The sequence below is a fragment of the Dendrobium catenatum genome, unplaced genomic scaffold (genome assembly GCF_001605985.2).
Source record: "Dendrobium catenatum unplaced genomic scaffold, ASM160598v2 original_scaffold_273153, whole genome shotgun sequence".
NCBI lineage: Eukaryota > Viridiplantae > Streptophyta > Magnoliopsida > Asparagales > Orchidaceae > Dendrobium > Dendrobium catenatum.
The window spans coordinates 244,962-317,050 of record NW_021591549.1 but is presented as its reverse complement, the minus strand read 5'-3'; the positions used below and the strand labels follow the sequence as shown (position 1 = coordinate 317,050).

The 72,089-nt window shown below is 32.7% G+C and overlaps 3 protein-coding genes across 11 annotated transcripts in view; all 3 read right to left on the bottom strand.

The window, feature by feature from the left end:
- The window catches only part of LOC110094827 (protein PTST homolog 3, chloroplastic), a 57,616-nt gene extending 51,022 nt beyond the window's left edge, over nucleotides 1-6,594 (bottom strand). For 5 of the 7 annotated variants that reach the window (XR_003699935.1, XR_003699936.1, XR_003699937.1 and 2 more), the window contains exons 1-4: nucleotides 6,311-6,594; nucleotides 6,077-6,214; nucleotides 1,730-1,875; nucleotides 1,527-1,643 (exon numbers count right to left, since the gene is read on the bottom strand). Coding sequence is in view for 4 of the 7 variants with exons in the window: in XM_020820159.2 (XP_020675818.1) it covers nucleotides 1,527-1,643; nucleotides 1,730-1,875; nucleotides 6,077-6,214; nucleotides 6,311-6,462 (553 nt within the window). In the remaining 3 variants the exon portion in view is untranslated. Of the gene's footprint in view, nucleotides 1-1,526; nucleotides 1,644-1,729; nucleotides 1,876-6,076; nucleotides 6,215-6,310 lie in introns of those variants that run through there. The other 2 variants (XM_028692762.1, XM_020820161.2) reach the window with 2 other exon arrangements.
- A 13,886-nt stretch (nucleotides 6,595-20,480) lies between these two features.
- LOC110094820 (lactoylglutathione lyase) lies at nucleotides 20,481-52,126 on the bottom strand. 3 transcript variants are annotated; one of them, XM_020820149.2, is made up of 9 exons: nucleotides 51,874-52,126; nucleotides 51,601-51,707; nucleotides 50,582-50,643; nucleotides 49,921-49,981; nucleotides 49,762-49,862; nucleotides 49,121-49,191; nucleotides 48,944-49,033; nucleotides 24,708-24,827; nucleotides 20,484-20,878 (listed from the first exon to the last, which is right to left on the bottom strand). In XM_020820149.2, the coding sequence occupies exons 2-8, from the start codon at nucleotides 51,700-51,702 to the stop codon at nucleotides 24,727-24,729; spliced, it is 588 nt and encodes a 195-aa protein (XP_020675808.1). In that variant the 5' UTR covers nucleotides 51,703-51,707; nucleotides 51,874-52,126; the 3' UTR covers nucleotides 20,484-20,878; nucleotides 24,708-24,726. The 3 variants fall into 3 exon arrangements, with proteins under 3 accessions (XP_020675809.1, XP_020675808.1, XP_028548596.1); XM_028692763.1 differs by having other exon boundaries at nucleotides 51,601-51,704; XM_020820150.2 differs by lacking the exon at nucleotides 51,874-52,126 and having other exon boundaries at nucleotides 20,481-20,878; nucleotides 49,762-49,841; nucleotides 51,601-51,780.
- An 11,721-nt stretch (nucleotides 52,127-63,847) lies between these two features.
- LOC110094818 (zinc finger protein AZF1-like) lies at nucleotides 63,848-64,156 on the bottom strand. Its single transcript, XM_020820147.1, has one exon. The coding sequence runs from the start codon at nucleotides 64,154-64,156 to the stop codon at nucleotides 63,848-63,850; it is 309 nt and encodes a 102-aa protein (XP_020675806.1).
- Nucleotides 64,157-72,089: the final 7,933 nt, after the last annotated feature.

Sequence of the window (72,089 nt, the reverse complement as noted above, 5' to 3'; positions counted from 1 at the left end):
ATCTTAGACCTCCTCTCTCTTACCGCCACCCCTCCCTCTCTTTCTCTTCTTTAATTACTCTCAATCAAAGGGATTAATTAAGGACTTGTTTGAAATACTTTCCCTCCACAAAATCTGAACCAAATTTAATTCCCCCTCCCTCATTTAGTGGTCGGCCCTCCTTTCCCTCCCTCCAGTTAAAATCTAGAGAGAAACTTCTTTCTCCCTATAGAAATCACCAAGGGAATCAACTACGATCCTCGTCTGCACATCAATCCTTCAACACCGATGAATAGCCGATCCGGAGCTTGACTACGGATATGCTAACGACGAGCAAGGGAACGTCAACATCCTCCACTCTACCTTCTTCGATTTCAACCCATAAATTGATAACTCTATTGAAGAGTACATTGACCGCATCATCTTCACACTCTCAAAGGCCATTGACGAGCAACTTGCCAACGTCCAGTGGAAAATTGTTTCAGGACAATAGCAAGGGTGAACTTCTTCCCTTGTCAATTATCTTTCTAATCCGCTAACCTTGTAGGTGGTGATTTAATCGCAAAGCTCTCGTGCTTCGCCCTCTGCCTCCGCTTAGTAAACGTAGGATTTGAGTTTACTTTCTATGTTGCTTATCTCAATGTTAGATTAGGGATTTTTGTTGAATGACTACTTAATTTGCATGTTGTTGAGATTCTAAGTTATTTTTATAATTCAAGTGCTTAGCATGTGATTTAATCTAAGCGTAGTTACCCCTCTTACGTTTTCTTTTATCGTTTTGATTGCTAATAGTCTTAATTGTTATTTGTTCTTATCAAGATCGTGCAAGTTATTATCGCATTCATCAAAAGCATATTTAGTTCTGCATCAAAAGCGCTCAAATTTGTTGTGGAATACACATTAGGGGTGGTCAACAGAAAGTTCAGATCAATTTTAGTAAGGAAAGTGCAACATCAAGTAGAAATAGCAATTTATTTAAACTTCAACAAAAAAATCATAAAGCTCTTAATGGTTGTTGTAATAAAATCTTCTTGAAATGTGTTGAAGAAGAAGCAATTATGATGTAAAAAAGTGGTGCCACTAACATAATAGTTTATATTTTTAAAAAAAAAGGCATAAATAAAGTGAAGTAAAAAGAAAAAACTTATTTGCAACAAGTTATTCAAGCTTTGACAAACTCACGAGGCTCTAGTAATTTTGGTTTGGTTTTTGCAATTGTCATGATATATATGATGATTATTATTTAAAAGCAACGCTCACTATGTGAAGGAAGAAGCAGCCTCTATACCAAAAGCATTCTCTCTTACATGACTGGTTTCTATTGCTATGCTCTGAGCAAAAGGGAAAACGACAAAGAACCAAACTTCCATCATCTAGATGATAATCATTTTAGAACAAGCGTGCAGGTAAAATAAGTTACTGAGAAGAAGCAAAAGGGAAATTAAAACAGAGAGAAAGAAACTGAATGTTAACATCCAATTTCCTCTTCTGATAATAATATGCTGCAACTAAATTCATGGGACCAATAGAAGATCTAGAAGATTCACCAATTTGAGCCGGCATATTATTTTTCTTTGTCCCATTTGTTTCTGCATTGTAATCTTCAGGAGACATTGTTAATAAAGAAATGCTTTCAGCTGAGCCTAAATGTGTCCCTTCAAATTCTACAGAAGCCAAAAACTACCATGAATAGCATCAGAAACAATTACGGAATGGTGACATAAAACACAGCACAAATAAAAGTGGGGACCTGAAGCTTCATCACCCTGAGGATCCCTGCGTTCCTGATCTTCAACAGAAGAATTATCATTATGGTTATCACTAAGATTGGAAGTACTGAGAAGCAGCCTCACAACCTTGTATCCTCTCCGTCTCACAATATTTGCAAGGTCTTTTCTGCAGGAATTTCAGAATAGAAAAGATGAATAAATAAAACTTGAAGTTTAATGAAACACATTGATCAATATATCCTGTTCTAATTAAATTTCCTCGCTGTAGAGAGGTATCCCTCACAATTTCAAGTTCGTAAGTACAATGCTTTTCAATAAATTTAGGTTCACGTTACTGCCTACGATGGTTATTACCTTACATCTAGGGTCTAAGACTAATATTTTTTTTAGTTATGTCATAAGTCCTCACCTTCTTGAGCATTTCCTTAATCTTGTGTTCTTGGAAGATGAGTCCTAATTTTCTAAATAAAATTCTTCAGCATAATTTTAATCTCAAAATATAATCCCCATCATAAAATAATATTAAGCACATAAGCTTCTCAGAATCAAGTACTCCTTTGCTTCCTTTGGCTTCTATTCAAAATCAATTCTAAGTTGATTCAATCACCCTTAAAATTTCAATTACCAAAAATAAAATCCTTGAAAATCAAATAAAATTATTAGCCTATGCTTTGATAAAAAATGTAAACCGCTAATCTAATCAAAAAATTTCTCAAAACCCAATCATAAAAACCTTGATTCAAATGAATAGATGAATATAAACTGATACTTATTCTCCAAATAGAAATTGAAATGAAACATGCATATATGTTGCAAAGGAATCAAATTCATTGTTATGTGTGATGATCCCCAAAGCATGCATGCATGAATTTTCTAAGTCTAAATTATATAGCAAAATCTGATTTGTTTTCTAAATGTCAAACTTCAAATCATGAATTTACTTTTTTGAGTTTCATTATTTTTATTATCTCCTTGTTATTGTAGGTTTTTTTCAGTTTCGTAGAGGATGGTCAGAAGCAAGAACAAAACCACATAAGGTTAAAGGAAGAACCCAAAGTGAAAATATAACAGTCAAGTTGATGTGAGAGGCGACAACAAGTCATATGTAACATACTTGTCAACAGCGAATGGCGCACCACGGAAAAAAGTTCCCTTTGGAGCCATGGTGGATAGCGCACGGTACCGTGCTCGCCATTTTGAATATGGATGACATTTGATGTGTCATTAATCTATCATTTTAAATCTTTTTTCTCAATATGGAGCCATGTATTTCAGCCTTGACATGCTTGCGGAAATTAGAGCAAGCTCTAGCATTTCTAAAACCTCTAACAAGGTGTTGTTTGTGGCATGTAATTCCTCATTTTATTATCTTGCCATAAAAAATACATGTCACTTTATTGTTATTGGATTAATTAGCTAATTTTGCATATTTTCATGCTAAATCTTTTTTAAAAAATTGAACTGAATCTGACATTTTCTATCCCCTATAAGCAAGTAAATTCAAAGTCTATCTTACATACTTAAATCAATGTAAAGTTAAACATATAAATGACAAATTTTGAAAACTAATACAAGTCCATCTCACATTGGAATGTCTCATTATTTCAATGCAAGGTCGATTAATTTACAAACTTGTAAGTTAAAGCAAGTATAACATGAAGAAATGAGAAACAATTAAACTTTGATCATTTGGAGCAGAGTAAATAGCCTGTAAGTTAAATCTAATGAGAAACAATTAGACTACCTGATTTTCAAACTTGTAAGTTAAATCTACTGTTTGTAAGAGAGATAGCTTGCTACCTTTCGACAGAAATAAGAGAAGGCACAGTAATTTACTAATGGTCGCCCTCTTCATGAACTAGCAATGATGAGGAGAGTTCTTGTTACATCAGCTGAAGCAAACATAAGAAGAAATGATGAAAGGAGGAAGAAGGTGTATCAGAGATCATTACCTTACAGCGAGCCTCCTTCGTGACTTCCTATCTAACACCTTCGTTGAAGGAGACGACGAAGATGCTGTGAGTCTTGAGTCTTACTACGGAGGAATCAGACAAAAATGGTGTCGAAGGAAACGACTAAGTAGACGGAAGGAGATGGCGGCGTAATGTCATAAGCAGACGAACAAAGGAGAGGGTGCGTAATCAAACAGACGAAGAAGCCTGCGACAGAATCACGTGCACGAAAGAATCAGACGGACGAATGAAGGCAGAATCTCAAGCAACAGAACATGAACTCTCGTCATTTTTCAGGGTTCAGGCTACAAAAACTTAAATAAATTCTAATAAAAACCTAACTAAAATTCATTATTACATTACTTTAAAATTTTAAAACATATAAGTATCAAAAATATTTAGAATTATATTTTAAAAGTCACTAAATAAAATTGTGCATGTCATGCGCCATTGCGCGCACATGGCGCAAATAGTGTTTCATTTTGATCCATTGTGCCATTCCATAAAGATGGCATCGTAATTGCTCCGCATCGTGCGTCATGGCGCATGCCATTTTGCACCATTGATAAGTATGGAATGTGTATTTGAAATGAAATTATTGTGAGAAGAAAGTGAAGGTTGGCATCACTTGGATGAAGGAGCATCTGTATGGATCACACAAAAATGCCGCACCTTGTGTTAAAGTGCCTAATGCCGTGAAGGAGATCAAAACATGAATAAGTCAGTAATATCGAAGCAACTAGCACATAAGTAGATGAGAGTGTTGATGTTGGCTCATACTACGGGAGCGATATAACTAAAAAGAAAATATATATAAAAAAAAATTATTTTGTTAAATTTTATTTATTTTGGAGTATTACTCTCATCTTATGTTGATGAGAAACATTTAAAGAAAAGAAAGATTATTGAAATAGAAGAAGCAGATTGTGAGGTATTGACTCTATAGGTGATGAGGTAAGGGAGATAACAATTCGTTACAATAACGAATCAAACAAAGACCACCTCAGTGATGACAACGCAGATGACATTTGAGTTGTCATACTATTATGTTTTTAAGAAATAAAATGTGGATGAATAGGGAACTGGAAAAGAAAGAATTTAGAGTTGAACTTGATGACTTGATGTTACATGATACTTTTATTCAATTTCTATATTTATGATGTTTTGCGCCTTCGCTATTATCATGTTTGATTTTAATTCAATTTAATGCAATTTATCACTTGTCACTTTACGGCTTATACTTCTTCTTCTTTTTTGTTCATATGCATGTCAATATATTACTTTATATTTCAATAAAAAGTTAATATGTCATCCTTTAACATATTATTAGATTATTATATGAAAAAAAAGTTACTTTTAACCTTCTTTTTTACTTTACACAATTTTTTTTTTATTGTAAGCCTCACGCCTTGAGGCTTACGCTTTGCCTCACAAACGAAAAATGTCTGATACCTAATTGTGCATTTTTAAACATTGGCATAAGCATAAATAATAATGGACGACTTAAAATCCAAAGCTACATAGTACCAACATGGAGCCAACTAAGGAAGGGCTAAATAAAAGATATTGATATCTCAATTTATCCTTTTAAAAGGCTGAAAAAATATTGAGAACTTTTAGAAAACATGAATCTAAGATTAAATATATTCTAGATTAAGTACATGATATATAATTTAAATAATAATTCATTAGAGTTAAAACCGGAGAAATTTATGAAAGATTGGTACCTCAAAAATACTATGCAACAAGAGAATATCTTATACTTAAAAGTAAATTGTATAAAGCCACAAATTTCGTAGAATGGACCAACTAAAAAGTCACTTGATAGTTGAGTGTGAAAATAAAATGAGAATGATAAGACAAATGTGTATTGGTATTGAAACTATAAATGATAAGTTAAATACAATAATTTTAGAGAGGTAATTATAGCAGCATCTACTAAACATTAGACTTGGATGTTTTGGACATGTAGTGAGAGCCAAAATATATGCAACTAAAGTTGCATAGAGAATCAAAGCGAAAGGACTAAGAAATAAAATGGATAAACCAAAACTAACATAACTTGAAGTCCTACAAAACAAAATTAACACCTCACATAGCACACTTGATAAGGACTAGCTCCTAATCTTTTAGAATCTTTTCACATATTCAAACATATTTTATGAAGAAAGAAACTAAGCTTTCTTCTTTGTCCTTGCAGTTCTTTGATTTCTCCAACTACTTTCGTTCCTATATCTCCGAAATTCGTCCTTGACTCAAAAACTTTTTCTATTTCTTTCAAAATTAGCACCACAAAATCGTATCTTTGCTGCCAATGTGTAAGAAAAAGTTTGCGTCCTTAATCTAGAATCCTAGGAACGAAAGTTTCTCAAAAATTAGCCCAAAAGATCGGAAAGAAGGAGAAGCACCGCTCACCTTCCATGCTCGCACAGCTCTTTCATTAGCGGAACTCGATCCGCTGGAAGACCCGCCACAGACATAACCTCCCGGAGCTGCTTGCAGAGATCCTCATCACTCATCAAAGCCCTAGATGGTCTTCCCTTCTTCTTTCTACTGAGGAAACAAAAGAACTTAAGCATTAGAAAAATAGAATCGCACTAACTCTAAATGACAATTTTTTATCATTTTAAGGTGGGTTACTGAGGATGCCTGGGTTTCTCCGCCGAGGAAGCGGAAATTACAACTCCATGAACTGGGTTTTTATGGAAATTCCGTTTCAGATTCCATTTTTTAGGTTTGGAAGAGCAAGGGAAGTTGAAGGAGGCGCTTGGAGAAAGGAAATGAAGTTGGTAAAGGGACATTAGAGGAGATATCTAAGCTTCCGATGCTGGGTTCTGGTACATTGGAATGAAGAAGAAGAATGGAATCCAAAGAACAGATTAAAAGAGAGAACTGCTGTTGCCGAACAATGTGGCGCTTGTAGCTCCGGTGGTGCAAAATGCACAGGAAGCAGCTTTTTCTCTGCTTTGTCGCTTTAAAGTTTAACCCTTCCGCCTTATTTGCCCTTGAGGGTTCAAAGAAGAGAAACCGCCGGTATCTCGAAGGTGGCTGAAGAGCCAGTCCGGCCTAGCTATGCTTTCATAATTTTTCAGAGATATTTAGAGTTTTTTTTTTTTTTTTTTTTTTTTGGCAAAATCTTTTTTTTTTTTTTTTTTTTTTTGGCAAAATCTAGAGACAATTTTGATGAAGTTTGGGTTTAATTTAATCTGGATTCCGTTAATTTTTCAAACTTGAAGTTACTATATTTAGAGCGTGTTAATTTTAAAAAAAATATTTGATAAGTATGTTAAATCTTCATAAATTTTATAATATTGTTTGACAATAATATTTAGGAGTAGTTTAGGAAAGTGCTTATGGCACATCAAGAGGAGATGAATTGGCTATTTTAAAATTTTTTGCTTAAAACAAAACTTGGTATGCCGAAGAGTTTAAAAAATTAAGCAGTTCAAAATAAAAAATTAAAGCAAATAGATTTGTTGTTTATAAAATTTTAGAAAATACTTTTTTCCTTTTATGATTTTCAAATCAAAAATTCAACTAAAGATAAATTATCAAAAATCTATTTCACAAAGATAATCAAAATAAAATCATATTATAGTAAAATAAATTCACAAGAAAAGTAAGAATATGCAAGCCAGAGATATAATAATTCAGGTGAGTAGGATTATGTCTACTTCTCAAATGTCCACCTCTTTGAATATTGCACTAAACATGTCTCTCCTGCAGCACACACTTAGGCAAAGAAACCATTTTTCTTTACCATAGACAGAGAATGATCTTTACAAACTTTTCAAACCACAAAAAATCTCTCTTATCTCGCCTCCTCGGCCCAATGGAGATGTCATCCCTCCTTTCGCCTCCTCAGCCAGGTGAAGATGTCGATCACTCCTTTTGCTTCCAAGCCAAATGGAGGTGTCGATCCCCCTTTTCACTTTTAAGCCGAATGGAGATGTCGATCCCTCCTTTCACTTCCAAGCCCTACGGAGATGTCAATCCTTAGCCACCTCGGCTAGCAAGAGTCTTTCGCTCCAAAGACTCATTCTTAAAGCTCTTCTCCAAGGCTCCATACAAACACAACCATAGGAATCAAGGTGCAGGCTAGCCGAAGCCCCTCTCACACCCATTAATTTCCCTCAAGGCACTCGTCCTCTCTCTCTCTCTCTCTCAACCTCACCTCATCTCTCTCATTTGTGTTATAGACAATCTCCAAGCTCTCTCACAGAAGAATGACATCTCTGAAACTCTCAAAATGCTTTCCCTCATATTGTATTAAGAGTTTCTAAAGCGGGCTCTCCAAAAATCCTAATTTTCAATGTTAAGCCTTCTGATCATATAGTACAATTAGTTGAATCAAATAATAGATCGTTCTATAAAATAATAATAATAATAATAATAATAAATAATAATAAATAATAAATAAAAAAATAAAAAAGAATAATATATCATCCAGAACAATCCAAGTTCATCCAGAACAGTTCTTGGTTGATCGTCTAGTACGATCAATGGTCGTATAGTATGATCATTAATGAATATTAGATCTGATTCGATTCATTAATTCTTGGGATTAAATTAGGCAATTTTAATTAATTATCGTACAGTATAATCAGTTCAAATTTATCTAGTTTAAGTAACTAAGGATTCAACGATGGGTTTTCTCAAAATAGATGATCATCCTATACGATATGGTGGTCATACAATATGATTAGTTACAAATTAATTTCTCATTTTAGTTAAATATTTGAATAAATTTTTGTTTAAAATGACCATATAATACAATCATAAGAAAATTTTAAATATTCAATTTTACTCCCTTGTGTGTGTGCACTATCTAAGTCAACATATAACTAATATAAAAATGTACTCAATAAAAATAAAAAATACAAACTAACTTATGCATTGACACTACATTATCTTTAGCTAATTCTTCAGTTCTTTGCTTGGTGTATGTTGTACGTGAAATGATTAGTAGCACACATAATAAATATCCAATATGCAATGCAGGAATAAGCAAATAAACATATAAAAGTGTTTGTAATCATCAAAATATAAGATCGGACTCCAGGATTGCAACAATCTCCCTAATTTTTTATGATAACAAATATTAGTAGTTAGGATTTAAATTTGTAAGGTAGATTTTTATTTTCGGTTAAGTTCATCCTCTTATCCCTTTTAAAATTAGGGAAAACCTTTTATTTTTTATTTTTTAATTTTTATCTTTAATTAGTTTAGAGTTTGGGTGATTACAATAACTCTGGTATACATGTGGCCCACAAACATAATCATTGAAAGTAGCCATATTGCCACTTCCATAAATTTACATTGATTGGCCACCTCTCATGGAATCTCCAGGTTTGTCATATAATTATATATGATACAAGGCTGAATAGACATGCACATAATAACAAGAAGAAATAAATGTTCAGATACCACCCAAAATTATCTCACTTGACTATAGATCCTTTCATATAGCTCTATTTTATTATCAAGTCCCCAAAAGCACTACTCTGATACCAAAAAGGGTCTTTCATAACCCAACCTAATAAGCCCCATAGAATGGCATGTTATATTGTATTGAATTGTGATAGGCAGGACCCTAGATCTAAGTTTAGGGGAAAAGTTCAAATTTCTTTAGATTTCTGTTAGTAAAACATATAGATAGTAGAGCTTTTAATAACTTTCAGTAAATAGATAATAACTCAACCACAAGTTTCAATTCTTTTCATTCATCATCAAAATGTATATATAATAATTATAATGCAGTGCATAACTATAAACCAAACTAGAATAGATAATAAAATAACTAGCTATGACTATAAAAAATCAAAATAATAATTATACAAACATAGACATATTAGATTATGTATACTCAACTACTTAATGGGCCTTTTCCCCTTTTCCCAGCCTGGATAAAAAGCATAGTAGGTGTGAACCAACACAGCTCAACAGGTCAAGCCACCAATTGAAGGTTCCAAATATTTTTCTTATTATGCACTTAACTGAATTTAAAAATAGTACATCTGAAATTTTTCATACTAGGGATAATAGTAATTGTAGGTAATTGAAATAAAGTAGACTATAGCTGCAGTAAGGCAAACTATGTACTAAAATTAAATAAATAAACACTTCATATATTAGAATAAAAAATAATAGATTTTCCTCAAGCCCTTATATCTCCCATCAGAAATGGACCCTTATGACTCATCTGCTGACATATTAAAAAACCTACCCTTAAGACTCCCAATGCATGTGTAGTTAGGTCTAAGGCAAGATTAGTGATAAAAGGATATAATTAAGTAGAGAGAATTAATTTTAAAGAAACATTTAAACTAGTGGCTAAGCTAGAATCCATTTGAGAAATACTAGCTTTTGCATGATTTAGAGGCTTCAAATTATACCAAATGGGTGTAAAAGTGCTTTTAAATAGAGCGATAAACGAAGATGTGTACGTAGAGCAACCACTTAGATTTGAGAGTGCATCATTACTAAATCATGTTTACAAACTTAAGAAGGCACTCAATGGACTAAAATAAGCACATAGAGCCTGATGTGATAAGCTTAGCACCTCACATATTCGACTCGGCTCGGTTCGTTTGCAGCCCTACACATAGAGCCTGATGTGATAAGCTTAGCACATTGTTATTAGTGAGGTCATTTGTCAAAGGAATTGTAGACACTATATTATCCATTGAAAAGTTAGAATTTTATATCTTGATAGTCCAGATCTATATGAAATATATTTTATTTGTATCAACAAATGAAAAAAAAAATTATGAAGAATTCTCATCCATTATGAGTGATGAATTCTAAATGAGTGTGATGGGCGAGTTAACCTACTTCTTTGGATTTAATGTGAAATAAAGAAGTCTTAGAATTTTTCTTAGTCAAACAATGTACATTGGAGAGCTTATCAAAGATTTTTTTTTTTTAAGTTTACAAGAACATAAATCCCCCCATGAATTTGAGAGTATATAATTAGATAAAGATCCTAACGGAAAACATGTAGACCAAAAGAAAAATAGAGAAATAATAGGATCATTATTTTACAAGACTATTAATAGATTGTATACCATGTTTAACATTTATTTGTGCGATATATTTCAAGTAGAACCTAAAGAGTCACACCTTATTGAAAAAAAAAAAGAATTCTTCATTAACTTATACGGACACCTAATTTAGGCATCTGGTATCTTAGGAGTAATATATCATTTAATTTAGTTGGATACTCAAACTCAAATTTTATGTGCTACAAAATATAAAAAAGCATTTAAGGAATGTGTTAGTTTATAAGACAATTTTTAATTTCCTACTACAGTAAAAAGTAAAACTCTATAGCTCTAACCATTATTGAGGCAGAATATATAACTGTTGGAAGTTATGTTGCCTAAATCTTATAGCTAAAGCAATACTTTCTTGATTTTGGCTTGCATATGGATGTAATCTCCATAATGTGTGATAATATGAGTGTTATATGCTTCACTAAGTAAAAACCCATGTCAGCACTCATGCACAAAGTACACTGATGTTATGCATTACTTCTTTAGAGATTATGTGACAAAAGGGGACATTGATATTCAATTCATATATTTTGAAAACTAACTGGAATATATCTTTACAAAACCACTTCACTTTGATAAGTTTAGCACACTCACAAGAAAACTAGGAATAATTGACTTAAGTGCATAAAATAATAGGTCCAATCTTGTTCTTGTGTATGTTTTGTGTTTCTTATTACAATTGTTCATGTTTATTTTTTATGTATTGTTATGTGTTATAAGTTTTTTCTCTCATGTTCTTACTTATATTGATGTGATTACTATTTATTGATGTTGCTAGTGTATGAAACCAAAGGTCTTGATCAATTGAAAATATGAAAAAAAATTCCCACATCGTACTAAATGAATTCCATTCAAACTATACGATACACACAAGCATAATTTTCAAGGTTATTATTATAAACTTAACAGTTGAGGAAAGTAATAATTGTATATCATGCTGTATGAACTCACTCATACTATACGATATATGTTGGAAATAGGATAATAATGTTATTTATTTTAGTATTAAGTATTCAGAATGAACCATTATTACAAATTTGTTGTATGAACACTTATTCATTTTGGATTATTTGACCTAGTAAAAAATTCAAGTGATTGTATGAAAGGATGATCTAAAGTCAAAGATTGTATAGTCTGATCAGTATTTGATAGTACAATTTAACAAATCTTCGTATGGTATTCAACGAGATGATTTTTATATTCTTATCATATTGTAGGATGTCCTAACTATAAGAAGGAAGTCAAATTCTCAAATTAGAACACACCAATCTTCGTTTCCTACAGTTAGTACACCACACCTACTCTAGTTTTAAATGGCAAGCAAGAGAGGCTAAATGGTTGCAAGCTCCCAACACCAACAGGATGCCCAGTTTATGAGTGACAAAGATGCCAAAGCTTATTGAGATTATAAAGTGCATCTATAATTGACTTAAAAGTATTAAATCAAGAGCAATTAAGGTACTGACTATTAGAACTATTTGTGGGAACAACCCTATAGTTTATTAAATCTCAGGATTTTCACTAACATGTTTAACTTCTTCCTTAATTCTTTGCCAACCTTAGGATCACTAATGATAGAAATTCAATACAAAATTTTGTTTGCCAATTCCAACTAGTGATTACCGACTACGATTTATGTGAGTACTTACATATTTACAACATTGGCACCACCCCCACAACATTGTAGTAGATTTGAACTATAATTGGCTCACCATCAAAATGACCCTTAGAAATTCAATACCAAATTAACTGTTTTTGAGGAGCATTAGGGTTTAGGGTTTAGGGTTTAGGGTTACCAAATTAAAAGGAGGGGCACCAAATTAACCCCCTCCTTCCCCAGCATAACAATATTTGAAGGATGCTTAGAAAGACCACCTAGCTTTCCTTGAACTTAAAGTGAATCAACATATTGAGCATACCAACAAATAATGAGAGGAGTTGTAATGACAACACAACAAAGACCAATCTTGATTTGAGGAGCATTTTTCTATCATCCACAACTACTTTCAACCTCCACATTTACCACCTGATTAAGGGTTTCATATTTCTATGTTGTCTTTTTTTTTTTTTTTTGTGTGTATTGTTACATATAGTTTTTGTAATTTTTTTATTTTTCTTATTAGCTGATCCTCTTTTTGGTGATGTCAGAAGGGCGAAAAGTTTGTGATTTTATTGTACTTTTTATTGTACTTCTTTATATAAATGAAAAAAAAGTGTATCTTTAAAAAGATTTTTTTATGTTATTATTTCTTTTTTAAAATAATAAGTTTAAAAATAAAAAAATAATATTAATAAAAATTATAAAAAAATATTCACTTTTTGTAACGACCCAACCCGACCGGGACGGATCCCGCTCGCATCGGGTCGTGACACAACCGTTGAAAATCCAGGATCTAGCTTTGGAATTTGCTTCATAACTTTCTTCCAAATATTAAATAGACAGAAAAACACAGAGCTACTATAATCATCCAAATACAGAACAGTTCATCTATCTTTTCTTTCATCAAAACAATCATCTACAATACAATAAATGGCTTCATATAGAAATAACAGAGCAGAACAGAAAAGCCATGATTGTACCAAAAATTAAAGGTACAAAATACCTAATCTTAGATCAGACACAGAACTTCTAGTCGAAGACCTCCTTCCCTTTCCCAGAAAATCACGTAGAAAACAAGGATGAGCTAAAACCTCAGCAAAACATCACTCACCAATCAAAATCATCAGATATTCACATCAAATAATAGCCATACGGAAATCATAGAACAGATACTTGATCAACAGAAATCAAACAACTGATACAGAAAATTGAAGTCATGTCGAATCGGAGTTCAGAACAGATATCATAAAGCTTTCAAGTCCCAGAGAAGACATAATCGTACGGAATAACCAGAATCGTATAGAAATCAGAAATAAGATAAAATCACATTCATATCAAATAATTCTAATCAGATAATTCATAAAACAGATCAGATAAGTCACAGCACAGATTATCAGATATCAAACATCAGATTTCAGATAACATATCACATATCAGATTTCAGATTCCCAGACCCTTACAGAATCTCTACGGATTCTGGCCCCTTATGTCTCCCTTCCCTGACACTTACAGAATCTCGACGGATTCTGGCCCCTTATGTCTCCCTTCGTGCTTATAGCACCAGAACAGAACAGATATTCAGAATTCCGGGACATAGCTTATTTTCAAATTTCAAAGCTTATTTCATATTTCCCTGACACTTACAGAATCTCAAAGGATCCTGGATCCTTATAACTCCCTTCTGATAGCATATAAACACTTCAATTCATTCAATGTATCAATTCAGAAAAATCAAAATTCGTACGAAAAATCGGCGGTAAAACGGCAGTATACGGAATTTACACAAAATTCACATATTCAGAAATTTACCAAATTACCACAGAATATCCACAACAACATTATAAGACTTTTACTGTACTAAAGTAACATTTTTCAACATCCTGATAACTTGCAATTCAATTAAAACGCCGCAGAATTCAAAATATCCGGTAAAAATCTTCCAGAAAATATCCAAAACGTGCATAATTATCATCTCAAAAACATACCAAAAGTTACGCGGTAAAACATTTGTCAGAAGAAAATAATACTACAAATTCGCTAACAGAAACAAAATCCGGAACAGAAAAGTCATCAAAATCCACGTTTTTGAAAATTGAGAAAGGCGGAATGTGCCTTACCTCGAGTCGATCAACTTTCCCAACTACAGCAACGGACCAGAGTCGCCCAAAAATCCTATTTTCTTCTTTTCCCTTCGTTTTTCTCTCTCCTGGACTTTCTCTCTTTTCAAAAACGACACCATTTAGATATTTATTAAGTAGGATCGTCCCGGACGATGTCCCGATCATCCTGGGACGATCTTCTCTGGACTTAAATCGTCCAGACGAAAATAAATTCCAATTTCTTCGTCCCTGGACGAAACTCTCTGTTTGGTTCGTCCCGACCCTTCCAGGTTTGTCCAGACGAATCATACAGATTTGTTCACAATTTGTTCAGTTCGTCCCGTACTAAGGCCAGTTCGTCCGGGACTAACAGCACTCAAAAAAATAGCTTTGGAGGGGTTTTACACTTTTTAAGATTATTTCTCTCCGATTATAATTTCTTTTAGGAAGCATCAACTAAGGAGAAGAAAAAATATTTAAATAAATAATGATACTTTTCACGACAACTAAAAATATTTGACATCAGAAAAAAGGAGGAGATTGTTGAAACCCTTGAACATGGTGTACGCTACAGTTTTGATGTACCAACATTATTGGTTATGCTAATCACAAGTTGAGTTATGAGTGCATGAAATTGATTTTTGTACTAACATTACAGAAAGCACACATGTGACAGAATCAGATGAGGACCTTGTAAGCTAAAATAATTGAACACAAAGAAAGTGTGTTACAGTGGACACGAGGGCAAAATCATAATAAAAAATTTGTACAACTAATTATATAGTAAGATCCACATCGTACTAGATGATAATGTATTTCAAATTCAAACCATTAAAATTCTGATTTTCCTAAAAATAAGTAAATTCAAAATTTGAATTATTTGTAGTAGATAAAGTTATTTGTAATTTTTGTATAGTCCAAAACTTAATTTCTTGTATTATTATTTACCTATGTTGGAACCTGAAATCAAAATGTCAAATCAAAGTAGATATTATACTATATATCCCTAATCATACATTACTAATAAATAGAGAGCTTATTCGGATGAACTTTATTTGGGTAGGATGATCCAATGCTCTGAGTCGTCAACATTATAAAGATCATTATGTATGATCATAGTTGTACTGTATCATACAATTAAACTATCATAAGCTAAGATTCTTACTAACTACAATTAAACTATCTCCTTAAGACACCATAATCCTAACCACCATATACCTATGTTATGGCCAGAATACTTTTAAAATTCCCTGGTTATTCTTCTATTCCTCTGTCAAGGCTCGAGATCAAACTATATTTTGAATTTATGTACAACTTATAAATAAATCAATTGAAATGCACAAAAGTTAAAAATAACATTATATTAATAAACAATAAAACCTTTTCTAAATAATGCATCCTTTCAATTCATCACAATATCATAAAAGTTGATTGGCTACTCATGGATGCATTGATACACATAACAAACATAACACACAAAATAAATATTTTATTATACTAACTAGTTCACTAGTACAAACACATGATATAAATTTAAATAAAAGAAAGTAAAGTTCGTAAATAACCTCGAAGTAATTCTGCAATCCTTTGCTCACTCATTCACTTTGATCCACTTCAATACATACATTAGGTATACGAAACATAAGCTACACACTCTTCTATACAACTCTCACACACTCACAAAATAACGCTACTTATGACTCCAAGTTTCCAACCTCTTTATATAAGGCCTAAGGTGAATATTTATAGTGTTTCTCTTTTTTTTTTTTGAACTAACACTACGATGCTAGCTTGGTGGTGCTATGGCGCTACTGAATCGGCGCATCGGTTCATCAATAGTCACTTTTATTCACCGGTCCAACCAACGCCCGCCATGGTACATGGTGATTTTGCATTGTAGCGCTCAATTTAGTGCTGCAATGTTGACTGGATTACGCCTTAGCGCTAAGCTCCTCAACAAATTTTTGGTAAGCTTTCCGTTATGATGTTGTAACATTGGATTGAGTTCTCGCACCGTGGCACTACATTTGTGGCGCTACTGCACTATTTCAATTTTTTTGATTGTATATAATTCATGCACAATCCATACATATTATAAGCACATAATAACATAGTCATAAGAAATTAAAATAACAAAATTTATCTTATCAAATTCTCCCAAACGTTAAGCTATTACTTATCCTCAAATGATGAATACTACACTCAGAAAGAATTACTTTATCTTTTTCCTTGAGTATGATTTTTGAAAAAAAAAATCAGATTAATAATCTAAGTATTTATATAGTACATAAGTTGAAAGATTTTCCAAAAAAAAAAAATTATAACATCTAGGTCCCTCATTTTAAATTAATATTCCTTTTAAACTAAACTTCTATGGTGAAGAATTTTGACTAGTTTTTTTAAATTTTTGGAGTTAATAAAATTGCTTGTTTCATAATCGTTAAGTCTAGCTATAAGCTTTCTTTAAGTATTATGATTCCAATAATTAAATTTTTAGAAGTATATAGGTAGGGCTAGTTATTTTAGGTTTGAAATCTTTTGTATTTGGGTATTAGAAAATTTTTCTTTTTTTTTTCTTCTCTTTTATTTTTATTTGGCATAGTACCTCGTAAAGATTTTGAATACCTATCCATTGGCTTCATTTAATTTTTTTAATCAAGCTAGATATTACAAGTTGCAATTTTTAATATTTAGATACTTTAACCTTTTTTAACAATTTTTTTTTCTTTTGTTAGCTAAAATATATTATTTTGATATTTATTTCTATCTCTGACCTCCATTCATTATACTAACATGAAGTTGTTAGAGATTTCATAAATCCCTACTTACTTGCTTTTTAGGTGATTTAGGATAATTAATCTAATAAGTTAATTTATATTAATCCTAAAATTAAAAAACCTTTATAAGTAGTCAAGTGCTTAAGTGATTTTAGGGATTTAATTTTTCCAAATTTTTTAATTTTAAATGAAAATATTAGTTGTTAATTTATAATTATTTTATTAGAAAAATTTTGCAAGTTGTGGACTATCAAATACTTAAGGATTTTAATTTTGAATTTTATATATTCCATAAATCAAACCAAAAAGTGCAATAATAAGGCAAGAATTAAATCAAAATTTTGATAAATTTTATTTCAATAATTTTTCTTAAATTACAAAATATAAATAAATCTTTACTGGAAATTTTAAACTAAATAGACTGAAAAAAATAAAACAAGTTTACTAAAAGAAGAATTCAACAACAACAACTAAGAAAAATAAAATAAAATCAAATCAAATAAAAACTAAGAAAAATAAAATAATATAAACAAATGGGAGGCTTACGGTAAGCTGGCATGTGACTTGCTAAGTTTGAATTATGTTTAGATTTTTTTATATAAAATTAATAAAAGCCCACTAAAATATGCAAGTATATATGTCGAATCATGTAATAAATTGATAAAGTAGAGTGTAAAAAACCCATAAGGGAGTCTTCAACTTAATTGCAAATTCACTACTTTTGCTTACTTCAAATGCACTATTTATCCTACTGAGAGAAAGATGATATTTTTGGAGTTTTTGTCACCGAAAAAAAAAAAAAAAAACTTACAAGAAGATATTTAATATTTATGAAAATAAAGAGTTTTGAACTAATGAATATAAATACAATAGTTTTTCTAATGAGACTCTTTGATTTTATATGTACATCATAGCATATGCATCCCTAGATTTTTATTGAGCTTGTCGGGATGAAAAGAAACGTTTATAACCTTCTTACAAGTTTTTATCTCCGTAAAATCTAGAATATTCAAACATCCTATGTTTATGCATATCAACATTCCATTTCAACACTCCTAATTATTCAAGCATTCCTCCTTTGAGGCTATACATAACATTAGATTTTAACTACACATATGACCATTGTATGTATTAAATGAAGAATGAGAAATATTGAAAATATTAATTTATCATTCAAGGTGCAAGAGTCTATATTAGTACTTGCCATAGTTTTTACATCATTAACCCAAAATTAAAGAATTAATCAGACATGGAAGATACACCAATAAAACTTATTTTCATTTCATTCATCAAAAGAAGAACTACAAGAAAAGTAATAATAAAATTTTTACCCGAAAGGGAATCAAATTATGTTCTTCACACTCTTTCTTCCTCCAAATACAAAGTTGCTTACACAAACAAGCTAAGTTCTCCACAAAAAAAGTATCATATAGCCTCCCTTCGACTTTACTCTAATGGGACACTAAGGAAATACACTACAAATTATTAAATTTTACTTTAAGCGATAAAAGTCTCTAAATAATAAAACTGAAAAACTAATTATATGAAGTAAAGGGATGGGCTCAAGCACCACAGTACTCAATAAAAACTCATAAATTTTAACAGAAACTCCTACCATAACAAGCTGAAACAAAATTATTAATAAAATTTACATCAATATTAATGCAAATCATAAAAAATAACAAAGTTAGAAATGATGATTTCATTTCAATTCAAATAACATTCAACCAATGTTTGGACAAATTTCAATCAAAGATTGAAATCATATACAATAAAAAATTTATTTTATATTTGAACATTGTTCAACTCTAGTTGAATATGAATGAGGCTTATTAAAAAAAAATTTCAATCAAAGCTTGAGTAAGATTCAAATAAAGTTCGAATAAGATGATATTAGAAAGATTTATGAAATAGTAAATTACATATTCAAATCATCTTCAAACCTTTTTCTTTGACTATTGTTCAATCTTGGCTCTAAAATACAAACAAGATTTGATTAAATTTCTTTCAATATACAATCATTGGTAAAAAAATATTTTGATTAATGTCATAATAAATTTCTAACAATGTTCAAAGTTGATAATATTATATCTAATATCCTTCTAGGTTTATATTTCAAAGTGCAAACACATCAAAAACTATCAAATATATAATATCAACAACTTTTAACCACAATCTTGTAACAATCCTCATTGCTTATATAATACCGATCATCACAAAAACAACATCAAGCCTTTATCCCACTATGTGGGGTTGGCTTTATGAATCTGTTTTTCTTCATTTTGTCATGTTAAGAGTTAAATTCTCATTAAAATCTAATAAAGAAATACCATTTCTAATATTTTATAACCAAGTCTTTTTAGGCCTATTTCTACATTTCTTAATATAAGTCAAATCTAATACATCTACTTACCTAACCGAGTCATCGGAAGGTTGCAATTTTATGCGACAAAACCATGTAAGGCAACTCTCTTTAATATTATCTTCCACTAAAGCTACTCCTGACTTTTCACGTATATGATCATTTCATATCCTATCTCTAAGAGTAAAACATTCATCCACATGAACATCCTCATCTCTACAACACTTAACTTAATATTAAGTTTCTTTTTTAATGGCCGACATTCTACATCATAAAATATTACAAGTCTAACAACAACCTTATGAAATTTCCCCAAATTTAAGGGGTACTTTTCTATCACACAACAAGTCCGATGCATTCCTCCATTTCAACCATCCAGCATAAATTCTACTGTTAAGATCCCCATCTATTTTATCACCACACTGAACAACAGACCCAAGATATCGAAAACATGTACTCTTATTAATAACTTATTTACCCAAAGTCACAATCCCCCCACTTGATCTATTATTACTAAAATTATATTCTATATATTTAGTTTTAGATCTACTCAAACAAAAGCCTTTAGACTCTAAGATTGATTTCCATAATTTAAGTTTACCTTCAACTCCCTCCCTAATATTATCAACAAGAAGAATATCATCAACAAAAAACAAAAAAATCTCTAATTTTAAATATTATGAGGTATATAAGACCAAAATTTATAATTTTATACCTAAGCTTCATGAGTCTAGCATTTGATTCCAATAGAAACAAAAAGATAAAAAAAAATGCATTGTCTTATGGAAATTTAAAATATTTGTGTTCTTACAAGTCGAGAAGCATGCAGCAAACGCCAATGGCAAAGCCAAAATTTAAAACTAATTCAAACCGCCCAACTTAACACATTGCATCTATTGTAAAAATATCATCACATTTAAGATCAATTATTAAAAAAATTCTTGCCAAAATATCTTTGAGCTAAGTCTTAGGATTTACATCAATGTTCGTGTTATACATGATATTTTGAAGCTCACCAAGATATTCAGAGACTTTACTTGCAAAACAAAGTAAATTTTTAGACAATAAGAAAGATAAAGCTTTCAGCAAGTAGGTGCAAACAAGTTACAATTCAACCAAACATCTTAACTGAATTCCCATTTATATATTGTGATATTGAATCCTCCAGGTTTTATTTTTCTGGGTAGAGATTCTCAGAGAGAAATGAAGGCATAAGACACCATCGAAGCAGAAGAAGCAATACCAAACACTTGATTGAGTAGCAATGACGAAGGGATTTTAACCCTCTTGAAAGAACTGCGCCTCCTTCAGAGTAAGCTAGTTTCTGTTGGAGTTTTGGCAAAAGATGAACTAATTAGTGCTAGAAATGACAGAAATATGCAATTTATTATAAAGCAGTTGGCTTCCATGCAGATAAGATTGGATTAAATTATCAACGAGAGATAGAGATAAACCTACAAAGACTTAAAAATATTAGAAATGATTTTATCTCTTAGATTTAAATGATAATTTGACTCTTAACAGGACAACAACAATAATAATAACATCAAGCCTTTATCCCACTACGTGGGGTTTAACATGATACAATGGAGAAATATAATTCATGTAGTGTGGGCTACGAAAATTCACGCCCCAGCCTCTCTGCGGACCATTTCTTTCTTTTGGGTCGTCAAGAAGAATTTTAACAAGTTTTGAGGCAAATTTTCAGAAGGCAAGATTGGATTGTAAATAAAATACTACCCAGAGATTTCGCCCTCATTTTGTGAGGACTTTATGATTTGAGTTCAAGTTTCCTATAGGCATAAACCCTTATAGTTAATTACCCCTCCCAATAATGAGAGAAAACTTTTGATTAAGGCTAGTCATCAAACAGATACAGAGTATCTGGCGTATAGTAGCAGCAGAATTTGGTATTTCACATTTTGATATTTAAAATTAAAAATCCACCACCTTACACTTAAAGTGGATGGTGAGGGGAATGATGATGAGCCCGATCAAGATCTCATGGTTCCGTCATCTCGGGCCATCGTGGTCCCTAGTCAACTTAAAATTTGGATCCAAGATGGCACTTGGGAGAGCAAAAAATGATTTAAAATTTGGACCCAAGATTGCACTTGGGAAGTAGAGTCATGTGAATGTCGACATGCAAGTAGGATTTGAACATTGCATTCTATTTTTCCTGTTTGGAGAATAGTATTGCAATTATTTTAGTATAAATTTTGAACAAATTTGAAGCTCACTTTGATGATGTGAAAGTTCTTCTTGTTAATTATTTTTAGAAATTTTGGACGAATTGCAATCCTCCACTTCACTTTTACAATGAATCTTTATCTTGTCAAGTTATTCATTTCAATTTTGTGTTTGTCATTTATATGATGAACTTTACATTGATTTCAAGCATGTGAGATTGACTTTTATTCATCTAAGGGAGACCAAAAATTAATTATTTGAATATGCTTGTCTGCAGGTATTATAAAATGTTGACTGATGAAGCAGATAATAATACTATGACATGTATTTTTTGTGGTAAAATAAAAAAAGGAGAAATTACATGCCACAAATAATACCTCGTTGGGGGTTTTAGAAATGCTAAACCTTGCTTGAATTGCCCTGAGCATGTTAAGGCTAAAATTCAGATCTCCATGTTGATTTTTTTTTTTTTGAAAGAACATATTAATGACACATCTAAAGTCATCATTGATGAAGAAGACTACTTCAATGTGATGACAGATGATGATATTCTTAGTGCTGGATCATCCAAAATATTTCAAATAAATAAATCCAACACTTCTAGTCAAAGTTCTACATCAACATCAATCTTCAAAGCATTAAGACCAAAATGACCATTAGTACTCATCTTACACCAAATTCTGAAGTTGTGGTGAAGCAGAGAAAATGCCAATTTAGCAAAAAGATGGATGTCGCTAAAAAGGAAATGAGGAGAAGGGTCATTCAAGTTTTATGTAAATGGATGTATGATGTCGGGATTCTATTCTATACAGTGAAAAAAGACAATTTTCCTGCAGTAGTCGAGGCACTTTGACAGTTTGAACCAGTAATGAAACCCGCTAGTTATTATGAGGTACGAGTTACTTTTTTGAAGAAAGAGACTGGAGATACACATAAACTATTACGATACATCAGGAAGATTGCGTATGATATAGTTGTTCTCTAATGACAAATGGATGGACATCGAGAAATGAGAAAAACTTAATTAATTTTCTTATGAATTGTCAGAGAGATTCAGCATTCATAGAGAGTTATATGTCAATTCCTTTTTCCCAAAAATACTATGAGAATGTTCGAAGTATTTTGCAAGTACATTGAGGTTATTGGACCACATAATGAGATATAAGTTGTTACTGATAATATAATCTTATAAAATCATTATCCTTTAAAAAAATGATTGTAATATTTTGAATCATGAGAGATTGAGGTGTTGTTTACTTAAACTTATGCATGGCTATGGTTATTTTTCATTATTACGATAGTTTATCTTTCAAATTAATGATATTTCACATTTCAGCCTATTTTTTTATAAATTTATTTATAGTTTGTGCCATGTTCAAAATAGATCGCGCTGCGTCGTGCGCTATGATCCATGGCTCCAAAGGGACTTTTGTGCTATGGTGCGCCATTCACCATTAACAAGTATGATATGCTTACAAATGATATGAAAAATAGCGTGTTTTAGTTTGTACTTTCATAGAAGACTATTATATCGGTCCTTGGACCAGTACAGCCGATCCAAAGGGGGCCAGTTCAGATGTATAAGAGGCGGAATAGGGAGTTTCAGCCCCCTTCCTCTGCCCCTCTTTGATATTGGGGTCCACATGTTCGATTAGGGGAAATTAAGGGGCAATGTAGAAGGGAAAATCCAAATTGAAGGGGCTGTTTTGGAATTAACCTAATTTTTATAAGCTTAAGTATGTTTTGGTGGCTAGGGTTAGGTTTTTTATCTTGGTTTTTGCTATGTTTTCCTGCTTCTTGAGTTTTGCTTGGGCTTTAGCGGAATCTAGAGATTTGAAAGAGCTAGATCTTCCTCTCCAATAAAAGATCCATTGTATCTTGTCATTTTCTTCATCTAGTATCAATTAAAGGAGTTCAATTAAGTTTTTCTTTCCAAGTTCCTCTTAATTTCTAAATTGCAAAGTGCTAAAATTAAGATTCAGCAAAAGAGATTCTTGTTTTCCTATAAACGTTTCCTGACAAAGACAATTTTAATCAATGAAATCTCTAACAAAATAAGTTCATACTTACATCCAAATTACTATAGAGTGATACCTACATCTCATATGTGTAACAATGTTAAACTTTTAAGCCAAAGAATGCAGAAATATATGAGTACGCAACTTCCAAAGTTAAAGATAGGTGATTAAAATAGAATAGTGTGTGGGGAGTATCATGGGATAAAATAATATAATAGAGATTAAAAGGTAAATCTTGTTCAACTGTAATTAGGCTGACTACATTGCATGCACTCGACAGTTAAGCGTACAAAAAATCATTGATGGACAAGCTAAATGTGGCAGAAAATGTTAAAAGGAATTTGTCGTAAAAATAGAAAGATGGATTGAGGAATAATTATATTAGAGGGACGATTAAAGTAACATCTCTTGAAGATAAGGTGGTGCAGACTAAATCTGAATAAAATTGATATGGAAAACAAAAGGTAAAAAATAAACCATAAGAAGAGTAGATAATATTAACGCTTAAGGGTTAAAGAAAAAAGAGGGGGTAGATCAAAGGTAACATAGATTAAAAAATTAAAAAAAAAAACTACGTAGAATAAATTTACCTCATGCAATACAAAATTGGGGCAAATGATGAATGAGGATTCATAAAGCCAACTCCAAATGATTATGGTAAGACTTAATAATGATGATGATGATGATGTCTCTAGATGTTTAACCAAATGAACCTTGAGTATATCTACTATGCATGAACCGACCCTAAAAATAAAAACCCAACCCTTCGTAAACCCAAGATGGCTATTAGACTTCATAAAATGATGTCGAGTTCCTAGGTACAATGAACCCACCCAAAATGACTTTTAAGATTCTTAGTGCATTGGCCTAGAGAAGATATAAAAAAATGTTTCAACAAAAATTATCTTCACAAAATAAAACTCTAATTAAGGAGAAGAGAGTTACCTTTAGAGTCTTGGATCTTTCAAGAGGCTACTGCCGTAACCTCCCCAATTTTTTTAAGGTCAAAAATTTCAATCCAATAACCATCAGGATCTTTGATAAATGCAATGCCTTTCATTTTTCCTGCAAATAGAGTGATCAGTTACAACCGATTTAAATTCTATGAATGTGAGAGAGAATCAAAGTAAACCACAAACAATCCAGGTTAGACAGAAAAGTAGAAATTTTTTGAAAACTAGTAGGCTCCATAGTGATTAATGTATGGATATAACTACCAAAAGGTAAAGAATATATTATGTGACACGAAGGTAAAATCAAAAAACATAAAGCACAAAGAATTAAAAAGGCTATGAAGACAACGCCTGACAATACTCAGGTAAAGATAGAATAATGGATGCATTTTTCATTTTGCGATATAACAATGCCAACAACCTTGACTAAATTAAAGGTCTTTTCAATGGCCATTTGTTAATTTAATTACAAATTTTCAATTAAAAAAATTACAATTTTTCAATAAAAAAATTCATGGATAATTCAACTAATTAAATTTTCATGGACAATTAAAAATATCAAGCAAATAAGATAAAAATGTAGGAATCAAGCAAAGCTTGAAATAACTGGAAACAAGGAATATAACTGAACCAAAATTTGCCTTTGATATGATTGTTGTGCCTGATCATACAATCAGATTCTGTATCTTTTTTTTTTAACTCTATAAGAATATATATGCGAGAAATAGACCGCTCATTGTAATATTGATGGCAGCAACAGTGATTGATGGTAAATGGAAAACACCACTAGAAGTGGGATCACAGCTGCAACAAGAAACTAGAAATTCGTGGCAGGTTATGTAGCACCGATACTCCTATTTATGAGACATGCTGTATTGGACACACGTCAGATACGGATACAGTTCCGATACGGCACGGATACGTGCCGTGTCCAATTAAAACAGTATTTTAATTTAACCGGACACATGTATTTGTTAAAAAAAATCTAGCACGATTTGCCCTATTCATTTTAGTTGCCTGCTCGAAATCCCTATTCGCTCATTTCCATGGCTTGTTCATTTCCGAAAGCTAGGTTTTCTGTTTCCGCAAGCATTCGTCTTCTTCATTGTAGTCGAAGGAGCAGCTCGACGACGTGAGGCCGACGGGATCATACATTGCGACAGGGCTGCTCGACGATGCGAGCATTGAAGCCAACAGATCATCCTTCGTCGACGGAGCAGCTCGATGACGCGAGCAGTGAGGGCGACACGTGCAGTGAAGGTTCGTTTTGTTCTTTCTCTTAATCTGCTTCGTCGTCTTTACAACAACAACATCAAGCCTTTATCCCACTACGTGGGGTCGGTTACATGAATCCTTTTTCTCCATTGTGTCCTATTAAAAGTCAAATTCTCGTTTAAATCTAATAAAGAAAGGTCATTCCTAATATTTTCTAACCAAATCTTTTTAGGTCTACCCCTACCTTTCTTAACATAAGTCAAATCTAATACCTCTATTCTCCTAACCGGGTCATCGCAAGGCCGCCGTTTTATGTGACCAAACCATCTAAGGCGACTCTCTCTAATCTTATCTTCTACTGGAGCTACTCCAACCTTTTCACGTATATGCTCATTTCGTATCCTATCTCTAAGGGTAAAGCCACTCATCCACCTGAGCATCCTCATCTCTGTCACACTTAACTTAGTATCATGCTTCTCTTTTAATGGCCAACATTCGGCACCATAAAGTATTGCAGGCCTCACTACCATCTTATAGAATTTTCCCTTAAGTTTGAGGGGTACATTTCTATCACATAACAAGCCCGATGCATTCCTCCACTTCAACCATCCAACTTGAATTCTGCTGATAATATCCCCATCTATTTCACCATCACTCTGAACAATAGATCCAAGATATCTATTCCGGTAGAAATTTTTTTAAGAGCTTTTATTTTTCAATAGAGATTTTCTTTAAGTTTCCTGTATCTCTCTCATTTTTTAAAACAAAAAATTAGTTCACTTCAACATGAAAATGCAGAGAGGTCTGAATTTTTCTTTTCTTTTTTTCTTTTTATATGCTACAAAAAGTCTCATGAAAGCTATGGAATTTTTGTCATTTCAAATATTACGTTTTGATTACTTTCTTAATTTTTATGTATGATTTATATATTATAATGTCATATCAGCGTCGTACCCGTATCTTATATTTTTAAGAATTGACTGGTAGATGATGATCTGTGACAGTGGTGTTCCCCAGGAGGTAAAAAATTAAGAATTACAACAGGAGGAGGTCATGAGGTGTCAAGGCCAGCGGAAGGCAATTTTTAGATATCAAAGGCTGTTGTTTTATGGACGATGGTTTTGTTGTCAAAGTAAATCACTTGGAGAACATATTAATGATGTCGAGGAATCATATATTGACAAGAGATAAGCAAGTGGCCATAGAAAGTTAAGAGGACCGGATAGGATGCGGCACTGGCAAGATGCAGTTACTGTGAAGATTCTTGAAAGGCGAAATCAAAGGAGAGAGGAGAGGCTGAGAGAAGATATGAGCAGCTAAAGTGCAACAGGTGAAGAGATGGCAGACAACGCAATTTGGCTGATGCAGCAAAAGAATTGGAAGGTGGAAACGGCCGAGTGAAGAACGTAGTTGCAAGCAAGCTGGTAGGCAAGTGAAGTGCTTGAAGGCGTGATCTGTGCTGGATGCAAAGAAAAAGCCCAAGGAGAAAGCGTTCATTGCAAAGATCCCGTGAAGAGAGCTAGAAAACACTGAGCTGGGTGATGCGCAGAAGATGTCAGTGGGATGAGCGTGCTATGAACGAGATTTGTGCAAATTTAGGCTTCGTTTGGGACAACTTTTTTTATGATTTTTAAAGCTGCTTCCTAGTATAAAAATTTAAGTTTTTTGTACTAAAAAGCTGCTTTAAGAAGCAATAAGAAAGCCATCTCAAACGAAACCTTAGTGTGAAATTATAGTAGGCTTGAAGGGGACAAGAAGGATGAGCTTTCATGGGATGGGCACGATATCTGTTTTGTGCTGCTAAAATGAGGCCATGGAAGATTTTTTTTCCTTTTTTTGTTATTTTTTCTCTGTTGATATTTTCTCATTTTATTTCTTTCTAAACTTTTTTTCCTTTTTTAATTTCTACAAGTTCATAAAATCAACCCTACTTATAAAAAAAAAATCCCAAGGATAGAATGCAAGACTCTTGTCCGCGTCACTAAATATTCAAAAGATGCAGCATAACTAAATATATCATTTCAAAGCATTAAACAGGTGGATGATCACAAGATATATCGGATCCCACGTATAAATAGTTTATTTTACTTATGCAATTCATCAATCATGCTCTAAAGTCATGAAAAATGAATTAATTAAATTAAAATTATTTGGAAGATGCAACATAAATAAATAAATAATCAAAATAAAAAATTTCTTCACAGGCAATCAAAACTATCATTAGAAAGCTTCCGATGCATCCTATGGATGACTAAATGTTCTAAAAAATACACCAAACCAACTCATTACTGGTGTAAAAGATGTTAAAGACTTAGTTTTATATTTGAAGTCCATAGCATAAAAATTTAAACAAAAAGAAAAATTCTTCTTACTGGAAAACAAGAGTTCAATTCTAAACAATACATAGCAAAAAAACTAAGAAATTTATTTCCTCCAAGGAGGAGATAACTATTCTTCTCAATACTAACTTAACCCTAAACTTGTTTTAATGTTGGACTTCTTCTGCAGTTTCAAACACAATATCATACTGTCCATCTTCATCTATAACATAGAAATTATGCATCAACAGACCTTTATCAGTTTTCATTATAATTTAAACAGTTCATTGAGCATTTCCCAAAAGAGAGAGACAGAGATTAATCAGACGACATTCAAAAACCCATATAAAAAGTTCACTTTTATATGGAGAGACTATGCATTACATCTGAAGAGACTAATCCATTAAAAAAATATATATATATTATTTTCATATGCTAGCAGCCAGCCGAAGTAAAATATTCAATTCATCAAATGATCTCATAAATGCAAGAAAAGGAAAGAACCTGGAAAATTTTCCGACAAAAACTAAAGACAATCAAACGAGAATTTCTTTATTTCTCGTAAACATACATCCTATAATTCCTAAGGGATTCTTGTAGATAGTAATTAACGCTAGGTCCTTAAAAAAATAAAAGCTGCTTTGATCACTACTTTCTGAACATTTAAGCACGTTATTTCTCTTCCTGTCTGCTAAAAAAACAAATCCTTGATCACTATTTTTAGTAGGTGACTGTTTGAGAAATTTTGTATCACTCTCGAAGGATTGAGATAATTTGTGATCGAGCACATCATAGAAAATAATATATTATCTCAAGGACAAAAACATTATTTCTCTAAGGACAAAATAACAAAACTGACAACTTCATATTATAACAGAAATTTTCCCCTAATCAATATTTAGTTAAATAGAGTTTATTTTATTCTAGGGTACAGATGCTCCATAGGGGCAAACTTCCATGATTAATTACATCTCAAGCATTTATTATTTGAGAATACTTTTGGACTAAACTAATATTGTTTATAGTCATCAAAATATTGGCTAACATTTTTTCTTTATTATTTGAGAAATTCGTATTCAAAGATTTAGTCTTTAAAATTTTCAAAAGAGATGTGATCAATTTTAAATCAAATTTTTAATATGGAAGCCAAATGGAGGAAAGTGTAAGAGCACTTGATTATGAGAAACTTAGAGGTACTCAAACTATCCTATATTGGACTTTATATTTTATAATTAAATTTTTATTTGAATTGATCAATTTGATTTATAAGATTGAGGTTATATTCAAATAACAAGGTTGAAGGAAATGCCCAAAATATAAGGCTTATGAGGTGATTGGAGTCAACCTCAACCTCGGATCTTAGATCTAAGATGAGCTTACTGAGGGGTAATGCTTCAAACGTATATTCAACGAAATGCAAGAGACTTACAAAACTACACCTTACCTGAGGCTAAGTTAGCCTGACCTCTAGACTGACAACTTTGCTTGAAAAGAGCCGCCAGCTAATCCACCTAAATGTTTTTAAAACCATGAGGTATCATCTCAATGCATATGTAAGACATGTAAGCCTAAATGTTTTTAAAACCACCGCTGTTGAGTAGCAATCAATTGGACTTGCTCTACAAGCTTAAGGAAATCAAAAATATGAAATGGAATAAGTGGCTATCCCAAACTATCCCGAAGTCCCCTCAGAAATTTATAGCGCTTTTCCTTAGGAATGCTAACCAACTATAGAGCATACATGGCCAAAGCAATAAACTCTATCTCGTACTACATCACAGTCCTGCTTCCTTGAACCAGCCTCAAAAAAGTTTCCTTCATTTGCTGTCGTGCTGAAGGTGATACAAACCAAAAGCCCAAAATACATCATAAAATTTCTCCCTAGAAATTAGGGAATTTAGTTTGATGCATTTAGATTTTTCTGCTTAAATTTTGTTATGAACTATATTTGTTATATTTTCTATTTTTTTGTTTTTTATGCTATCCTATGATGGTGGTAAATCCAATGATCATGGTAGGATGAGGTTTGGATTTTGTTTCCTTGGATTTGCCGGCTTGGGGGGGTCCATTTGTCCTTTGTAGGCTACTGGTTTCATGAGAACTATGGCTGTTTCGGTTTGAGCTTATGAAGTTAAAACTTTAGTTGTGACAAGCTCATTAATACTTAGTGGAGAAGTAGCTCATTATGAGCTATTGGCTTGCTATAAATTTATTAAAAGGGAACTAGATTTGGTGGGTGGATTTTGCTCTTTCACATTCCTTTTGAAATAAAAATATTACAGCCAAAATTCTGCTTTGGGATTGCTCTCTCTCGGCTGGCTGTTTTGGGATGTGAATTGACTCTTTGGGTGCTGTCATTTCTGCCTTGGCATTCCCTCTGTTGACCGAAAATTAAGCTGTCCCCTGGTTTCCTGTGCTGATTCCACGGTGTGCTGTCTCTGGCTGGTTCCGTGGTTTTGTTCTTTGGCTGCTGCCGCCTGGTTTCCTGTGCTGATTCCACGGTATGCTGTCCCTGGCTGGTTCCGTGGCTTTGTTCTTTGGCTCTTGGGATTTTGCAAATATGCCTCTATGCCTCTTGGCCTTTCATTTCTATCTAAAAAATTGGGAACTTTTGGCTGTTAAGTTCCCCCTCTTTGGCCTATATATATGAGGTATTTTGTGAAGAAAAGTGGGTGAATATTTGAGAGCTAAGTGCTTACAAAACCTGAGGGTTTTCTTTGGAAAAGCTTGAGAGCTTTTTCCATTCTCCTTCTCCCCTAGGAAAGCTTGCGAGCTTCTCCTCTTTCTTCTCGGTCTTCTAACCTCCTTCTTCTCTACGCAAGTTCCACCCCACCTGTATCTTTCTTCTAGTTCCGTTGGCAAAGTGGTTGGCTGATTTTGGTTGGCTGTTTTAGAAAAGCTGTGGGCTGTTTCTTTTGTTGGCTGTTTTAGCAAGGTTGTTGGCTGATTGGAGAAGTTTTGGACGGTTTGGTGACATTTTGCTGGAGAAGTTAAAAGGACATTGAATCCCCCTAGCTGTGGTGGACCCTTGGTTTGCATATCTAAACCTTATTTTAAATACTATTCCTACAATCGGTACATGTGAGGAGTCCTCTTGAAGGATGTTCTGAGGATAGTTTTTTTTGTTAAAAATATTGTTTTTCTTGTTAGTCTTCTTTTGTTTTGATAGTTGGAAGTTGTCTTTTCTAAAGATAGTTGTTTTCTTATTTTGTTCTCAAAGTTACGTCTTAATTTTTATAAAAGTAAGATTTGTTTCTCTTGATTGATTTCTCTTTGTGCCTTGCTCTAATTAGCTTGCACCAATTTGGTATCAGAGCAAGTTCTTTGCTTGGGTAGTCTTTTGTCTAAGTTATCTGTCTTTTTTTTGTGAGTCTTTGCTTTTCAATCTATGGCTAATAATCAAGGGGACTTGCAACAACTCTTACAACAATTAAATAATTTGCAACAACAAATCAATACTATGGCTGAAGCAATCGCGAATTTAAATGTCAATCAAGCTAATGTTAATCCTAATGTCATGTCTTCTGAGAGCGAAGATGAGGGTCCTAGGAATCAAAATAGGCGTCAAAGAAACTGGGATCATGGGATTAAAATCGATGTCCATAATTTTGAAGGAAAATTACAACCGGAACAATTCCTCGAATGGGTTGAAAAAATGGATCAATTTTTTGAGTGGAAAGAAATACCAGAAAATCGGAAAGTTAAATTTGCCAGCTTAAAATTAACAGGACATGCTTTAACATGGTGGAAAAATTTGCAAAACAATAGAGTAAGACGAGGAAAAGAAAAAATTCAAAACTGGGAAAGAATGAAAGAAAAAATGAAAGGGAAATTTCTGCCATCTGATCACTCAAGAACTATTTTTCAAGAATTTAATAATCTGCGTCAAGGAACTCAAACTGTGGAAGAATACACTGAAAACTTTTTTAAGTTGCAAGCTAGGAATGATTTAAATGAATCTGAAGAAAAAACGGTGACAAGATATCTTAATGGTCTTAAGTGGGCAATCCAGGATCAATTAAACTTGCATCATGTCATTAAACTTGATGAGGCTTATCGCATGGCTTTAAAAATTGAGAAACAACATCAAAGGGGAAGTAGCAAAGTTATTGAAACATATAAGCGACGACAAACTGGTGGGGTAAAAATCCAATCTCAAACTTCTGTTGGGACGTCGGGAACAAAAATCAAAACTTATGAAAGTCAAAATCTGGATAAGGGTAAAGGGCTAATGGGTTCTAAACCTACTGAACAACCTAAACTAATTGGACCTTGTTTCAAATGTGGACTTTATGGTCATTTGTCGGCTACTTGCAGAAAAAATAATCCTCCTCGAAATAATTTGATAGAAAATGAAAATAAAAGTGAAGAAGAAGAAAATGAACCAGAATCTGATAATGAAGCTGAAATGGAAAATTTTGATTTGGAAGGAGACGAGGGAGAACCTTTGTTAGTAATTCGACAAGTTTTAACTGCTCAAAAAGAAAAGGGCGATAAGTGGCTAAGAAGAAACATTTTTAGAACAACTTGCACGGTTGAAGGGAAGATTTGCACTTTAATGATTGATAGTGGGAGTTCAGGAAATTTTGTGTCACAACACATGGTTGAAAAGCTCAAATTGAAAACAAAACCTCTTGTCAAATCTTACAAAATTTCATGGTTTAAGGAAGGAGGTGAGGTTCCAATAACAAAGCAATGCACCATTAATTTGACAATTGGAGGGGCATACGAGGATCAAATTGTTTGTGATGTTATTCCTTTAGAAGTTTGTCATATCCTTTTGGGGCGACCTTGGCAATATGATAATAAAACTATTCATAATGGCGAAAGGAACACTTATACATTGATTCAAAATAATAAGAAATTCACTCTCTTTCCTCAAAGAAACATTTCTGATCCTCCAACAAAAAAAGAGAAATCTGAAAATTCGTCCACTCCTGAATTACTTTTAAACACAAATGATTTGAAACAATTTGAAGTGGCTTATTTGGTGCTTGGAAAAGAATCTGATTTGGCTCTTGAAATTCCTAAGGAAATGCAACCGTTGCTTAATGAATTTTCTGATTTAACACTTGACGAGTTACCAACTGGCTTACCTCCTATGAGAGACATTCAACATCACATTGATTTAATTCCTGGAGCAACATTGCCTAATCTTTCACATTACAGGATGAGTCCAAATGAACATAAAGAGCTTTCTAAGCAAGTGACTGAACTTTTAGAAAAGGGTTTAATAAAGGAAAGTCTAAGTCCTTGTGCTGTACCTGCTTTGCTTACTCCTAAAAAAGATGGAACTTGGCGTATGTGTGTGGATAGTCGTGCTATCAATAAGATAACCATTAAATACAGATTTCCCATACCGAGGCTTGATGATTTGCTTGACATGTTAAGTGGTGCCAAAATTTTTTCTAAAATTGATTTGAGAAGTGGGTATCATCAAATAAGAATAAGACCTGGGGATGAATGGAAAACTGCTTTTAAAACCAAAGAAGGTTTGTATGAATGGCTTGTTATGCCCTTTGGTTTATCTAATGCTCCAAGTACTTTTATGAGAACAATGAATCATGTTTTGAGACCTTTTATCGGAAAGTTCGTGGTGGTATATTTTGATGATATTCTGATTTACAGTATTCACCCTTCTGAACATCTTTCACATGTTAAAAAAATTTTGCAAACTTTGAGGGAACAAAAATTGTATATCAATCTTAAGAAGTGTACTTTTATGACTTCAAGTTTGACTTTCTTGGGTTATATTGTATCTGCTGAGGGAATCAAAGTTGATCCGGTAAAAATCGAGGCAATCAAAAGCTGGCCTGTTCCTAAAAATATCAGTGAGGTAAGGGGTTTTCATGGTTTGGCATCTTTCTATCGTCGATTTATTAAAAACTTTAGTTCTGTAATTGCTCCTATCACTGACTGTTTGAAAAAGGGAATCTTTAGATGGACTCCAGAGGCTGAAAAAACTTTTCAAATTATCAAAATGAAAATGAGTCAAGCTCCAATTCTTAGTCTGCCTGATTTTGAAAAAGTTTTTGAAGTTGATTGTGATGCTTCACATGTGGGAATCGGTGCTGTTTTAAGCCAAGAAGGAAAACCTGTTGCATATTTTAGTGAAAAGTTGAATGATGTTCGATCTCGATATTCTACTTATGATTTGGAGTTTTATGCTATTGTTCAAGCTTTAAAATTTTGGAGGTGTTATTTGATTCAGCGAGAATTTGTTTTAAACACTGATCACGAGGCTTTAAGATTTTTGGGTTCACAAAAAAATCTCAACAAGAGACATGCTAAATGGGTTTCTTTTTTGCAAGAGTATTCCTTTCATATCAAACATAAAACTGGTGTGTTGAATAAGGTTGCCGATGCTTTAAGTCGAAGGTCACATTTATTGATTACTGTTTATCCTACCATTACTTCTTTTGAGTTTTTGAAAGATACTTATGCTTCTGATTCTGATTTTAAAGATATTTGGGAGGCTTGTCTTAATTTGGGAACTGATCCGTCTGGTCAATTTGTTATTCACCAAGGCTTTTTGTTTAAGGGTTCTAGACTTTGCATTTCAAATAATTCTTTAAGAGAACAGTTAGTGCAAGAACTTCATGGTGGTGGGTTAAGTGGTCATTTTGGTCAAGGGAAAACTATTGCAATGGTGGAAGAAAAATATTTTTGGCCTCATATGAGAAAACAAGTTGCTAAGTTTGTAAAACAATGCAAAATCTGTCAAGCTTTTAAAGGGACTTCACAAAATTCTGGTTTATACACTCCTCTTCCAATTCCAAATAAACCTTGGGAAGATATTTCTATGGATTTTATTCTGGGCTTGCCGGTTACTATAAGAAAACATGATTCTGTTTTTGTTGTTGTTGATCGCTTTAGTAAAATGGCTCATTTCATTCCTTGCAAAAAAACTTCTGATGCATCTCATGTGGCTGATTTATTTTTTAAAGAAATTGTTCGACTTCATGGTATTCCTCGTACATTTACTTCTGATAGAGATACTAGGTTTTTGAGTCACTTTTGGAGAACACTTTGGGCTAAGTTAGGAACTTCTCTTCAGTTTAGCAGTGCTTACCATCCTCAAACCGATGGACAAACTGAAGTTGTCAATCGAAGTTTGGGAAATCTTTTAAGATGCCTTGCTGGTGAGAAACCTTTTCAATGGGATTTGATTTTACCACAAGCTGAATTTGCTTATAACAATTCTGTTAATAGAACTACTGGAAAAACTCCTTTTGAAATTTTATATGGTCAATCTATTCCTCACATTTTGGATCGAAATGGTTTATCTTTACCTAACAAAGTAAGTGCTGAAGCTTTAGAAACATTTGATCATATCAAATCTGTCCAACAACAAGTTCTTGAAAAACTCCGTATAGCAAATGTTAAATACAAAACTGCTGCAGATAAGCATCGGAGAGAGGTTGTTTTTAAAGAAGGGGATATGGTGATGGCTTACTTCCGTCGCCAGCGCTTTCCCGTTGGTACTTTTGGAAAGCTGAGCAGAAAAAAATTCGGACCCTTTCGCATTCTCCGGAAATTGGGCACAAATGCATATCTTTTAGATTTACCTAACACAGTTGGAACTTCTCCTATATTTAATGTTTCTGATCTTTCTTTGTATGAAGGAAATACAGGTGATTCTGTGGATCTTGAAACATTGCCACTTTCCACTCCTTCGTTGAACCAAGATGATCTGATTGAAGAAATTGTTGATATAAAAACAACAAAGACAAGGCATGGAGAACACCAGAAATTTTTGGTCAAATGGAGTAATCGACCATTAATTGATTGCACGTGGATTGATGCTGCTGAACTTCAAAAGCGAAATTTGGAGCTCTACAAAAGAGTTGCTAAAGTTTTCTCATCAGGAGATGAGAATTCCCCACCTGGGGGGAATTGATGCATTTAGATTTTTCTGCTTAAATTTTGTTATGAACAATATTTGTTATATTTTCTATTTTTTTGTTTTTATGCTATCCTATGATGGTGGTAAATCCAATGATCATGGTAGGAAGAGGTTTGGATTTTGTTTACCAGGATTTGCCGGCTTGGGGGGGTCCATTTGTCCTTTGAAGGTGGCTGGTTTCATGAGATCTATGGCTGATTCGGTTTGAGCTTATGAAGTTAAACTTTAGTTGTGCCAAGCTCATTAATTTCTAGTGGGGAAGTAGCTCATTATGAGCTGATGTCTTGCTATAAAATTTAAGGTTGGAAAAAGATTTGGTGGGTGGAGCTTGTCCTTTCACATTCCCCTTAAAGATGTGTAGCTGCAGCCCTTTTTCTCCTCTGGATAAGCCTCTCACGGCTGCTGCTGCTTCGGGTTTGGCATGCCTCTTCGGGTGCTGTTTACTTTTCTGAAACGGTATGTTTTGTTGACTGGGAACTACTGCCGCCTGGTTTCCTGTGTTGGTTCCTCGGCTGTGATGTTTCTGGCTTGAACCGTGGCTTTGTTCTCTGGATTGTTTTATTGCTGCCTCTTGGGCTTCAGCGGGAATGAATTTTGGCTCTTGGAAACTTGGGAACTATGGCTGTTATGTTCCCCCTCTTTGGCCTATATATATGAGGTATTTTGTGAAGAAATGGTGGGTGAATATTTGAGAGCTAAGTGCTTATAAAACCTGAGGGTTTTCTTTGGAAAAGCTTGAGAGCTTTTTCCATTCTCCTTCTCCTCTAGGAAAGCTTGCGAGCTTCTCCTCTTTCTTCTCGGTCTTCTAACCTCCTTCTTCTCTACGCAAGTTCCACTCCACCTGTATCTTTCTTCTAGTTCCATTGGTGAGATTGCTGGCTGTTTTGGTGAAGCCGTGGGCTGTTTTTGTTGGCTGTTTGGGTAAAGCCGTGGGCTGTTTGTTGGCTGTTTTAGCAAGGTTGTGGCTGTTTGGAGAAGTTGAAGGGACATTGGATACCCCCTAGCTGTGGTGGACCCTTGGTTTGCATATCTAAACCTTATTTTAAATTTATTCCTACAATCGGTACATGTGAGGAGTCCTCTTGAAGGATGTTCTGAGGATAGTTTTTTTTTGTTAAAATTGTTTTCCTTTTTGATCTTCTTTTGTTTTGATAGTTGGAAGTTGTCTTTTCTAAAGATAGTTGTTTTCTTATTTTGTTCTCAAAGTTACGTCTTAATTTTTATAAAAGTAAGATTTGTTTCTCTTGATTGTTTTCTCTTTGTGCCTTGCTCTAATTAGCTTGCACCATAGTTTCCCTTCAAACTTCTCTTGTTGGCCCATCCACCAACGCTCAGCCTCTCTATCTAACAGAAAATTTGTCAACGATACTTTCCTCTTAGTAGGATATTACATACCGTCAAATGTCTTTCTAGTCTCCTCAACAAGTCATCTACTGCTCTAGGCCCAACAACGCCCTCAAACCTCGGAGGCTTCAATCTCAGAAATATCTGAAGATGTATGTATGTATCATCAGATCGAACAGTAAGAACTCTACTATGTACTTCACCAATTCTCTGGGTTATCAGACTAGCAAATTGGAAAAATGTATCAAAATCAATTTTTCGAAGCAGTAATATATACAAAAGCTGCCTGACTGGTACTATATTCATCTGTCATGTCTGGGTCTAGCGGATCCATAATCACACAAAACACATAATTGAACATATATGTACATGAAAATAAAAAATGGAATGCCCACACAAACCCTAAAAGCCATCTCACTTAACCTACGATCAATTTATAAATCTCTGTTTTATAATTAATTTTCAAAACTACTATTATGATACCAAAAATGTTTGTCACAACCCAATCCGACAAGACCCACAAACTAAACGTATCTTATCGTGTTGTGCTATAACAGGCAAATACAAGATCTAAGTTTTAAAAAAATTTTAGAAATATTCTTCCGAATTAATTTATAAATAATAATAAACGGAAAACTATTAATAACATCCAATACAAAAATAAACTAATCCAAAATATTTGTTTTTCATTTATCATCAAAAATACATATTCAATCACAGTGCATGGCTATGAACAAAAGATATATAATAGAGTAATAAAAATTAGTCATGACTACAAAAATTAAAAGAAGAAATACCTACAGACTCAAATCAAATTCTTAAAACCACTATCCAACAGGCTCTATCCCTTTTCCAAACCCTAAAAATAGAATGCAAAATAATGCTGAGCTAAAATAGCTCAACTAGCTACAAATATCGATCTAAATTTTTAAATATTTTTTTTATTAAACATTTTTTTTTAATTATCAAATGTTAATATAAAAATTCATTGTGCTGAGAAATTTAATAATAACATAGCAGTTATACAAATATTCAAAGGATAACACTAAGCAGTTAAATAAACTAAAATTTAATATAAATTTTATTTCCTAGAATAGAATGTAACAGATTTCTCCGTTCCAAACAAAATTTAAAGATATTGACCACTTATGATTGCTAACATAACTTCCTCTCTTTCAAACAGAATATAATATTTTAGCCCCTTATGACTCCCACCAGATAGAATTTCATAGTTTCAAATTCATGGAATCAAACGGACTAAAAGATTTTGGCCTCTTTTATCTCTCAACAAGTATTTTTCACATCAAAACTTATACAATCAATCAATATAAAATATAATTCATTGTAGTGTATAAAGAAACTCAACACAAAATCTCACAATTTATTATAACATTAGACAACAGAACACACTACCGAGAAAAAATATACTATTTTAAAATTTTACTAAATTATTAGGGGATCATGTAAAATATTATTTTAAGACTTTAATCGTACTACAACACTATTTTTAAAGTTCAGGGTTATATTGTATTCAATTAAAAAGGAACAAATATCAAAATACTTGATATTAAAATTTCAAAAAATATTTAAAGTATTCAGAATCTCAATCTTTGTAACATACAAAAAGAGTTGCACAATGAAAATTTTACCAGTGTAAAGTTATCCTAATTTTTGCTAATAGAAATTTAAATTTAATTAGAAATTTTGAAAAAATTTTATTTTTTTGAAAATTGTGATAGACATTGTGTGACCTATCTCAATCAGGACAACTTTTAGAACTTGACCAACAACTAAAAATGACCTAAAGCTGCCTAAAACATTCTCTCTCTAGAATCCTTCTCTCATTAACATCGGCATCCAAAATGAATGAATGAAATGGGATAATGGAAGAAGATATTTTTAAGTGCAAAAATTGGCTTAATACCGGAGCGTTAGTTCATTTTTTCAAACTTTAGAGAGCATAATGCCAGAGCGCCATAAAACATAGCGTTGGAGAGCTCTAGGAAAAAATTTTTAGATTTCACATACATTCAGACTCCTAACCTGCTCCAGAATACAAACATTCTCAAACACATGCAAAAGACTTCGAACACAAAAGTTCAATAGATTACATGACTTTTAGTCGGATCAAACCGGTTTGAACAATACTTTAAAATTGGAGGTGTCACAACTAGACTTTGTTCAACATTTAGAAATAGGAACAAAATTTAGAGTTGTTGAATTTACTCTAATCATATAGCTCGAGTTAAAAGAATTTTCATTTGATGAAGAATTCACGAAGATGGACATATGCAGTGGGTTAAAAGATCACTAATTGAATGGGGACAACTTCAAGAATGCAAATCTACAAAGAATATTCATGAAGTACACTAAGAGAGATGATGTTTGGAAGTTAGGTTATATTATCTTATAGATGGTGCCATCCATAACCTTGATAAATAGTTTTCTTTTTATTGAGATGCTTGGTTGGTTAAAGATGAGGAAGCTCTTTGGATACCCATGGATAGGCTATCATGCAAGAGGACACTAAGAGACGGATGTGACGTAATATAAGGCCACTAACTTGAAGACAAAGGTCCCAACCCAATACACTATAATGGGATAAGTCATATCATTATGATATTGGCTTATAAAACAATCTAAAAGATAAGGAGAAATGTGTGGAGTTCCTTGAAAAAGCGCACCAAGGATGTTTAGCTAGAAAAATAATTAAGTGCTCATGGCCAGAAATTGATTGTTATTGTTGATGTAAGAAACTACAAGTGTTCTAGAAAGTATTTGAGTTCCTCTTAGTATATGAAAATACACCTTCCGCTCTAGCCGACGTCGGACTGATACCAAATTGATTTAGTTGATCTCAATACATATTTGCTCTTTATGAATTATGAATATAAGGTTTAATAATAACTTGAATAAGATGCCTACTTCAAAGAAATTAGAGAAATAGATAGTGTTTATTTTTTGTCTAATATGGTATGTGCATATGATACCCATGTCAAGAAAGACAGATAACTAAGTTGTATAGGGTCATGATTGGAATAGTCATAAATATATATGATACCTAGACTTATTTAGCCAAAATGAAGTTGGTTGTGGTTAGAGTAGACAGGGAGATGATGGAGCAGCCGTAGGGGTTGGACAGCAATTGGGGAATATCTGTAATTGAATATTAAAATGTTTTGCTTCGATCAAATTTAATTTTAATAGTTATTTATTGGTACTAAATAATCCTTGTGGATGCTTATTAAAGTGTTTGAGGACATGTACTTGTAATGTCATATAAAGGCTTGAAACTTTTTCTTGGCCAAACTTTACAATCAAAAGTGAAATTATTCAAAACCACGAGTTTCATGTCAAATATATTCACTTTCACTGTTGAATCTTAGCACTTTTATGTAGATTAAATTTGAGTCTCAACATAAGCGATGAATTTTTGAATATATATTTTTTTATTTTAGGATTATTAATTCAACATCCATATAATTATCCAAGAAAAGAGATATTGAATGTATAATAAATTATTATCGAGAAAAAAAGGATTGACAGATTAATTTATTGAGGGAGTTGACATTTCATTCAAGTCACATGTCAACTATCTTCATTTAAGTCCGATTGAATGTTTAGATGTCCATGCTTGAAGCACAAAAATAAAGATTTTCTTAAGTCTGATGATGTTAAGGTTGATTTATATCGTAGGAGATTTGTTTCAGGATATTGATTTTAGACCTCACATGACAAATACGAGCCACATAGAGATACTCATCCCGGTCCATCCACAGCTTCTAGAACAGAAGATAAAGATCAAATAAGTAGACCGTATGGAGAACTTATTTTTGATGCAGCGGATCCAAATTTAAGAGCAAACATGGAAGAGCCACCAAATCCAGAATTTTTTTTTAATTACTATATGCTGCTCAAAAAATAATTTGAGAAGGTTGTACAACTCATTTAGAATTATCGATTGTTGTTAGAATTATCAGTATTAAAATTGAATATAATATTCCTCGAGAGTGCTTCAATGAGTTCATTTCTCTTATGAAGGAAACAAATCCAACGGACAACTTAATCTCCACTGATTTGTATCAAATGAAGAAATTAACATCCAAGTTGGATCTCACCGCTATAAAAATTGATTATTGTAAAAAGGATTTTATGTTATACTATAAGGATGATGTAACAGAAGTTTATTGTCATACATGCAATGCGCTTCGGTTCAAACCCAACTCGGGAAAATAATGTTTTTAAAAGAAAGATATTTCATATTCTCGTTTGTTTGATTTACCGATTATTTCAAGACTTCAGTGCCTCTACGCATCAATGAGTTCGATAGGTCATATGAGATGGTCTATGATGCACCGACACTTCTCCTCAAAGAGACGTGCAGTGTTCGATACCGTATTCGACACGACACGCATCCAACACTTCTCCGACACGTGTCGGACATACCGAAAACGATTCCAATTAAAAAATATTAAATACAAATTGGACACGCGTATCCAACACGCGTATCTTAAATATTTTATGAATTTTTTAAAATATAATTTCATGTATTTAAAATTTTTACTTATTTAAAATATAAAAATTAAATTTCATATTTCTTATCCAAAACACCAAATTAATCACCCTCTTAATATTGACGATAAACACCCTCTTAATATTGTGCCTAATATTTATTGCATAACATCAATTCCTGACTCTTGACAGCATTGTCATCTCCTCTCTCGATGACTGATAAACTGTATAGACGCCGGACTCTCGATATCCTAATATTAATCATTTTAAGCGGAAATTTTACTTAAATGACTTATTATTTCTAAATTATTTTTAAAATTATACTTATTCAATTTTTATACACTATTTTTAAAATATAAAAGCTATAATACCGTGTCCAACCCGTGTCCATGTCTTATATTTTCAATAATTGAAGTGTCCCGCATCCGTGTCTTGTCGTGTCCGTGTCGCAGTGTCTGTGTCTGTGCATCATAGGAGATGGCATAAGGAAAAATTAGCTCACAGTGGTGCTTTTTATCATCCATCAGATGCTGAAGCATGTAAATATTTTAATCAAACACATGCTTCATTTTTTGTTAAGCCACGTAACATAAGATTAGAATTATGTATTGATGGTTTCACTTCATACAATTATGCAGCTTCGCCATATTCTTATTGGTCAGTCATACTAAGACCATACAACCTTTCATCAGAGATGTGCATGACTACCCCGTATATATTATTAACACTTATAATATCAGAACTACATAATCCAAAAGACAAAATTGATATTTTTTTTCAACCATTAATTAATGATCTCAAGTTCTTATGGGAAGAAGGTGTCCTCACATATGACATCTTAATCAAATAAAAATGTCCCCTTCAAGCTGCATTGCTTTGGACCATTGATGATTTTTCAGCTTACAATATGATCGGATTAGAGCACAACAGAAAAGTTAGTTTGTCCTTACTATATGAAGAATACAAAATCATTCACGCTAAAATATAGAGAAAAAAATACTTGATTTGATTGTAATCGAATGTTTCTACCTTCTGATCATCCGTTTAGAAGAAACAAAGATGCATTTTTCAGAAAAAAAAAGTTGAGAGGTCACCACCTCCACCCAAAATAAATGATTATGACATGCTACAGAGACTTTCTGGCATTTCATCAATTATTAGTTTTTCAATATTGTCGGTGTATTTCCTGGATACGGCGTTGAAAATAATTGGATTAAAAAAATATTTTTTGAACATTACCATATTGGAGTACAAATTTGATAAGGCATAATCTGGATGTTATGCACATTGAGATGAACATTCTTGATAATATTTTTAATACAATCATGGATGTTAAAAGAAAGAGTAAGGATAATGTGAAAGCTAAAATGAAAATTAAAGAGTACTACAAGCGAAGAAATCTAGAGCTAGTAACAAACAACGATGGTAGAATAATGAAACTCAAAGCACCATTCTCATTCATGTTAGAATAAAAAAGATCAATATTTCAGTGGTTTCAAGATTTAAAATGTCTGATGAATACGGATCAAACTTAAGCCGATGTATAGAACTTACATCTACGAGATTATTAGATTAAAAAGTCATGAATTTCACATAATTATGGAGGAGCTACTTCCAATTTATTATGTTGTTACCATATTGCATATCGAATCCGTTGACGGAGCTTAGTCTTTTCTTCAAAGACCTATGTATATCTAAACTAAGCGAAGAGGCTTTACGGAGGAGCAAAAAAAACATACCAATCATCCTATGCCAGCTAAAAAAAAAAAAATTCTCCTGCATTCTTTGATTCTATGGAATATCTTCTAATCCATTTACCATATGAGACTAGAGTATGAGTATATGTGCAATATCGTTGGATGTATCCTTTTAAGAGATAATACGTGTATTTAATACACTGTCCTTAATATTTTTAATTGTAACTGATAATTATAATCGTCAAACAGATACTTGAATAAGTTAAAAAAATATATGTTAAAAATAAAGTACGACCAGAATGATCGATATGTGAAACATATTTGGCTCAAGAAATCACCCACTTCAGCTTCTATTATTTCAAGCCCCATGTGAGAAGTACAAGAATAAAAATTGGTCATAACATGGACTTCGATATTGAAGAACAATCAAAATCTACACTGTCAGTCTTTAAAAGTCATAGAAAGGCCAGTGAAAAATATGTTATATGGTTCCTCAGTGATTTAGAAATCAAAATAACAACTTTATATGTGCTACTGAACTGGCAGGAAGTCCAACTTATCTTAGAGTAAGTTTTTCCAAAATGTGCATAAGAAATCATGTTATTTTTTTTATTTTGAAGTGTGAATTGAATGATTTCTTATCAGGTCTTTCATAAGCAGTTTGTCTCCAACAGATATTCAGTTGTTGAGTAACTTGCTGCAAATAAATTTTCAGCATGATTTAGATTTTACGTGAGTAAAATCTATATTATTTCATTGATTTACATCTTATTAAATAATACAAGCCCTAAATTTTCTAACTTTTCTTAGATTCATGACCCCCGTAATAAGGTCTTCGATAAAGGGTAGCAAGCACTAGCATGAGGTGCAATGAGAAAAGCAAACATATGGCCAATTTATATTGTTAATGGGTTTAGATTTTATTTCAAGTTATGAAGTGAATGAAGAAAAACTAAAAATTGTAGAGTTTGTGATAAAGAAACACTCATGAAGCAGATGAGTGTGTTTACTATAGTATTCTGGATGAGGTTCTTGAGCTGCAGTACATATGAAAAGATGAAAATCTTGTATATTTGTTCAACTATCAATAATATGATCTTATACCGAATAGAAGCACAAGAGTTTATCCTGTGTATGGTTTAGTAGAGGTAAACATAGTAGAAGATACGAAAATTTTGATTCATTCATGCTAGCAAGTCAAATAATTCAAGTTTAATTCAGCAAATATCTCAGTGGTCGTAGAAATAAACAAGATTGACTATCTATCATAAAAACAAATGTATAAGGTGTTGTTGAACAACAATACGTCATAGCTACTGTACATCCAGAGGATGAGACATCAGATTGTAGGACAGTTGAAATTGATGTTCTTGATAGTTCGTTGTTTAATGTTGAAATGCAGTTAAAGAATGTGGACAATTCAACAAGCTCTTAAAGTGAGAATGAGGAAAAAAGTGAAGATATCTTACAGAGCACTGAAAGCAATTATAATTCAAAATAGTTCTTATAACTTAAGTGACCAAATTCATATTCGTAAACAAGAAGAATGCCACAATGCTAAACCATTAAATAAGCAGGTGTGATTAATGTTAGTCCCATAAATTTGAATGTTTATTATTTGATTATAATGATAACAAATTATGAAGGGATGTTTTAATATATTAATTAAGTATTTTAGATGGACTTCAATCATAACAAGCTAAATTTAACACAATCATGGCTTATACAGTGCACCTACGTACCTAATGAAAATGTAGTTATTAAATTACTTCAAATGAAATAAGCCTAATGCAACAAATCTCTAGGTACATATTTGAAGCATTAGTTAAGTATACTATGTCATAGATGCCCATGATGATATATAGATTATTTAAATGAAAATTTTACTTTTAGTTTTTTGTATATGTATTTTTTTATTTCTATTTATGCAAATTTTCATATCTATCAAAAACTTCATTTATAATTATGCATATTTGTTACAATTGTAGCGCTACTGTAATTTAATTTAATGTTAACTAATTACTTTTTTTATTATAGATGATTTCAGGTGACGAGCCTCCTCGTAGATCCATTATATCAATGTTTGGTCGTATGAATAAGTTAAGCACTGGACCAACTAGGTCTAGACAGGGTGGTCAAGGTCAGGGGCAGACAATTCCACCAGTGACAGGAGTGTCATCACCACCATCGAGGAGTCAGCATCAGTTTCCCACTAAGCAAGATAGGGACAAACAGATTCACCTGTGATTAGAGTATCACCCCATATTGGGTACTTTCCGACTCCTACCTCTACTAATCCTCAATTTCTCTCTCCAAATCAGAGACACTCAGCTCCCTTATATCCATATTACCTCCTCCCAACATCACAAACAGTTCAATCAACCTACCCATATCCTCCTTACCACCAATCATATTATTACCCACTTCCTGTACAGCCAGAACAATGTTGACCATCAACATAAGTAGAGGTTGAGGCTGGGGAGCTTGCAGCAGCAGAGGATAAGAGTGTATATATAGAGCCTGAGGGGGGTGATACATAAGTTTAGTTTATTTTGTAAAATTATTGCAATTTGATCTATTATGTAATAAACCTATAACTTTAATTCCGCAATGCAGACCACTCACATGATTCATGACATAATACAGAGCAAATATGATGCTTCTTATTGTGGAAGAAAATATGTATATTTACTTGGCATTACTTAACATTTCTGATTATATTTGTATTAATATTATTTATAAAGCCTATATTTTATAAAAAGATTTTAGGTGGTTACCAGAGCATAGTTCGAGGATTAAAACTAATTTTGAGAAAAGAGGCTTCACTCATCTCAGGGATGTGTTCACAGACATTAGAAAGACTGGGTAACGTCCATTATGGATTGACGAGGGAGTATAGGCTAATTTGACAAGAGCTTGGGCGATCCATGAGTTCACCAAATCGAGATAATAGAATAAGCAAAATAGATGACTAGTAAAAGATTATTTCAATGTTTCTCAAATTTATGTACATTATTTTAACTATGCTCACTATTTGCAGAAAGAATATCTTGGTCGAGAGCTGACGCCATGAATTGCATGTAATGACTCACTAATATCAACTTGATCATCAGTGAGTTGATGAGAAGGCAAGAAAAGCTCACGTGACTATAATTTTTTAAGTAATACAACAACAACAACAACATCAAGCCTTTATCCCACTACGTGGGGTCAGCTATATGAATCATTTTTCTCCATTGTCCTATTAAAAGTCAAATTCTCGTTTAAATCTAATAAAGAAAGATCATTTCTAATACTTTCTAACCAAATCTTTTTAGGTCTGCCTCTACCTTTCTTAACATAAGTCAAATCTAATACCTCTACTTTCTTAATCGGGTCATCAGAAGGCCACCGTTTAATGTGACCAAAACATCTAAGGCGACTCTCTCTAATCTTACCTTCTACTAGAGCTACTCCAACCTTTTCACGTATATGCTCATTTCGTGTCCCATCTCTAAGGGTAAAGCCACTCTCTCTAATCCTACTAATTTTTTAAGTGATAATAAAAAATAAATAAAAAAATATATTTATGGATTTATTCTAGTAGTATGATTTTATACAACTACAGGAGGTTTAGTCGTCTACTATTAAGGGATCATCTTCAGGATCAACCTACTACTCAGAGTATCACACGTGGTCAGAAGCGGATGGAGGAAGGCAGAAGGTGAGGGTTTATGGCTTAGGTTTGCAGAAATATGCTATTGAGAGCAGTATATCCACCTCAACATTCTATGATGCTAACGGAGTTGAAGAAACCGTCAGCTAGAGGGTTGCTGCTCTGACAAAAGAGATAAGAGGAGATGAGACAAATTCAGGCTGAGATGCAAGCGAAACTACAATTATATCAAGCTGAAAATTAAAAGAAAAAAGAGCAGTAGCTTCTGCATGAATCATAGGGCGGCAAGGATACGGAAGATGATTAAATAATTTTAAAGTTGTTGTTAGAGTTTGAAGAACAAGTTATTATTTGAGAACATTGATGTGAACTTTTTCTTATTGTTGAATTTTTTTTTTAAAGATTGTTTATATTGAACTTCATGTTTTATTATATTTAAAAGTTAATTTTTTTCGTTTATTTTATATTTTCAATTATTTTAGTATGTGTTGATTGTGAATATTGTGTTAGCGGATTTTATTTAGTCCATTTTATTCAGCTGTTGTAGGTATGAAATGTGGAAATGTGTGTGAACAAAGGGGAGGCTGTCAATTTTTTTTCAAGTTCCTACAGGTTTTTGGCGGCCTATCCACCGAAAATGTCGATATCAAATGATATTGTAAGTGTCTTAACCAATATTAAAACCGTCAAAAATTACCGGCAGCTTGGCCATCGGAAAATAGTGGCAGTTATCACCGCCAGAAATTACTGGCAGTTCTCCTACAGTCTATGCGCCGATAATTTCCAGCGATCAAAATGCCAATAATTTCCGGCGGTCAAACCACCGGAAATCTCTAGAATTTCTAATTTCTGCCAGAAAATTATCCAATTTCGTTAGTAATTGAAGATTTTCCTATAGTGGATGTTTGATTGATAGACAACTCAAAAGCACAATGTAGTTTCAACAATTGAATACAACCATAATATTACTAGATAGCAAGGTAAGAAATTTATTAATTTATTGATGGCATGAGTTTTTAAATAGTTGAATTCATAAAATCTAATTTTAATTTTTTATTTACATCACATAGATTCTTTATAATACCTAATTAAGGAGTGAATATGATGCTACTTAAAAACCTATGGATCAAGCATCATTATTTTGAATGAATATTTTGATAGTAGTGTAGCACGACAATCTCTACATACAAAAAACTAAAGAGGAAGAACTCCTTCAAGTAGCTTAAAAATCTCTAATGTATGTCATTGGAGAGAAAAAAGATTCCTGAGACTGAAGCAAAATTCATATATTTTTTAATGCATTGGACCATCCGAAATTCTATCACAAGAGGATGTTTTTCCCCCACCCAAAAGTTCTCAAGGTGGGAATATAAATATGATGCGCGCAAAAAATCAAACCCAAGACATTAGCATAACTTTCAAGGCCCTTACCAACTAGACTAGTTGACACACAGATGAAGATGTATCATTTCTTACAACAAATGTGATTAAATTTAAGGGGAAATAAAACTATCTTGATGGGACCAAAAAAATGAATCCAAATAATGCAAAAAATAACTATAATTCACTGGAAAGTAATACCATCATCAGGTTTCTTTACAAACTCAACTCCTAAGCGTTCAAATCGTTCACATGCCTTGTAGATATCATCAACTGTGATGCCTATATGACCTGTAATCAATATAAGAAATTATGTCTTCAGTTTCCACACAACAAGTACGTCAGATGTAAATTTCAATAAATCCACATAGATTTTACCAAAACCCCGAGGTTCAGAATTTCCATTATGGTAGCCCTTAAATTCAGGATCACTTTCTGTGCCCCAATTACTGGAAAAGTAGAAAAAAAAAGGTTAAAACCAATTTTGAGGACCTATGAAGGGAGTAGAATGACACATAAAACCACGACAATCAGATCTTGCAAAACCTTAATAAATATAGGACACAACCAGATGCCATAAAACAATCATGAGAATATGGAAAATAAAATGGCATATTTGATATAATACATAAAAAAGTATTACCATAAAAAACTAAACATGAACTATTTCTTGACATAATACTAAAAAGTGCAAAATATCAAAGTGGGTTAAAATGCAACAGCGACAAGAGTTGCTAAGGAGGAAAAATTAGTGTGGGAAAATAAAACAAGATTGGTTTGGTATGTAAGAAAATTAGAGGTATAATTTGCTCAAGACCTTATCCAACATGTATCCAGTGTCCAATAAACATCTAAAAAGTAACAAAATATTTCAAGATAAAAAAGAGGAACCAAATGATGCGCCTACCTAACACAATCCCCTCTAAGCGTGCCAAGGCTTCGTAAACAAGCAAAGTTAAACAACAAAAAAGCTCAAATGATAAAGGTAGAAGCAAAAGAAACAAATATCTCGCTCTTACTGTGTCAACTCAAGTGTAGCTTTTTGGCCGAAAGTCCAAATTGTCCGCTCTTTTGGGTCAGCTGGTGCTGAAGCTGTATCCTGCTCATCATGAAATATGATCTGCAAATTACAAGTGAACTTCCCAAACAGGACATTGAAACAGTATCGCAAAAGATACCTCATAACCCAAGAAATAGAGACTGAACTTCATTTCTGGAAAATCCAACCTCTTCAGCAAGCTAATGAATATTTTAGAATGGGGATAAAGAATTGTGGCAAAAGTGTTAGTTTTATTAGAAAAACATTAAAAAAAAACAGTTGTGATGTAACATTTAAACATGCCAATCAGTTGAGAAATGTGAAATAAAGCACAAAAGCCTAATATTTTTTATAGATACAGTATCCTACTAAATTAATCTTAAAGCATGTAAAAAATCAAGTTTTTTTCAGTGTGCAAAAGCTTCCAGTTTTAGCATCCTTATGTAGAAATTTGGTTATCTACAGCTAGGGTTCAAATGCTCAATTAAAACTATCTCCATGTGCAAGTGAGGGATGCTATGCTCAGGTTTATAATCTTTCAAATTAACCTTAGTAAAAGATGATGGTTTCCACCACTAATTGCCTCAATTCCAACATCCATGAATAATCAAGTATCATGAACTAGCATTGCAATACCGAAGCAATCAAGAACTATGATAACCCAAGCAAAAGTAACTCCATCAGGACAATACAGAAAAAAGACTTTGCTTTGCATTGATCCATCGATTGGTCATGGATACTACTATCTTACAGAAATATTCATATAAAAACTTTAAACAAGTTGTTCAGAGAAAACTTACGACATTCCCAGCACACGGGAATAGAAATCAAGGCTGGTCTTAGGATCCTTAACTCGAAGCATCTGCACATCAAAATTTACAGTAAATTCTCCCCGGGAACTGAAAGTTAGAAGTTCGCCAAAAATATACCACACTTCAACAGTAATAACAAAAACTAAATTGAGAAGCAATTGAACCAAGCAAAATGACAGTAGATTTTCTCCTTTCAATATATAGGAATAAAATAGACAAAATAAGAAATGATGGAAAACAGCAGTACATGGCTGATGTTGGATAGAATGACATTAATTATAGAAACAACTTGACTACAGGTTGAGGGGTCCAACAAAGAACATTTTGAAGGCTTCGTTTGGAACGGCTTATTTCTGCTTCTTAAAACAACTTTTTAGTAAAAAACTTTAATTTTGTACTAAAAAGTTGTTTTAAGAAGCAGTAAGAAAGCTGTCCCAAACGAAGCCCTAATCTCCACAAACCTTTTGGAAGATCTTTATTAAACTGTGCAGTATCAGATCACCAGCAGGATCAATTATGCTTGGATTACCTAGAAACTTGCTTCAATTTTTCAACGAGACTGCTCTTATGCCAGTGATTTGGAGGTCATTGCATGCACTTTTAAGGGTATTCTCCATACAAAGGTCATAATTTGAACAATTTGATTTCAGATAGGATAGTAGTAGTCAGTTTATCTCACTGTTTTAGCTCTTTATCATTAATATCAGTAATACCTTCCTCTTTTCCAAGAGGTGAACATTAGCCATTTTTCCCCTAAATCAGAAAAAGGGGAGGTTTTCCCATCCTATTATGCGCATAAAAATGGGAAAAGAAGGATAATGAGCCGAATGCCTAAATCAAAGAAGTTAAGCATGGTGTCCTTCTGCAACACTTGATAGATAAGGGATAAAGCATTCACAGAGTTAAAAGAAAAATCAAAATAGCCAATTGAGATTATCTGAACAAAATCGTAAAAATTTAAATATCACTCCGTGCAGAAGAAACGGACGGCTGGGTATCCGGCTTACTGTTTGCTGCAAGAAATATTCCTTGGTAGCCTCGTCCTTCACCGAAATGAGACCTGGGTTATTTCCCGGTGACTCCTTCGACTCCGCTGCCGCAGCGGCCATATCTGCTGAAAACGATTGCAAGAGATGAAATTTCTGCACCACCAAACCTTCTTCAACACAATCGAGTGTTCGGAAATAAAAAGAAGGCCATACCGCTTTATAATAATTATTTTATTTATTTATCATCTAAAATATTAATATTTTATTTATACCATCAAACATAAACCTAACCTCAAATATATCACTCCGTCTCTTCCCCGGCTCACGACGTTATCCGCATACGTAGCACCAGCTGAAATCACCCTTTCCCGTGCTTGCTCTGTTCGGTGTTCCCTCTCGCGCGGTCTAGCAGCTCTCTAGTGTGCTTGCACTGTTCGTGAGTTGAGGATTCAGGTCGGACTCCTTGAGCGCCTGCTTGCGAAAGGTGGGAGTTGAAGATAAAAGCCAGACTCTCGAGTGTGCTTGCTCTGCTCACGAGGTCGGATTGCTACCGCGTCTGCCTGCAATCCATGATTTTGGAGGGAGGTTTGAGTTGATTTTTTTACTTGTGAATTGCATTTAGAAATCACATTTGGAAATAAAATTTGTGCCTTTGTTAAAACAGGTTCCTGATGATAGCACTGGAGAACAAAAAGAGCAAATATTGGTATCATTTAAATATGGAGGATTTCGGGATGTAACCATGGATCATTGTAGAGGTACAATTGTGGCAAACAAAGTACTGCTAAATTTGAGAAATGCTATATCAATATTTGCAAGCTTAGAGTAGACATAGGGGATAACATCATGAGTCTCGGAAGAGACGGAGTGGTATATTTGAGGTTTGATTTGTGTTTGGTAGTATAAATGAAATATTAATGTTTTGAGTATTAAATATGTAAAATAGGTATTATAAAATGGTATGGATGTAACTTCCCCTAAAAAGAATGATAAAAAAAAAGTATGTTAGTGTACCAGAGAGAGAGAGAGAGAGAGAGAAGAACGTGAGAATGGGGAAAAATTATTAGGTGCGGAGTGCGCATCATCCGCATAAGCACTGGGTACCTAACAGTACCCAGCGGTACCGAGTGCGAGTACCACAAGGTACCTAATGCTTGTGCAAATGATTCTCCCCATCGGCACTCCGCACCTAATAATCTCTCGAGAATGGGAGCCAACTTGGAAAGGTTCAAGAAGACCGTGGTATGAGCAGTGGAATGGAAGTTAGAGATTTTTGAAGGAGCATATGACAGATGAAAATTAGGCATTTTTTTTCACATCCCTCTTACTCCCCGAGCTGTGTTGATCGCTAATGCCCGAGTTCTATTGATTGCCAAAGAGGGAGATGAGGAAGTTGTGAACATCGGTGGATGTGTCAATAGTTTTGCTTTTTTCTGATTTATTTAATTAAATATCAATTAGTTGTTAACTTTATAAAATTAATCGATTAAGTTAGATATAATCATTTAATAATAATTAATCTAAACAATTAAACTTTTATTTAATGTAAAAGTAACTTGTAAATTATTTAAGTACTAATTAAGTTAAAAATTAATTAATTTAAATTTTAAGCACAAATTAATTTGGACGTAATTAAATAAATTATAGATGATTATCCTCTTCGTGCACTAATTTTAATGCACTTACAACTAAGAGATTTCCTCCAATGAGCACACATATTTTATAAATTGGTTAATTGATATAGTGATAATGTTTACATTGTATTTAATGTAAAGTAATTATATGAAATTTAATAATAAGTAGCTATTCTCAGCTTAAAATATATTTATAAAAATTATATGGGAGGCAAGGTTTTTTAATTGCATCATTAAATTTATTATTTACATGTAAATTATTTTTAAATTAAGCTAATAAATTATAGTAAGTTTATATCTTATTAATTTTAATAAGATCATAACTTTTAATTTTCTTAAAATATTTATAATAAGGTTATAACCAAATTATATAAGAGCTCGGTATCACATTTTTATAATAGCTTGGCATCATTTTTTAATGTCTAAATTTTTTAGGTACACTTGAAATTTTTAGAATAGTTTACTATCATTTTTTTAATAACCAAAAATATTTTTTTTTAGGTAAATTGTTTAAAAATTCATGCAAATATTAGTTCATATTGTATTGAAGTCATCCAGCTTAGTATTTGATTTGTAATATTTTATGAATTAGGTCAGTCTATTCAAAGCATAGGATCTTTTTAGTAAGGTGCACGTTGGATTTCTCTATCAAAATTTCATTCAGAGCATATGATCATTTTAATCTTGTCTCATTGTTCATTAATATGATCATGTTGCTTGCAACATCCTATCATATCAGATGACCTATAAAAATGTGAGGTCCAATAAAGCAATATTTTAATTTCAAGTTGCATGTGATGGTGATATATGTATAACATCTGCTACTTAAAGGGTGTATATACATTTAAAGTTGAGTCGCGAAGATTATAGTTGTTGCCTTCAAAATATATTGGTCGTGTATGGAAAGGATTCAAGGCATCCCCTAAGACTCATTAAATTTCCTCTAAACGGGGGAGACGCTGGGAGGCTGTCAGATTTTTCATTTATAGGGGATTTGTGTGAAATAACACCATCCAATTTATAAATCAAATTGAATTAAATCTATTTTCCTTCAACAGATAATACTCCAAATTATTCTGATGCAAAGAGAGCTTACATGAGTACATAAGTTTAATATTTTAAGTGTCATGTGTAAATTATTTAATCTTGTGTTAACTTCAGTAGTACGAGTATATTTTAGGTGGCTACCGCACTGGTCACAAGCAGTATGCGGAATTTAGAAAAGTCGGGTTTATAGTTTAGGCTGGCAAGCCTAAGCATATGAGGTGCAGACATCTGGTGGCTCCAGTTTCTCAGAAAGTAGCCATGAGTTGTTGTATAGTCAACAAGTAGTTGCCAATAGAGCTGAGCTTGAGCAAGCCAAGAAATCATAAGCTGACATGCAAATGCATATGCATCAAACTCAATTGTTGGATGAGTTGCAAAAGTTGAGGGAGCAGTTTAGTGGAAAGCAGGCAGCATCAGTAGAGGAGGAGACTGATTCTGATTAGATGTTTTTTTATTATTACTGGATATTTCATTTATATGTTGGACATTTTATTTGTATGTTTGTTAATTTAATTATCCTTTTTTAATTGTACAATGAATGAACTTTATATTTAATTTTAAAATGTTTGGTGAATGTTTAATGAACTTGGAATGATTAAATTTGTTATTACATGCGTGTAGCATGTCTTTATGTTCAAACTTTGAAGGAATATGATATATATATATATATATTTTTATGCAGGTTTATTGTGTTGTAGAAAACATAAGAGCAGTGCTATTTTTTTATGCAGGTTTCAAGCTGATTTCTGACGAAATATTTGTCGAAAATGGAGATGCGATGAAAATGTATTGTATTTCAGGCAGAAAATTCTTTTGGAAGTTCTGGCAAATAAATCGTCTAAAAATGTTGCGGCTCCATGTCCGACAGACTTTTTTGATGGTTTTGCCAAAACTTACAACGAAATTTTTCTACCAGAATTTCCGACGAATAAACAGCCGCTAATAGTTACTCGTAAATATTTCGCCAAAATTCCATCAGTAAATCCGTCTGAAACAAAAATATTTTTTGCATATATATTCTGTTGGAACAAGATTTCAGATACGTTTTTTACGGTCGACTACATTTCTATTGGAAATGCTCATTTTTCAGTAAAATTTTACAATTTCCGAATGATTTGGGCTGCCCGTATCACACAATTTTTTTGTTGTGATTCTATTGAATGTAATGAATGTGGAAAATAATTCTCCTTATTTTTTATTTTCTAAAAAACTGGTGAAATGTTTAATGTATTCTTGGAATACGGAATTTGGTTTTTACTTATATGCATACTCCTTTTAAAATTAATTCTTAAACATGCACCTTTGACTAAATCATAACTGAAATTTGCTCCTTTGTATAATTTGTTCAATAAAGTTGTGCATTGATACATGTGTATTTTTTTGGATAATTGCATTTTTCATATTTTTGTAACTTATGCCTAATAATTCAAGAAAAAGATAACATTTAAGAATTTTTTATTACCTATAGTAAGAATTTTTTATTTTATATAATTAATCTAATATTTTCTTTTAGTTTTTGGGAAAATATGTTTAGTTAATTGGGAGTAACATAATTAGAAAATAAATATGTAAATTATATTTTTGGAGAATTCTATTTGAATTAATTAGTCAAACTAAGTTAGAATATGGGTTTAACTTAGTTCAAGCATCTTTCATACCAACTTTGAACCAAGTTAGAACCTATTTCAAAATATGTTTGAACCATGCTTGAATAAATTTAAGGTTCAAACATGGTCTGAATGTAGCTGGAACATGGATTTGTGGACAAAATAAATGATGATGACCACTGATTTATAATTTAGTATTTATATAGTCAAATATGAATAATTAGTGTTAATTATTATCTGGAAAGATAAACTAACACTTGTATTATTAACTTGAGAGAAGAAATAATTTATTTTAATTCATATTTGAATTCAGCATAAGAGATATAAAATTCATCCTGAAGAATAATATTCGGATATATCTATCATTTCAAATGCAAAACTAACTCATGATTAGCTTTCGTCTACGTACGTCTAGAGGATTTTTTTTCCTATATTAATGAACTAAGACAAGGTTTAGTTTATACTGGGATCTCAAGTTCCTATAGATGTAAGCCCCTCCAGTCAATTATATCTCCAAAGAGAAAACTTTCAATTAAAGTGGAGATTATACTCATTTTGGATTTAAAATACATATGAGTTATCTAATAAACTATAAAAATATCATTCACTCACTCAAAATTATCATTAAATTTTATTGAATACCATTGAACACATGATATTTTTTTTATATAGAGTTTGAGGTGTGCAAATACCTTCATGTTTATGCTTGCTTGGAATGTGTTACAAGCTAACAAACTAATACAAATGCAATCATCTTAGATGTAGCGTACGATACGATCAGCTTTATCTTAAGAGATCAAAGGAGTAGATCATACTTTGAATCGATCAGTGATTCAAAATGGGTAATTTGACTTTACATTCAAATGACACTGAGAAGATGACTTGATAAAAATTATATATTTTATTTTATTATCGTCTTAACTAAATTTTCCAACTTCCAAAATTTTAAAGAAGTTTTGGCAATATAATGGCCCTATACCAAAGAAAAAAAAATGATAGCATCCTCTGAGAGTTTGAGGACTCTGCTACCTTGCCCCTGTTGGGCATATATAAGTGTTTTGGTTTAACGTACGTTGCATAAATAAAATACGTGCATGTATGCATGAATAGGTGAAGGGGTTGGTGTATAAGGTACCCATTACTGTATCATCTTAGAACTAGTATATATGTTCCTAAAATGTTCGAAATTTGTACACCGAGGAAAGCCCTGGAAAATTCTATCCACTAATGCAAATTACCACCTATATGATGTAATGCATGATGCAATATAATAATAATAAAAATACTATGTATAAAAGAAATTTTAATTATTAATTGATTTGAAAACTTACAATAGACTCATATTCTGTAGAAAAAGAAATGTGGTCAGGCTTCACCATAACAAACATGGGTTTCTAAGTCTACCATATGTATAGAATCAAATACATCTACTTAAGATCTTTGAGCTTCAAGTCTTCTATAAAATTCTAAAAGAAATTATCCTCCAAGGGGGATGATATTGTCTTTTGGAGTTCCATTTGAATGCATAAACAAGTATATTTGACTCTTTTAACTCATGATGCTATACAACTTGACATATATTTAATATGCAATTTACAAGGACTCATTCATCTACATTATTCATAGATACATTCTACTTTGACTCTTACGAGAATGTAAAGGACTGTATAAAAAAATCATATAGAAATATCACTATAGGAAAAATTGGTATTACCAGTGGATTTTTTTGACGGTATTATATCCATTGATAGTAGCGGCGGTGTAGCCGATAGATATTCTGTCAGTCACTTACCGGCAGATAAATTGCCAAAACATTACTGGCAAAAAAATTGTTGGTCCTACCACCAATTTTTTTATAATCGGTGGTACATGCTGGTAGAAAATGTGCCATAAATTATCCGACGGAAAACCCGTTGGCTTACTTAAACATGACAAATTTTTCTGGCAGAAATGCTGTTGGAGACATTTCTAACAGAAATTGTGCTAGTAGTACTGTCAAAAAAGGCCTTATTTCCCCTCATGGCATTGTTTGTAATCATCTTGTTATTCATTTCATTCCTGCTTCATTCCTGGTCATGTGATTCACCTCCCTCTGAACGCTACCTCTGTCGCCATCATTTGCTGCCTCGATCATCGAAACCGCCATAAGTTTTTCTATCGTCAGTCCCTATCTTTATTGCTTTGATCATGGATGTTCTAGGTATACATTTACAAGAGATTGTACCATGGTGTATGCATTTTATTGATGATATTCTTGTTGGTGATAAGACTAGAGAGGGACTTGATGATGAAATAGATGTGGATACTACTAGTAGAATTTAATTTGATAGTTAAATTGGAGGAATGCATTGGGCTTAGTATAAAATTTATATAAATATTTTTAAGGGTTAAAAAATTATTTAAAAATATTCATAAAATATCCTATTTTATTTAGAAAATTCTAATAAACTTGACGGTCTTAAAATTTTCAGTTATACTGATAAGTGTCAATTTTTAAGGATTTTTACTAGTGCTAAACTGTTATTTCCTCAATTATATTGGAACTTGTTGATGGACTACATTGAGAGTTGAAATGAGGCTCGCACTCACTATGTGAAGTCTAATACTAATTTTCTAGCATGAATCCCATGCGATATAGATCAATAGTAATCTCATATGGTGTGAGGTATGCTTATTTTTTGTACTTTGAGTAAGGAAAATGAAACTTCTCATCTCAAATAAAAGAAGATAGTTGACATGTTTCCTTGATGAAAAAAATCACTCTGTTGATAAATTCATCTGTTAATATCTTGCGTCCAGGAGATGTGAGCTATAAATTCCTACACTTAAACATTGGGTTACAATTATGGTTGAATGTCAATAAAAAAGAAATTTACTGAGGGGTTTTAGTTAGTGTCATATGTGGTTGCATTATTAGTCTGGTAGGTGCAAAAGTTTCAATATATTATGCTTTCATCAAAATTAGCACTTTCCATCTCATCACCATAAACTCATTTGGATGAGACCATTTACATTTTTATATACCTCACTTATGCCCCAAAGAATTAGGCCAAGGTATATTTGAAAATTTCAATAATGTTTTTGTAATGTTGGTAAACAAATTTATTAAGTTTAACTATATAGATCTACATATATATGAATTAAACTAATTTGTTAAGTTTAATAATATATTATGTGCTACAAAAATTGTAAAATAAATAATACATTACAGAAATTAATGATACTAAATAAATTGAACATATTATTTATATTGATGATGGAAAATCCATTAAAAAATCTATTTAATACAATTTCAATAGGTTGACATGGCAAATTTTGAAAACCCTAAGGGTTGATAAACATAACAAAGCTATATAATAAATAAAGCAAATACACTTCACACTCAATGCTCAAGTTTCAACAAGCATATGATATTCTTTTTTTGAAGGTTCATCTTAAAAATCCTTAAGAGCTATTAGGCTGAACTAAAGGAAGAATGTCAATAACTGCGAAAAGAACTTGCTCGAATAACAACAGGAAAAGGGATATTTCATAAAACCATAGAAAATATAAAATGATATTGGAACCCTACTGATTGCATCCATGAATAATGATCGATGGGAGAATCCTAGACTTCAAGAAGAAAGTGTCCGTGAACGGAGCCAAATCCGTCGAGGAATGGCGAATGGCAACGATCGGGATCGAGGAGCAAGCTATTTTGCGTGAATTGGTGGTGGAAATAGGGCCCATTTTAGTGGATTTTTCATAAAACTTTCTACCGAAAAATACTTTGACATATTTAAAACATGCCAATTTTCCAGCAAAAAGTTTCGTCGGAAAGGCATGTATGAATTGCCGGAGCCCCATTCGACTTTATTTCTGACAATTGGTATTCCGCAAGAAAATCCTCCGTAAATTACTAATTTTTCTTGTAGTGCTTGATATGCATGCTTTAGCATAAATGTGAGCATTAGTGTTGACATATTTTCTCAAGAATGTCTATTGTTTATGGTTGTTAAATTATATTTATTTTGTTTTACATTTTGGGCGTTGCATTCATTCATTGCTCTAGTGTGCTAGATTTTTTATTGATGTAATTTATGTTAGGTTAATCGAAATTTTTTCAGGGCCGAGGTGTGCTAGATTTTTTATTGGCATTTATGTTAGGTAAATATTGGATGCAAGCAATATAAATTTTATAGTGGGATTTTTATGCAATTATGGATTTTTTTATTGATTTCAAGATAGATTAAACTATGAAATTTGGTCTCGATTTGACTAAGATGCAATTTTTATGATTCAAGTGCATCATGAATCTTGTTGTAGTAATCTTTCTATCCTTAGAGATAATCCAAATTTGATGTATGTTCATGATCTCCTAACTAGATTTAGGCCTTGAAGGATATTTTGTAGATTTTTAATTAGGTTAGATTTTAGAGTTTTAGCCTTATCTATGATACTTTTTATTTGATTTTTCTTTTGAAATGGTGAAAGCGCGAGGAGTTTGGTATGAAATTGTGGGTGTAGGGTCAAGATTGTTAACGATTCGATCTCGTGTTGATCCAATCGACCTTCACTACAGGAAAATCACTTATTACCGGCGGAATTTTCCGGCGGCTTTCCGGCGGTCAAGTTTCCGGCGGCTTTCCGGCGGATTTCCAGCGGTTTTTGACGGCTTATTTCCTACAAAATTTTCCGGCGGCTTTCCGACGGCTAATTTTCCCGCAAAATTTTACGACGGCTAATTTCCCGCAAAATTGTCGTAAAGACATTCAAATCAATCTTAATGATTTTGAGAAAATCTGAAGGTAAGCATATTCTAATTGTAAGCTATCACAATCAATAAATTAGAAACTTAAATCTTATTGCATTTTTATTGTGGGGTTATTTTACTCTCTTTTGTGAATTTCAACTAATCTATATTGATAACTACTAATCTACATTGAACTATGCAAAATTTATAAATAAATATATTGAATGCCTAAATATTCTCTTGGGATGATATATTAGCTTCTTTCCAATATGATCAGTTGAAACAAGTTGTTAAACTTGAATAGAGTTTTTTTACAGCCTAGTTGCCCTCTTAATGACCTATTTTATTAACTCAAAATTTCCCTTCACACTCATGTGAACATTTAATTAGGTTTGAACAGGATTTCAAAGTATCAAAGGTTGGAAAAATTATTCTGTGCGGACCCCGGGCGCCCATTCAAAGATCATCTAGAACACGCCACATCATTTTTTTCTTGGTACCGATGCTCGGTGCCGTTGCGTACCAGATGGTGTGGAACGTTTTGGTTGGTCTCTAGACCGTCCGGTGTTCGCACATAAAAAATTCCTCCAAAGATTGAGAGACGTGAAAATAAAAAATTTCATAGGAGAGTAAAACCGAGCTCCTCCCCACATTCGCTTGCTAACTTGAAACCTCAGATTCAAGAAGGCTTTCCTAGCTAGTTTCATGTCTATTCAAAAGGTTTAACCAAAATATGTTACTAAGCGTATTGTGAAAGACATGCTTATCATTTATGCAGTGAAAACCTATGGATTATAATAGTTTGTGTTGAGAATCTGCCTGTAAATTGATTATAGAAAGGTTCTATTTGTTACCATTTCTATGGTGGTTTGTTAAGCCAAAGCTGGAAACTGTCCAACAAATGCATAGGCTAGTGGACCAACTTATTTCAGAATCTAATGACCATAGTTGCAGTAATGATCATGAGTCTTTTGTTATTTGGTTTCCCTAAGTTTATTTCATTTTTTTCTTCTGAATCTGGAGCGACAATCATGTTATGATGCTTTAGCCACATGCATGTTCCCACTGCCATCTGATGCTCTACCAAGAAATTAACAAATTTTGTGCCCATCCTTAGAAGATCTTCGTCACCTTTTACAGTATCAGATGATCAAATTTAGTGATCTTGTTGATGCTAACTTCGGTGAGAAGGCATCGATCCTCGTGTCAGGTTAATGTGTGGTAGTTATTAAGGAACATACGGGAAAATGAAAGACTACTTAGACTTCGTTTGGGATGGCTGCTTTGTTGCTTTCTAAAACAGTTTTCTCGTATGAAAATTTCCTGAATTGAATATTTTTATACTAAAAAACAGTTTTATAAAGTAGCAAAAAAAATTATCTCAAATGAAGCCTTAGTGGCTGTCATACATTTAGAAAGATCCCGAGTCAATTGGGTTACAACAATATAGTTAATTAACATAAAGGATTTTGAGCCTAATTTCACCTATGTAAAACTCAATTAGGTCTTCTAGAAATGTCCTTTTTTGCTTCATTTCCAGCTTGGCCGACCCCACGTAGTGGGACAAATGCTTCATGTTGTTGCTTCATGTTGTTGTTGTTGTTGTCAGGTCAGGTTATTTACTGTTTAAAACGTAGAAATAATTAAAAAAACATTCACGTAATTGTATAAATATTGGCATGTGTGTCATACTAAATTGGATAATTAATATAAATGTTTAATGAATTAATTAAAATTATTCATTTCCATGTAAATAATATCACATGTGTAAGTATAATATTTATAGTAAGAGTTTATGGCTGTAATATATGGTGAATATTGAATATATTCTCATTTATTGTATTTTCCTTTATTATTCTCTTTTATTGTCTATAAGAATAACATTATATCAACATATTGTTTAATTCAATAAAGTTCATTGCAATTTACACTAGTTATTGTCGATATGAGATTTAGGGTTTCAATGAAGAAATTGAATAAGACGAAAGTATGATCGATATCCAATCTATTTCGACTGCGATTGTTGGAATAAATCCGATCACTTTCTATTTGCAACAACAACAACAACATTTATGTTGGTATAATAGTTTAAGCGAACTGCAAACGTTCGTTTGCAACTACCAAGATCTGTCCTCCTAATCGACATTTACAACGACATGTCTGTGGTTGTGAATAGTGTGACGTCAATATTAGCGTCACACTGTTTACAAACTTATTTTTTTAATTATAAAATTATCCTAAGACTATTAAATTTTAAGATTTTGATCCCAAATATATTAGTTTAATGTATGTTATTAATTTTTTAATTTTTATTTGAATGCTTTTAAAAAAATTAAATTTATTTTAAGATGAATTTATTAATATAAATTTTAATTGCTTACTATATATATAATGGTTATCTAATAATACATATTTAGAATTGTCAAATTAAGATACAATACAAATACCATGTCCCACAGTGATAGTGATAAGCTACAGGCGAGATTGAGATTGGTAATAATAGATATCTTTAGGTGATTATGGAGATTGATGACGTGCAATGACCTGTAGCTTTAAATTCTACTTCGGCAATACCCTTAGCTGTCACATCCCGTGTCGGGAAGGCGATACACTCCGACAACACGTGACATGATGAAAAGATAGGAAGACATGTTTTGTATTTGCAAAGAGAAACATGCATATACAAGTGATACACCATGATATAGATATACCAGAGTAAACAAAAGTAGTGAACTAAAAAGCTAATCCATTAATAAGATGCAATTAAGTGATATATCCAAATAGAAATTCTTCTAAAACAAGCCAACACAAATTTAAATAGAACAAATAGCTGGAAAGAAACTATCCAAACCTCAATTAAAAGTAAAACAAACTATTACAAAATATAAAATATCAAAAAGACTATTGCTGATTACTCTACTCTTGAGATGACCATCCACTAAACACGTCTTTTGATAAATCAAACTCAACAAATAATTCTTATTTATCAAAGTTTAAATGACAAAGGGGCGGGGCATATGCATGCAATATGAAGAACTAATTAAAGGGTGGAAGTAGAAAACTATAGTAAAAAAAAAGTAGCACTAACACATGCCTTATTTCCTACAACAGAAATCAAATCAAATATGCTAGCGCTTTTATTGTATATGTCAAGCGAATATTAATGCAAATTATTTTAACTGGGAGTTGAACGATGAGGATGCATTGGCAGAGGGATTAATATTTTAAGACGAACTGCTGCAGTATCATTTGCCAGAGGAAGAGGAGGCGGCATCATCGGCAACACCACCTGGTTTCTTGCTGTGGCTGGCCTTGTGCCCGCCGAGGGCCTGGTAGGATGCGAAGGCCTTGCCGCAGACAGAGCACTTATAAGAGAGGCCATCTGCAGACGGGGAAAATGGAGGCAACGGGAGACGGTGGTTAGAGCCGCTTTGCGCATGCTTGACAAGGCAGAGAGCAATGTAATGTTCCTTTGTTGGCCGCTTCGACCTCTTCCGCTTCGGCCACACTTCCAGTGGCGGCTGTGGCCGCGAAGACGAATCTTGGATGGTCATCGTCAGCACCGTCACGCGGTGGCTTGGTTATTCTATCAATAGACTCAGCTGAGGGTAATGCCGAAGTAGAATTTAAAGCTACAGGTCATTACATGTCATAATCTCCATAACCACCTGAAGATGTCTTTTATCGACAGTCTCAATCTCACCAGCAGCTAGCTGATCACCATCAATCTGACGAATAAGCTACACATTGTCAATTTTAATGGCCCACAGTGATGGTGATTAGCTATAGGTGAGACTTACATTGACGATAAAAGACATCTTCAGGTGGTTATGAAGATTTATTGGCCAACAGTGATGGTTATAATGATGTCAATATTTAAACAGATCTGGACTCAATTCAAAAGTTTTTATTCGAGTCAACCCATATTACAAACTGGTCGGGCTCGTGTTTCATTTTCTAACTGATATGAAATTTCGAGTCGAGTGTGGGTAAAACTGAAAACCCAAAATCATCCACCTGATTGATTGGCGCTCACCTGCACCGCCCGCACTCGGTGCTTGTGCTGGCACCGTTTGCACCTGATTTCTTGCAGGTTACCGTGCCCTGTTGGGCTAACCCGGGTTAGGGGTGGGTTGGGTCCGAATTTGTATTTCTAATTTGTTCACCTAATCGAGTCAGATTCATATTTAGACAATTAAAGCCGAATCAGTTTCAAATTGGACCCGAACCTGACCCGAAATTCAATTTTGACATCCTACATGTTTTTGATATTGCTTAACCTATGGATATATCATCTCTCTTTTAAAGAAAAAAAAAAGTTTTGAAAATTAACAGAGAAGAATAAATTAAAACTACTTATAACATGATTGTTTAAATAGAACACCTCTTGACTAAAAATGATGCAGACTTAACTTAAATTTCTCTAAATAGTACTCCAAAAGTAGTCATCATCTTAAGCATTAAATTTATTATCCTGATACATACTAAAGAGATACTCAGATTAATCCTTTGGCTTTTTTCTTCTCAAATTTCTTTTTAACAACCTGAAATCTATTGATGGATAAAAAATCAGCATCAATGATAGAATTATCTTCACTTAATTAGTTAGGGGTTGTTTGATATGCTGTCAAAGAAATATAAAGTATTTCAAATGTTGAGGATTTGAATTTTTTAGGTGTTTAATTTAATGAAAAAGGAATGCAATGTATTTTTTATATGAATTTCTTTTTTGAACTTTGTTGTTCATTTTTTATGTATTTTAAACTTATTCAATCATTTTTATTGATAAAAAATTATATTGGCGAACAAGTTTGCATAAATTACAAAAGCAATTGCTAAAGAATATGATGACAATGACTGATCATGTCATGGAATTTTTAGGGATGAAATGAGTTGAAGGATACTGTATAATAATTATTCATTTCTTTTTGATATTGTGAGCACACATAAATGTGTTTGCAATTTATTTTATTTTATTTACTCTATGTGTTCTATTATGAGTCTAAGTGTTTTGAGTATTGAATTTTGGCCAAATCTAAGAAATGTCACTTCAATGTTGGGTGTCCGAGTGCTTCATTGCTGCTACAGTATCCGACGCCAAATAGTGATATTACTACACTCCCATCTCTAGAATTTGTGATTTTGAACTAGCGCCGCATGAGTGCTAGGATGGTAATGCTGCAACACTAGGCTACTAACAACACTTCTTACATAGGTTAAGGTTAAATCAATTTGCTTGTACTTGTTGAACATCTAGCTGTTCCTTTCTTTGATTTATTTTACACGTGTAATAGATGAGAAAGTGACCCGATTAGAGCCCTCCATTGTCAGATTTTTCCAGGATCACTCTTCCTGTAAGGATCACCGGAAAACTATAGAAGAATGGTGATCAGCTACAGGTGAGATTGAGAAAGATGATAACATACTTATCAACGTAAATCTTCAAATTATTAAAGGAAAGATTAAGACCCGTAAAAAAAAGAAAAAAAATGATGCTCAAAATTCTTGAAATTAAGATGTACTTTCACCCGGTTATGTAATTCTATTTTTAAACTTGTTATGATATGCAAAAAATTATGACTTTTTATTATGTGCGGAAACTGGATGGATAGAACCATTTGGTTTTCTCTCTATACAATAAAATCACAATCAAAATGCAATCAAAACGCAGCTGCCACAGTAAATCCGCTTTTACTGTAGACAAAGAAAAACAGAACGGTTATCTCCTTCCAGTATCTGTGCAGAATAATCTCTCGTATAATAGGAGGTTACAGTCCGCCAACCTATGAAGAATTTTGCAGCCCAAAAAAAAAATGAGTTACTCAACTTATCCATGAAAAAACAAATAATGACGTAATATATTTCAGTTATAATTAATGGCAAAAGAATGTGCAACAACTGCAGGTTCCACCATATGATGGAAAAGCTCGTGGGAGAAAAAACATGAGCAACTTCATCATTATGGAGGATTTGGATTTAATAGAGGATGGAATCTCAAGGTCCAAAAGGATGAGACCAAGATTTAATGTCATCAAATGTCAAATTTTCTTCAAACTTGTTATGTTTTGATATCACAGCTAGTGATTTAAGCTATTAGCTAACTCCATATGCTCCACCATCAATTCTAACTACACCCTCCACATCACCTAATTAATGATAGTAAGGTAATAAGAGCTTCTACACTTCTCACTGCATACAAAACCCAAGTAAATTATTTCTCTGATCGATCATGGCTTCCTTCTAACTCCAACTCATAAGCTTCTTCTCCTACAATTCCTTGTTTATGAGCTTTCCTTCTATCTACTTTCAATCCAAGAACTTGCTATTGATAACTCTTGCTATGCTCTCTAATGCCTCCGGCCACACCATTAATGGCTTGTATGCCATGTAGTTGCCCTACACAACCACCATTAGCGCCACCTCTCGTGCTTTACTCTCCACTTACTCTAACTCCACCGTGACACATCGAAGACTAGGCCATCTCATGACTTCTGTAACTCTCTTTGTCTTATCCAAATCAATTCCCAATCTAAGTGTTTATTGTAAAGTTTTTTTCATGTAATACATTTCCTATTTATGTAATTAGAAGCTTTACTCCACCTGAACTCATTTACAATGATGTATAAGTATTTTCCACAACTTTATCTAAGAAAGGTTATCACTATTATGTTTTATTTGTTGATAAATATTTACATTTGTTATACGTAAATATAAATTGCAATTATCTTTCGTAAATATAAGACTTTTATTGATTACATTTCTATCACAACAAAATCAAAATAATCTGAATAGCAGTTGTGATTAATATTACAATTCCAATAATTCTGATATTATTCTGCTCAAATAATATATATTAATAATATCAGAAATATAATTTTAAGATAATTGCTCGACTTTCAGGCGTATTAAAATTATTCATTGACATATAAAAAATATCACATGCATGTGTATACTATTTGTAGTAAGAGTTTATAGTTGTAATATATGCTGAATATTGAATATATTTTCATTTATTGCATTTTTCTTTATTGTACGTGCACATCTATTGTTTATAAGAATAATCATTGTATCAACATATTATGCAATCCAATAAAGATTATGGCAATTCTAGCTATATTATCGTGTTAGGAAACTAGTCAACAAGATTATTATTAAGGATAGATGTTCCTCCTTCGAGTTGAGAAGTACCCCAAACCAAAGGTTCCTCCTTGTCTTCTTAGTTTCTTTGTCCCCCGCTTATGTCATCTCTTTGGCTAGTAAGCAATTTTTTACTTTTTATTTATTTACTCTACTCATTAATGTTGGCCTTAGATTTAGGGTTTTAATGGAGAAATAGAATGAGAGGAAAAAAATAGTTTGACGTCTAATTTATTTTTGACATTTTGTGAGTGTGCACGCAGCCGGTTCCCAAATGGTCACGACATAACTTATTGTGACACAGTAAGTTCAATCACTTCTTGTTGTTTGATTGAAAAGTTGATTTTCTGGGATTTCAATTTTGAAATTGAATGCAACATTATGAATGATATGTCACCTCGGGAGGTGAACATATCATTCCCAAATGGGTTCAATTTACAACATTAAAAATTCATCTTGATTATCATAGTAAAATTCGAGCAAAAACTAAATATGACCCTAGATGGTCAAAATGATTGTTCAATCAAATATTTAACTACAATAATTTAGATAGAATATCATTAATTTCATAATCAAAATTACAATAATAATGGATATATCTTCCTAAAGGAAGAAGATAACAATCATTATTGATCATTTGAAAATGATGATAATGATCATTGATTTTGATTTTCTCAAAGACAATTAATTGAGTATTGAAATTTTTTTTTTTGAAAAAATTGATCTAGATTTTTAAATCTCCTATGAAAGCAAGCCGTTGTAGTTAATTGTATCATAAAAAACCATAGCTTCTTTCGAATACTCTCAATTAAAATAAGAGTAGAAATTTTATTTTGAATTTTCAAATATTGATTTCAAAGGAGTGAGGAATGGAATTTTCAATAGGGATTAGATTAAAGTAGAACACTTATTTTTGGAGGTCAAAGGAAGAAATATAAGAGGTGTTTTGGGATTATGAAATATTTCAGAAGCATCCCAGTCTATCTTACGTGTTGTGCTTAAATTTTAGATTAAAAGATACTTAATTTGAATAGTCAATTTTATTAGAAGATCGAGATTATAATCCCAGAAGGTTGAGATCTTATAATTTGAACTAGCCTTAGAACCTAAATCCAAATTGGGTATTAAAAATCAATAACCTAAACCTAGTAAATGTAGTACAAATCAGGATTTACCCTAACCTAGATTGGGAGCCAGCTAACCACATAAGCACTTAAAATCCATGTATCCGATCGTTTATGCAAGAGTGGCAGGAATGTTTGATTAAGTTACATTTGAGGAAACGAGGCTGACATCTAGAACAAATCCTAATTTAGCCCCTTAACACATGTTGGGTAATATAAAGCTTAAAGTAAATGCAATTAAATTTTAGACTCATTTAAATTCATATATAATGCAACGCATGCTAGTTAACTCGATGAATGGTTAAAATCAAATATTAACCAGTTTTAAAATCAGTCTTAAAAATAATTTTATCATAGAGATTGCACAACTTTTTTTTAACATGACTACACCATAATAGGTCACGTGGCCTGCTAGAAACCACAGACGGAGAGGTACCTAACAAGGAAGAGAAGTATTCAAATTGTATGCTTGAAACCATTGATTAAAATAAGAGAAGTATTCAAATGGTCACACGGCCTGCACCTTAAAGTTTAAAGATTTTCATGTGAGTATATATCCGAAACTAAATACATGGAGTGTATTTTTAGTAGTAATAGATCTAGTAGAGGGAATTGTCTTTGGGCTATTAAGTCATTACTAAGATACACATTTTAGATATCTCGAGTTTATTGTTCAAAGTGATGGTGAAATAGATGGGGATATTATTAGTAGAATTATAGTCGGATGGTTGAAGTGGAGGAATGCATCAGGCCTATTGTGTTATAGAAAAGCACCCCTCAAACTTAAGAAAAAGTTATAAAAGATGGTGGTGAGATCTGCAATATTTTATGCTATAAAATGTTGTCCATTAAAGGAGAAGCATAAAATTAAGTTTTACAAAGACGAGGATGCTCTGATAGATGAGTGGATTCACCCTTAGAGAGATTGAATATGAAACGAGTATATACTTGAGAAGGTTGAAGTATCTCTAGTAAAAGATAAGATTAGAAAGAATCATCTTAGATTATTTGAGCACATAAAACATTGCCCTTTCGATGACTCGATTTGGAGAGTAGATTTTTTATATTTGACTTATATTAAGAAAAGTAGAGGTAAACCTAAAAAGACCTGGTTAGAAAATATTATAAATGATATTATCTTATTAGATTTAAATCAGAATTTGACCCTTAATATGATAGAATAGAGAAAAATGCTTCAGATAGCGAACCCCATTAACCCCCCATGTAATGGGATAAAGGCTTGATATTGTTATTGTTGTTGTTGTTGTGCTCAAACTTTCCAAAAAATATTATATCATATATTGCGCAAATATCCTGCACACACATAAGACAAAATTTTTATGTGAAAACTCTGAAGAGAGAATATCATGAGGCTTAGCCCAGTTGAAATAGCCTCATAAATGAATTGGTGTTTATAATGATCTATTGTTTTTTCATTAGAAATTATTGTATTACAATGAAAATATTTAGATTGTATGGGATTATCATCAGTAATGGTGGTTCATGGTAGTATTAATGATTGATGATGGGTGTAAGATAATGAGCCATGGAAAATGTCAAAAACTAGTAGTGATAGAAATTGATACATGAGGAGGCATAACCTTAGATGAAGAGTGACGACAAAAAATGGGCATCACCCTCAATTGATGGTGGGCATTAGATCATAAACGTTGATGATCATAGGGTATCAAGCATCAACTGCTATAATCCATTTGTCCTGCTTCTTTTCTTATAAAAAGAGAACACCATGTGGCCAAGGAAGCTAAGGAGAAGTTTAGACTGAGAAACACCATAGATTGTCTATTGGAGGTTCCAAATAGGGTTTGAGGCACGAAATTCTCCCATAAATATTTAATCTTTCTTCCTAAATATGTCTGAATGTATAAAAATATGATACATTTATAAATTTTGAGAGTAACATTTTTATCATTTATATTGAGATCAATCAAATCAGAGAAATAAATTTGGTAGGGGTTGTGAGTGGAGATTGCTATTTTGAAGCTTTTGCTAACGTGAGGCCAATAAATTTGACAGATTAAAAAAATGATAATTAAATGGTTGAAAATTTTTTTGGAACTATTTAGGATCTAATTTTATCTTAATCATTAAACTTTGATGATAGGTGATGAAAATTGTATGAATTTGTTCATCTCAATGAATCCAGTCCAATGTCACCAATAGTTCACAAATAAAAGCCCATAGAATAAGTCACAATTTCATAGCCCATATAAGTTTTTTTTTTTTTTGAATAGCCTATAGACGTTTTAATAGCTTTGAGAAATTTGATTAAGAAATTTTTTCTAGCAAAGTGTGCAAACATAAGCCTAGTGCTGTCAATATTTGACACGACACGAAAATCCGACCCGGACCCGACTCAAAAATTTCGGGTTCGGGTCAACCCGAACCCGAACCGGGTCGGGTTCGGGTTCGAGTTTTCGACCCGTTTGAAAAACCGGGTCGGATTCGGGTTGACCAGTCGAAAGCCCATTCCTATATAAAATTTTTAAATTCATTATTGATGATTTTTTCCAGTCGAAAGCTTGTGCTGATCGGATTAATTTTATGAGTTATACCAAAAAATAATTCCTATTCTCTTACATTTCATATAAATATCCGTTTAATTATCAAGCTGTATATCATTTAGATTTTATTTGAGACATTTTTTAATGCTTTTTCAAAATCACTTTCGATTTCAAAAATTTCTAATAAAATTTATTTTAAGAAACAATAAAAAACTCTCAGTTTCGTTTGGGACGACTTTTTTATGACTTTTTAAAACATAATTTTAGCACAAAATTTTAAAAAATTTAAGTAATTTTTTTTTTTAATTTTTATACTAAAACTCTATATTAAAAAGTAATAAAAAAATCCTCTATGGAATCATATTTCTGTGGTACAATACTCGTGCAAGTGGAGTGTGCATAATGATCATAGTCAGAGTAGATGAGAGCAGTGGTTAATAGATTAGTCGGCTAAATACAATTAATCCCTTCGTTATTGGTTAGATTTTACGACCTGTTTTTGTTGGCAAATTATTACGTCCGGTCACCGGACCTAGAAATAGGTTCAGATATCCTCTAAAAATTTGATGCGTGAAATGTACACGTGTCCATAGAATTTCAAGTCAAGCGCGTCAAAAGCGCAGGTAAAGCGCAGTCAAAGCGCACCCAAAGCGCACAGTCAAAATGCAGTCAACGTGGCAACATTTTAAGGGATGTTCGGACTT

Excerpts from the sequence above, each read along its gene's own strand:
- LOC110094818 (XM_020820147.1), bottom strand. The coding sequence starts at position 64,156 with ATGACCATCCAAGATTCGTCTTCGCGGCCACAGCCGCCACTGGAAGTG.
- LOC110094820 (XM_020820149.2), bottom strand. The coding sequence starts at position 51,702 with ATGGCCGCTGCGGCAGCGGAGTCGAAGGAGTCACCGGGAAATAACCCA. Across the intron at positions 49,863-49,920 it reads TCTATTTCTTGGGTTATGAG|ATCATATTTCATGATGAGCA; the intron begins GTATCTTTTGCG and ends TGTAATTTGCAG. Across the intron at positions 49,192-49,761 it reads GCTACACTTGAGTTGACACA|TAATTGGGGCACAGAAAGTG; the intron begins GTAAGAGCGAGA and ends CTACTTTTCCAG.